The 72089-nt window shown below is 43.2% G+C and overlaps 1 protein-coding gene across 2 annotated transcripts; it reads right to left on the reverse strand.

Annotated features, from left to right (window-relative positions):
• Positions 1 to 4217: 4217 nt before the first annotated feature.
• On the reverse strand, positions 4218 to 60330 carry LONRF2 (LON peptidase N-terminal domain and ring finger 2). 2 transcript variants are annotated; one of them, XM_067563559.1, is made up of 12 exons: positions 59551 to 60330; positions 28437 to 28555; positions 27243 to 27365; positions 22994 to 23146; positions 21941 to 22166; positions 19939 to 20038; positions 19490 to 19604; positions 17733 to 17854; positions 16582 to 16740; positions 14178 to 14340; positions 12720 to 12869; positions 4218 to 11598 (listed from the first exon to the last, which is right to left on the reverse strand). In XM_067563559.1, the coding sequence occupies exons 1-12, from the start codon at positions 60224 to 60226 to the stop codon at positions 11440 to 11442; spliced, it is 2265 nt and encodes a 754-aa protein (XP_067419660.1). In that variant the 5' UTR covers positions 60227 to 60330; the 3' UTR covers positions 4218 to 11439. The 2 variants fall into 2 exon arrangements, with proteins under 2 accessions (XP_067419660.1, XP_067419659.1); XM_067563558.1 differs by having other exon boundaries at positions 11479 to 11993.
• Between the last annotated feature and the right edge of the window lie 11759 nt (positions 60331 to 72089).

Here is a 72089-nt window from a genome sequence, read left to right on the forward strand (position 1 = left end):
TCTATTTATCCTCTCCTAAAAAGGAGATTCCAAGAAACCGAAAGGCAGCAGGTCTAATGCTCACTGTTTTATACAGAACCCATCGCCACGTGGTGTCATTGAGGCCACAAGCCTTGCAGGCTTCAGGATTGGATATTTTTATGATTGACAGGAATATCCCAAGTTTTGACAGTCAGGGTTTAAAAACAAAAAACATGCTGAAGTTTGCAAGGGCAAGAAACGCTTGTTTTCCTGGGCACAAGCCAGCTGCTAATTGAGGTGTTCGAAAGATGCTGCTCTGCAGATAATTCCTTATTGCCCACTTGAGGCGTTTCTTCAATCTGCTTCTAAAGCAGCCGTTAGAGGTCACCGTCAGAGACAGGCTACTGGACTAGATAGAGCACGATGGCAATTTCTCTGGATGTTGTATAGAATCACACCTCAGTGTCTGGTCTGGTCTATGCTGAAATGTGAGCTTTTAAAAATGGTTTATTTGTCCTTAATTGTCATGTAACAAACAAACACTATGGCATCCAGCCTGCAGTATTTTCTATCCCCCTCTCCCCCCTCCCCTTTTTTTTAAAAAAATTGCATTCCCCTAAATCATGTCTGTTCCTTTAACTATCCTGCCCCAGTTAAGATTGTATGGAGGGGGAGACTCCCGCAGTTTACAGGCGTGGTATAACGCAATGGCTTGCCTACTTGAGGCCGTGCTTAAAAAGAGACATTAATCTGCATTTGCAGATTAACGCTAAATACCGATAAACCTGAGGAGAATTTAGATGAAAGACTGGGTACTTTGTAAGCATGTTGCCACTTTAGCTAATTTAGACCTTCCAGAAACCTCAGATGCATCAAGTAAATAGTAAACAGCACTCCTTCCCCTGGGAATAGGCTGGGTAGGTTCCATGGAAAACTGGAGAGAAAAATGCCTGAAGTTCCCTGGCTTTTATTGGTTTTCCTCCAACTCATTCTATGGTGGTGATGCATTGCTCCTCTCTGGAATGAATACAGGGTTTACTTTCAAAACCCAAAGCTCTCCCAGGACATATACAACTATCTCCATTGCATTGGCTCTTGGGCCGCTGGACTCTCATTGGGGGCTCAGACAACGTAGCTTCATGCGGGAGATGTTGCAATGCATTAGAACAAATGAAGAACGAGTCACGTTGAAATGTGAAGTTATTTCCTCTATAATGTATTCAAGTTCAGTTAATCAAGCTCAATCAGAAAACAAAATGCCAGAACATCCTTTCAATGAGTGAATTTTGATTTAGAGATAACAGTCCACAATATACAGAATAGGTTCAATAAAAATGCCTCACCCCAGCTGTTAGTACTGGATCAAGAAATTTTCCATGAATATAAAGCACTGCCCTTGCGAGCAGTTATTCTCAACAAACCTACTCAAATTGCCTTTCAGACTGTAATCTTCTCAAATTTGTTATTCTAGTTTACTCACTTGTGTTTTACTCTATGGATTCACGAGCAGCACTGAGTATTCAGCACTTTTGGTAAAAAATGTAAGCTCTGCTGGACACTAGGAATTGCCAACTGTTAAAATGGTATCGTTTCTCTTCCTGAGTGAAGGTAACTCAGATACAGTAATTTTGAGCCACCCTTGAGTTTTTCAGTGTGAGGGAAGGAGGTATGATGGAAGATTGAGAAAACAATTAGCTTTTCCTTTCTGGGCCACACAAAAGCCTTAGAGAAAACACTGCAAGAAAAGCCTCTTGCTACTGTGAGATTTATTGGTTGTGTGCAATTTCCCCCCTCCTCCCATTATACTCACACCATGTAAGTGTGTAAGGTCTTAGCTGTAGGAGGGGCAGTCACAGATCCTGGTCTGGTTCATTTAATTGTCTCTGTGCCAGGACTTTAGAGAGATTTTTGGAAATCTTTAGGGTGTTCTAGCAGCATTATACACTTAGATGCAGATTGATTATGTGATCTTCACTTTCACTCTGGAGGAGCACAACACCTGCAGCTCAATTATTCTCAGAAAATGGAAAAGAGGAGCATGACTGAAGTCCGCACAAAATTGAGCTACTATTTTCAGAATACATGGTTCCAGTATTTGACCAGCAATCATTGCAGACATTCCCCTCTGTGGCAAGAAGCTACTGAGATATTGTACAATTTCAGTATTTTCCTCTAACCCTCAAAAGAGCATTTATATATTTTAACACAGCTCCTAGGCTGAAGAATGAAAGCCGGTCTGAGCAGAGACTTCATCCGGACCTTTTTGTGAGGTACATCTGACTCTTTCAAACCAGTCATTAGAATAGGTGTGGGTAATGGCCGTGTCAACTATGAATGTTAAAAGAATGTTTTCCTTAACTCTGGAAAGTCAATAGATCAGTTCAACGTTTGAGGGGGTACTAATTCAGAAATGGATTTAATTATAAACCAGTCAGGTTAGGTTTAAAAATGAGTAAGTGCCCTATGCTGGAACTTCTGAAACAGAAAAAGGTAACTCTCTATCCTCCATCCTTATCCCTGCTCCATCACCCTCCCCCCCCCCTTTTTATTTTGTCTATTCATCTCTATCGCCCCCTTCTCTCGTGGTCTCATGTTCTTTACTATCCTCCTACCCCAACAGCTCTGCCTCGTCTCATTCACAAATCTCTCGCTGTTAATTGCTTCTCTGTAAGATGGCTACATGCCTTAACCTGGTCTTCCTACATGCTACAACTCTTGTCCTCTCCCATAGGATCCCTATCTGCTATGTTTTGGCTCAATCCTATTGAAATAAAACAGCAAACCCCATTGAATTCATTGCACAGGATCTTGCCCTTCGTTTTCATTTACTGGCTGCTGTCCCTTTGCTCTCTGCAGCGAGGTCCCTACACACTGGCTACTCAAGGCTGACGGAAAAGGAGCAGAAGGCCTGAGTTTTATTCTCAGCTCTGCCACTAACCTGAGACACCTTGGGCACGTTAGGGCCTCCATTTCCACACCCATCCTTTGTCAGTCTTGTTTATTTAGACTGTGCCTAGTGCCTTGCACAATGGGACCCGCCCACTAACCTCGAGACACTTATTAGATTATAACTTTTTCCTCTTGCTCACCACACCTTCTTAACTTCACTGAAGTGGATGGTTTCTGTAGTCTCACACTTCTCCAGATTCCTTTACAGTCTCTGCAGTGATGGGCTCCTTTTACTTGCATCTCATTTCCAGCTGCTCCATCCCACCATTCAAAATCGCCTTTTCTCTTGCTCTCAGCAGCTATTATTTCTGCAGGCACATGCTGTACTGACCCCCATATGCTATCAGATACCACAGTGAAAGTATCAGATTCTCAGAGTTCCCTCCACTTTCCTTTTATAGGTCCAATCTCTCTGTACTTAACCAGCGCTTGGGGGATTCTAACCTGGGTCTGCTATCTGATGCCTTTCACTCCTTAACCACTTTGCCTGGCTTCCAACTCTAGATTATCTCCTAGGCTGCTAGCAGGTGTGGGGGAAAATGACAATTCAGCTGCCCACTTCTCCTCTGATAAACCCAGCCAAAACAGAAGTAAGTTTCTTTTAGGCCCAGATATTTCAGTGAATAGCCTTCCATTTTTCTTAGTAGCATAGTGCAACAATATTTAGCAAGAGCATAGCACACTACCTGCCAAGAATGGTAGAGGTGTAAAAAACCCTACAGCTTTACTGTACACTAAATAATGCTTCTAAACAAAGCCAACAAAACTCTCCAATTGACTGTAATTCGCTATTAGACAGGAGTTTGACCTATTTTAAAAATGGTCATTGGGCCTTGTTTTAATTTTCTTAATAATCCCAGATCACTGGCCTCTGACCTATTACTCACTGTGGGACAAGATCCTGAAGTACTACAAAAGTGCCATGGTGTGGAATTGGGAAGTGCCTCATGTTCAATAGTTTTCAGCATCTCATCCAGATGCCTCAGCAATGGCACTGACTGGCCAAGGAATGAGCAAAAATACACTTGGGTGCTGGCAAGATGGAGTTTGTTTTTGGTGGTTGTTTTGTTGTTTTTTTTGGGGGGGGGGGAGGGAAGGGGGAGAGAGGAAAGGAAAATAAAAGAATGCTCAAGATGCTAGGAAGAGAACCTGGGATGGAAAGAGAGGAATAGCAGATAGTCTTCCATCTTAGAAGACTTCCGGTTTAGTCTTTAGAAACAAGACAGCTTCACAGTGGCCACAGCAACTGAAGAGCGTGACAGACACCAACAGTTGTAAAGCAGATCTCATGGAGGGATCAACTGGGAAAAGAGGTGTTAAAAAGTGCCAGAAAAGACTGCAAAGAGTGAGAGAAAAAGGAAACATGAGAATACCTTCTGATATAGGAAGTGTAATACAATTCCCCCACCATCCTCTCACTTGTGATCTGTAATCATTAAGACCCCTTACAAAGAGCTTCAGCCTTAACAGTACAATTTGTTGAACCCAACGAAATAAAAATCCCAACCCCTATGCCACATCATGTTAAAGCAGCATTCTTGGAGAAAAAACACACGAGTTGTTTGAGTGGTCTGTCCCAAGACAGATTTATAGACTATTCAGGCTATTAAAAATACACAAAATACTAATTGAAACTGATTACAAATGCCTAGAGCCCTAAATCCAAAACAGCACCAATAGATACACCCTTGACATTTCACATAGGATGGGTTTTTGTTAAAAGACACACTTCTAAATGTGATCAGTTTATTCAAAATGTCAAATTAAATACATTTCCCATGAATATGGCAAATATACATGAAATGAACATTGCAGTTTTTTAAAAAGTTTGGCTTTGTTTATGCAACAAGAAATGTCAAATGCTGTTAGAACATGGACTTGTCCTGTACTTACTAAATACAAAATGGTGCAGTTTAATTTATATTTATACATATGTACATACAGTTTCATAACTAGCTTTAAAACAGTAAAAAAATTGTTTCAAGTTTATCTACATTAAACATATTATACTTGTTTTAATCTGGTCATAAGCCCCAGTTGAGATTTTGTTATTGATACAATCATTTCACAACAAATGCAAGTTTAAGGCGCTACAAATACCAGTTCCACCAGTGTTAAAGGTAATATGAACAGAATGGACAGCTTTTTTAACAATAGCTTTATATTTCAGTTTCAAAATGGACTGGAGTATGAGAAAGCAGAGCAGTAAGAAATTGAACTGATCATCAGCATGTTAGCAGTCCAAAGCAATAGATTAAATAAAATACAGACTGGACACATTAAAAAAACAGTGGGATAAAGGCCTTGATGGCAAACAATTTACATGCTTCTTGAAACATGAAGTTACAAAATGTTTGTTGAAGTCTTACAGGTGACCCACAAGGGAAAAAATTGGGGTTTGCACAATTTTGCTTCATTATGATGTTTAAAGGAGGTTTCCAAAGTGGAGACTTTCCTATCACACTACCCAGGCAAGGAAATGAGCAAGAAAAACAGTGTATTACAGGGCAGAGAAACACCTGTTTTTTCCAGCTGCTTAGCTCACAGCTTCAATACTGTACCATGGGGACAAGAAAAAATGGTTAACATTCGTAATGGTTCAAAATGTGTTGCTCATGCCATTCCATGCTAGGTGTGTACACACAACATGTGCACAGTTGCCAGAGATTTTTCCCTTAGAGGTATCCATAAGACCAGCTCTAGCACCTTCTGGAGTTGCACATGCGTGCACTGGTATAAGGGATGCCATCAGCTCGGTACCCTCTCAATTTCTTCTTGCCGATAACTCCAACAAAGGGGTAGGAGGGTGGGTCACAGAATGGACATGAGCAATATATCTCAAACAACAACACAGTCACAAAAGGTTAGTAACAGTTGTTTCTTCGAATGCTTGCTCATGTCCATTCCATGCTTGCTGACTTACAAGCAGTAACCTTAGAGGTGGGCCCAGTTTATGGATGTGCTGACAGCAACACTGCTCTTCTGAAACTGGCATTGTCAAAGGTCTGCTCGGTGATGGCACAGTGGGATGTGAAGGTATAAACCGATGACTATGTTGCGCCTTTGCAGATGTCCTGGACTGGTACCTGTGTGAGGAACGCTGCTGACGAAGCCTGAGCTCTTATGGAGTGAGTGGTCATGATGCTGCAGACAGAACTTTCGCCAGCTCGTGGCAAGCCCAGATACAGGCAGTTATCCAGGATGAGATTCTTTGGGATTACACCAGCAGCCCTCTCATCCTTTCCATTACTGCTACAAAGTGTTGCGTAGGACTTAAGGAAGGGCTTAATCCTCTCAATATAGAAAGCCAGGGCCCACCTAACATCTAATGTGTGGAGCAGACGCTCCTCGACAGTCTTGTGAGGTTTCAGAAAGAAGAACCGAAGAAAAATGTCCTAGCCATTGTGGAATTGTGACACCACCTTTGGAAGGAAGGTCGGATGGGGGCACAGCTGGACCTTGTCCTTGAAAAACACTGTACAAGGGGATTCTGACGTCAGGGCTTTGATTTCAGAAACCCTTCTGACTGAGGTGATTGTCACCAAGGTGACCTTCCAAGAGAGCAGCAGTATGGAACAAGATGCTAACTGCTTGAAGGGAGACCCCGGGAGCATCGACAGGACCAAGTTTAAGTCCCATGGGTGAAATCTGGTTGTGAACCTGAAGGTAGTTTTTTCAGGCCCCTGAGAAACTGGACTATCATCTCATAGGAGAAAACTGATCTGCCCTGCAACGGAGGGTGGAAGGCCGAGATGGCTGTCAAATTAATGTTAATAGATGAGAGAGCCAGACCTTGATGCTTCAGGTGGAACAGGTAGTCCAAGACAGACTACTGGATAGACTGGGATAGAGAAAGATTCCATATGGAAGCCCAATAAGTGAAACCTTTCCACTTAGCCAAGTAGGTAGTTCTAGTGGAAGGCTTTCACGCAGAAGTCCCACAGCCAGCAGGCCTCTTGGCACAGGGCTGAAGATGGAGCTCCTCCCTGCTTGTTGATGCAAAACATTGAGGCTGTGTTGTCAGTCAAGACCTGTAGCACTTTGCCTGAGATCTGGGGGAAGAACACCAAGCAAGCCAAGAATACTGCCCTCAGTTCCCTGACATTTATATGCAGGGAAAGCAATTCCTAGAACCAGAGATCCTGAGACCTGAGCCTGTTGAGATGGGCTCTCCACCCAGCTCTGACATGTCTGAAACCAAGGTTACCAGCGGACCATGGAGTGGCAAAGGGTACCTCTGCCATTACAGAACCCAGGTTTTTTCCACCAACTCAGCGAAGCTAAGACAGGCAGCAAAATAATGAGTACCGAGTTCAAGTGGTGTTTGGCCCAGGAGTAGACTGACGCCAGTCACATCCATAGGGATCCGAGGCGTAGCCACATGAACTGCACCACATAGGTACATGCCGCCATATGACCCAGCAGCTTAAGGTAAATCTGGGTGGTTGTAAGAGGATGGGTTGCGACCTGAGCGATCAGGTCTGACATAATTCAGAATCTGGCCTCCGGTAAATAGGCCTTGGCCTGGATGGAGTTGAGCACCACCCTGATTAACTCTATTTTCTGAATGTGAACCAAAGTTGACCTTTGCTTGTTTATTAACAGACCCAGTGCCTTAAAGGTGGCCCATACTATGCAAATACTCTACTGGACTTGAGCCTGTGAGAGGCCTTTCATCAAGGTATGGGTAGACCTGTATGCCTTGATGTCTGAAGAAGGCTTTTGTGACCACCATACACTTTGTGAAAACCTGTGGGGCTGCTGACAGGCCAAAGGGAAGCGTGATGATTTGGTAGGGGCGTTTACCCACCACAAATCTGAGGAATCTCCTATGTCCACAGAAGATGGAGATGTGGAAAATAAGCATTCTTCAAAATGAGGGCAGTGTACCAGTCTCCTGCATCCAGGGAGGGAATAATGGAGGCCAGGGAGACCATGTGGAACTTCAGTTTCTTGAGGTATTTGTTGAGGCCCATCTCAAGGCTGTCTCCATTAGTAAGGCCTTCAGACCAGTGTCTCTATCTTTTTGAGCGTGTGGTCTGAAGCCCCTGCAGACCTGACACTTCTCTGTAACCTGGGTTTCCTTGAGGCACTTTAGACAGCTAGAGTGCAGGGCACTTACTGGCATGGGCTTATTTTGTTGCAGGAGGCATACAGCTTGAAGGCTCGGCGTGCCCAACCCTTGGGGCAAAAGTCCCTCGATGACAGGGACAACTATTCACACTATATACACTAACACTAATTAAGAACTACAATAACTATACAATATACTACAAAGTCCAAAACTCTGGGAAAGAAACCTTGCTACAGCAAGAGGGATTGTTCCATGCATCCATCATAGGTGGTAAGAAGGCACTGAAATGGTCAGGCGCTTGTGGCACCCCTTATACTGGCACATATACTTGCTACTCTAAGAGGCACTAAAGCCAGCCCTATGGATACCACTAAGGGAATAATCTCCAGCAACTGTGCACACAGCACGCACACAACTAGCATGGGCCAGACATGAGCAAGCACTCAAAAGAAGCAAAGACATAAGATAGCTGCAAAATGGACATTTGCCTCTAATTCAACTAGCAACTGGTTCCTCCATCTATTTACTATTCGCTGCTGCACAAACCATATGACAGGAGAGCTTGGTGGGAATAAAGCATGCACTCTAGCCCTAGAGACTCTGTGCATACCCAAGAATAGGGTCTCTTTAGCTTTGCTATATGATCCAGTATTTGAGGTTTTGGAAGAAACGCTGCATTTGAGTGGTTAGTCAGTATGCGTATGCAAATACTAAACTATTTCATATTATTTATCCAAAATGTCACTCAAGTGTTTAAAAAAAATTGTATTAGCGTAGCACCGTTGAGCCTCAGTCCTCGGCCAGCACCTCCCTATGCTACAAATAGTTTAAAATGGATCAAAAATTCTTGTTGCTCGGCTTTCCACTCAATGATGACATTTCACTAGTTATTCAGGCATCCTTAGACTAAGGTAACTAATTCAAAAAAAAAATCTAATTAAAAAACCCAAAGACAATCTTATATGTCTTCTTTATTGCTGTTCTATGATGTATAAAGGGTAACACTTTGTTTTGTACCGTCATTTTTAATAAACTTCTTAAATCATTGGCTTTTGCACAGAGGAAAAATTCACACTGCCCTCAGTAATTAAGGAAAGTCAAGGAAACAGCAACTAGGATTTCAATTCTAAAAGGATGTATATATCTGTGTAAACTTAAACATATATGTAACTCTGCAGGATCAGGGCACAGGATTGTATGATACTCAGTGTCCCTTTGCAGCCAAAACATTGAAACTCAATACATAAACAGATAAGGAAAGAGATATGAAAGCGGGGAAGAGTGAGGCAAAGGCAGAGCAACAACAAACAGAAAGTGGTGTGAAAGCTCACAGAGGGTTCATTTTCCCCAACTAAAAATTAGTTGGTTGCCAAACTCTGACGGTTAACTTCCTAAAGTAGCTGGTAGTCTAAACCGGGTTAACTGGAAAACACTGGGATAAAGTATGAGAGTTACTAATGCATGGATAGAGGGGGAAGTGCCCCAGAAGACTTCAAGCTGTTTCTTTTGCTGTTTTGGAGCTCTGATGCCTTCTCCACCCTCTCCGAATCTCAGACAGTTTTTACTTTTAGTACTCTTCTGATGGCAGCAGAACGTGCAGCAAGGCTACTGTGGAGATTACGACATCATTGGTTGCAAGTTATGCACTTCACATTTCAAAGGATAATTACAAACCATTATTTAACTAGAAAAGGCGCGTTCAAGCTAGAGGCAATTACAGTACATTCAGAGCAGGTTATAGAAACCACTTCTGGTAATGGTTTACTGAAAGAAAAAAACATCAGTGGTTTTCAACCTGTAATCTGCAGCAGACTCCACTATTCCTAATATTTCCAAAGGTGTCCACACCTCCATTTGAAATTTTTTAGGGGTCCGCAAATGAAAAAAGGTTGAAAACCACTGAATTAGATACTTTAGTTTCCCATACCATGAGAGTTGTAATTACAGTACCAAGAAACATGTCTTAATGCATTTGTTTATGCAGTTTTCTTCCAGAACTCCTGTGCAAATTTTTAGTACATCTTCATTGACAAAAAGATTCAAAGCAAACTGAAAACTAGGCACTTTAAACATTTAGATAAGACACCATTTGCATCATGCCAGAGTGTTGCACATGAACAAGTGTCTCTAAAAGCATCGCACTATACTTCAAGCACATTGAGATTTGGGCCAACTTTTTCACGTTGGTAAAATTATTTCTATTTAAAGGAAACTACACCATTGAATTGGTAACACTGTTGGTTATTTCAGTGGCTATTTAGAAAATTAAGCAGTTTGACTAGCCAGTAACATATTAAATAGCTATCAAAGTAAGATATTAACAAAACCAATGTATTAAAAACCAAGACACACAAATGAAGATGACACCTGATTTAAGCTTGCATTGAGACTTGCCTTTTGTTAGTGTTCAGTTTGCACCTCCTTTCATCAGGTCATCACGGACCAGGGTTCTAACCATGTGTAGCACTTGTGATATAAATCATTATACTAACTTTTAAACCTGAAGTTCTAACAAATATTGTTCCAATGTAACATTAGCTTGGGCACATCATTTGCCAGTGGGAAGGGAAATGGAATCTTCCCCAATGCTTGCCAAGTTTATCTGAACCCCCCGCCCCCTCCCGAATACTACACCGCATGCTTTCCCGGAATTTGGAGTGAAATTGCTATTTCACAAGAGTCTTTTTGACGAGTTTCATGTTTTAGGGAATTGGTTGTTTTTGTATTTAGTGATACGAGACCAGCAGATTACTTTGATTTTCTAAAAATAAATGCACACCTTTGACATTTGATGTACATTCCACTACAACATGCAAATCACAACACAAGAGAACACTTAAGGCTACCAAATTGCTGTTCAATAGCTACTACCCTTTCAGACAAACACCCTCTATCACAGCCTTGACATGTAAATATTTTTTGGACAACCCTCAGAACTTTAATCTTTAAAATTGTTTTATAAACCAATATTTCTTGAACCATCCACTCAGATATGCACTTTATGCATTCTCTTTACACAAGAAAGTTCAGCTTCATTTATGCTGATCACCTCAGGAAAATTCTAGTAAATCCACCTTCAGTCTGCGATCCATTGTAGAGAATTCTTTTCCCTGCTAAGTGTAAATCCAAACCGCACTTTTGTGGTGTTATAGTACTTCAAACTCAGTCTCTCACAGGCTATAAACATCAACTCTTGATTATGAATAATACTTTAAAAGTAGTTATCCACAACTACCAACTACATTGTAATTGTAGCATAACTTCATAGAGGCTCAGATTTCACCAGGACGACAGGCACAGAGTGCTTATTAACTACAGAGTAGAGTGCAAAGTTTGGTGCACATGCAGAATAGTGAATGTCAGACAACCAGAAAGGATTGTTCATCTCTGCATGATGCTTTTTAAAAATGTGTCTACCAACATATTGTCAGTGCCTGTTCACAAGTAAGTCCTTGTCATCTGGGTCTCTTGCGTGTTACAAATATTAATACACGTCTGATGGCAATAAGGCGATCTTTAAGGGAAGTCATAGCAAGTATAGCCAACTGAGCCCTGTTTTCTAATGGCAACACTGCCAACAGCCACCAGTACCAGGCTGGGCCACTGGGATTACTCTGCAAGAGAAAAAAAGATATATGTTTACTGATTACTGGTTGGTGCCCACATATAGCAATCTTCCCTCCCCACTTTCCCTCTATTTTAGTAGTAGATACAACTAATGTCCATCTATTTTTGGGGGGTTTCTTGATCTCTACACCAACTTCAATGTTTTCCTCTTTGTGCAATTAAGTAGTGGTGATATCTTCAGAAGTCAAAATTACATGGAGTAGGTGGCAATGTTTTTCCAACGCTGATGCCAGTGAAACAGAACAGGGTAATCAGAAATTAGCTTAACGTACATGAGAGAACAGAACCGATTGCAGAGTCCTGCACTTAGGATGGAAGAATCCCATGCACACCTACAGACTGGGGACCGACGAGCTAGGTAGCAGTTCTGCAGAAAAGGATCCTGGGGATTACAGTGGATAAGAAGTTGGATATGAGTCAGCAGTGTGCCCTGGTTGCCAAGAAGGCTAATAGCATATTGGGCTGCATTAGTAGGAGCATTGCCAGCAGATAGAGGGAAGTGATTATTCCCCTCTATTCAGCATTGGTGAGGCCGCATTTGGAGTATTGTGTCCAGTTTTGGGCCCCCACTACAAAAAGGATGTGGACACGTTTGAGAGAGTCCAGCAGAGAGCAACAAAAATAATAGGGGGCTAGAGCACAAGACTTATGAGGAGAGGAACTAGGCTTGTTTAGTCTGCAAAAGAAGAATGAGGGGGGATTTGATAGCAGCCTTTAACTACCTGAAAGGGGGTTCCAGGGAGGATGGAGCTAGGCTGTTCTCAACGGTAGTAGATGACAAAACAAGGAGCAATGGTCTCAAGTTGCAGTGGGAGAGGCCTAGGTTGGATATTAGGAAAAACTTTTTCACTAGGAGGGTGGTGAAGCACTGGAATGGGTTACCAAGGGAGGTGGTGGAATCTCCATCTTTAGAGGTTTTTAAGATACGGCTTGACAAAGCCCTGGCTGGGATGATTTAGCTGAGGTTAGTCCTACTTTGAGCAGTGGGTTGGACTAGATGACCTCCTGAGGTCCCTTCCAACTGTAATCTTCTATGATTCTACCACCAGAGGTTTGTCTAGGAGTTCCATAGATCTAGGGTGGTAGTGCATGTTTAGAAAATATTTACCTGTGGCTCTGACTCTTTTCCTGGCATTGGTCCAAAATGATTGAGAATTTGCGCTTTCATGTTGTCTTTAAGAGAAGTAAACCAGGCAACAGCTTGATCATAAACAGAATCATGAAGACTGACAAGTTCTTCATACTCTGCTCCCTCCACCTTGCCAGAACAGAAGGATGCAAAAAAATAAATTTATTCCATATTCTGTATAATTAAATGCCTCACAGGGAGCAAGTTTAAACCCAATTACACTTAACAGCAACAACTCCTCCTTACTAAGGGACGGTTATGCCACTTAACATAATCACTCCACATTAAGGAGATTCCACTGTATTTAAAAAACAACACTACTTTGTAGAAGGGGCACTCCAAGATAATAGGGGGAAAATGGCAGAGAGAAACAAAAACAAAAATAAGACTGGCTTCCCAGTACCAGGGATGGTATAACAAGGTTTCTGCCAACGTATACAGAACTTTTGGGTCTGACAATATACTTCACCTTCACTCAGTGGGAACCCTGAGCAGTAACTCGGGGTATTAGACCACTTGAACCTTGAAAAAACATTTTATCCCCACTCCCTCTTTTTTTAATGCATTTGTTGGCAACAGCATCGCACAGCACAAATTGGGAGAAATCCTCTTAGAAATTAATAGGCTTGCAGTTAACTGTGAAAGTGTGCTTGAGAATCATGTGATCTGAATGGACTTTTCCAATGTCATCATCCGAGTGCTCTCCAATGAACACACTATGAAGCGGTATCAAAGTTTTACTGGCACTCAGAGATGACCTGCATAACACTAGTTCATTATGAAGGCCATTTTTGTTTTGGCCATACATTGCATTTAGTGAATTTATGTGGTGATACACTACCAGATTTTAGAAAAGAAAGTTATTTTTAATGGGTATTTTTCAATTCACTGCACTTAATAAAGCCAGATTTCCTTAGATACCATTCCTACACAAGCACTTGAGTGACAAAATGTATTAGTACCAAGTTCTCTCGAGTTCTACTTTTTAAAGAAAAACAAAAACAGCTCTTCTATTCAGTGTGGTGAGGTCAGACATCATCTGTGGGAACTAGAAAAGGATACTGTATATCAGTGCAAAGTATGGAAGCCTAAGCTCTCTGTGCATCTTTAAAAGGGTCTTGAACCACTGTCATTTTTAACTTGTAATTTGACCTGTTCTAAACTCTCACATGGTAAGTTATATCTTTTCAAGTATCAAAGGTTTGATATCTGCCTTGAGACTTATGATGACAGAAGTAACATTGGTAGACAGGATTAAATTGCAGAGTGCTAGTGAGATAGTCAAAAAGGGCCACATTTATTCATTCCATGGTTTCAGAAATAAAATAAAATTTATATTTATGACTACATGAATAGAAGTAACTTCTAAGTGAGATATGTATGACAAGGACAGAACATTTAAGTGAACCCAAAAAAACATGAATGCACAACAGATACCCTTTTATCTTCAAGATATTCAATGTTTGCGGTGTTGTACCCATCTCGCTGACCGTGGTTCAAGACCCTAAACCGACGAACACCAACTGTATCAACAACTGAACGCCCATCAGGAAAAAATTTCACATCCCTGATCTCTAGCATGCAGCCATAATCGGCAAACCTGAAATGATAAAAGGGCACAGAAAATGTTAGGAAGTTGCACTAAGAGGTGTTTATATAAGTTCAGACATTTATAAACATACTGGGCTTAATTCACTGTGTTATTTTCATTTTTGGCAAGTTATGCAGGGTTTTTACAGCTTTTTTATAAAAAGAGAACTCTATTAAACTGCTGAGGAGAGCAGAGAAGTACAGAGAGAAGATGCTGAAGCTGTATAAGTGAAGTGCATTTCTTATATTAATTAAAGTGGACTTTTACTCCACTTGGGCCTCTGTTAAATTTTCCCACTGTTGATACCACCAGTTCAGCTCTAATAGTAAAGACAATGGTGGGGACTTTTTAGCAAAAAACAATCTTGGCACAAGACATGATTAACTAACTTTCACTCCACTTTAAGCAAGTTCTGATAAACTAACCCTCTTAGAATGCAAGTTATCAGCTACCAGGTAGAGCGTGAGTGATGCACTCCAAAGGGATTACTATTCCTCTCTCATTTCTGGTTGGGTGTGGAGGAGAGGGAGAAGAAAGAGAGAAGTTGCCACTCAGTACTTGGGGGGAGAGAGGGCAGCAGGGAAAGAGAAGAGAGGAGAGGAATCTTCTGCTTCTGGTCTTACTATAGCTGATCTCTGCTGGAAGGGATGCCAAAGACTCCCCACCCATCAACTGCCAGTGCCACCTGCAACTGGAAGAGCAAACAGGAAGGGGTATTTTGTCAGGTAGGTCCTCTCCTGTTGTAGAGTAACTCCACACAACAGGGCAACACACTAAACCCTTTTAGAAAAAAGGCAACTGGAGCTAAAACTCTGGATTAAAATTCAGGGTAATTAGTGCTTAGTCATGATGGTGGGTGGGTCCAGTAGCGCCAAAGTTAATGTTATTTATAGTACCTAGGGACACTGACTAAGATCAGGACCCTGTTGTGCCAGGCACTATACAAGTCAAACTGTAAGCTCTTCAGGGCAGGGACTGTCTCTTATTCTAATAGCAAGGTGATGAGAGTGTCTGTGCCAGAAAGAACTAGGACAGAGGTGGTCCCACAGAGAAACCCTAAGAACAGCCAAACTTAAGGAAGCAGCTTAAATTGAGGTTTACACAGTGTTATTTCTGAGTTACCAATAAGGCCAAGGCTCCAAAAGGGTGAGCGCTCTGGAAACTAACTCTGCTCTGCATGCTCAGAGCACAGGACCCTGTTATTCTCCACTTCCTCCCTCTCCCCCCAAAGGAATGAGCACTTCACTGTAAGATTCCACTGTACATACTCACAGCTACACTAGGCAATCAAAGGAAAAAATGGAACTTCCATGATTTCTTTAGGATTCTTCAATTCCTAGAAATGCGAAGCTTATATCCAGTATCCTCATCCACCAAACACACAGTTCTCTATCTAAGAGTCTAATTTTCACTTCAAATACCTACTCTATTGTCCACCTTTATTAATGCAGTGTAGTCATAAGAGTCTGATCTGACCCCAAGGCTTAGGATACAGGAAGATGTGTTTGGGTATGTCTACACAGGGATTAAAGACCCATGGCTGTGGCTGGCCCAGGTCAGCTGACTCTGGCTCATGGGCTAAAGATTGCTGTGTAGACATTCGGGCTGGGGCTGGAGCCTGAGCTCCAGGATGCCACCCTCAGAGAACCCCACCCCAGTCCCAAACATCACAGTAATTTTTCAGTACTGTAGCCCATGCCCCACAAGCCCTGAGTCAGCTGACCCAGGCCAGCCAGGGGTTTTTAATCTGTGGGTAGATGTACCCTTACGGATCAGAGACGAAAGAGCAACTCTCACCCTGATTTAGTCAACAACCATTACTGGGAACAAAACTGTGGATCAGAAATTGTCATAATGAGATCTCTGTGGTACTATTCGTTCCAGACCTGTCATACAAAATATAATAGGAAATAGATGCCGTGCACACGCCAGCCTTCTAGGAGGTTAGTTTTTGTATTTAACTAGAAAAAGTATCTCAAAGCATATCCACAATGAAACTTTCCAGGAATATGTAAAGGAGATTGGATGGATAGCTAGAGCATAGCTTAAGTCAGTTTTTGAACTAACACTGAGATATGAGAAACTTCAGTAGAAAGGGGATGTTTAGAGATTATATAAAAACCCGGCTAGCGTATCTGCTAGCGTGGGATCTAAAAGGGTCCAATTGGCTGTGGAAGATCAACAGTACTATGGTTCTCTATTAGCTTTCAAAAGTCTTACAATACAGATGTTCTCAGCAAGATTCCTTACCCTTTTAGTTCATCAGCTAAGCACATGCCAAATTGTTTGGTACCGGTTTCCATGCATCTTCTTATCATTAGCCGATACCGAGGTTCAAACACATGAAGTGGGCAAGGGATGGTAGGGAAGGCCATGGTACACACAAAGATGGGAACATCTTTATTCAAACTGCAGAAATATAATACAAGATCAGTCAGTCTCTTCCTGCATGCTGTATTTACTGTGTTTATTCAGCACGAAACCTCATTAGTTGAGGTTTGACTAAAATGGTTTCTCAGACTCGTTTCTTGTAAAATAAGCTCTCTGCCAGCAAAAACTTGCTGCTGTCACAGGCATTAGAGCACCATGGGCTCTCCCTGCTATTAATGTACTCTAGGCACCAATACCCCCTCTCTTTGTTTTAACAGAGGAAGATTTTGGAAAAGGCAATCACCTTCTCAAGCATGTGTATACAAAAGAGCATCTAATTTGCATCAGACAGTCTTTTACAGCTTTTATCTGTAATTTTCAAAAGGACACATATTATTATATACTATGTATACTTTGAAATAAGATTGCTTTTACAGCCATGTTTAAAGCAAGGTGGAGTGTTTGTAGGAATTCAATGGAAATGGGGACTAAATGACAAAGTTAGCTTTCAGCTTCTCTAGTTTTGTAACATACATTCCCCTATTACTTCCATTTTTTGTTTGTGATTTTTTTTTTTTTTAAATTCAGCTATATGGCAAGTATAGGTAATCATGGGTAAAGCAGTTGACATATCTACTTATATAAAGGACATGCTGAAGTATACTTGCTTAAATTTTATGTTTCTCCTACTTCCAGTCCCCCACTTCCTAGTTTTGGGGAAGATATTTTAATTAGTTTTAAATGATGGGGTTTTTAGTCATAGAAATAAATACGCTATATTTATTGCCAAATCTTGTCCAAAATTAATAGTTTCCATTGATGTTGAGCAATTCTTGCATCCAAGTCTAGTTTTTCTTGATTATCATCTACAATAAACACGTCAGGACTGGAACAGATTAAGTGAGCCCTTGAAACCTACTTTCATAAATAAAAGGTTTCATCTGTAATCTGGATCAAAATAAAATTTTACAAACAACATTTAGAGACAACAGGGGGAGGGAAACAAAACAAAAACAAAACAAAAAACTTACTTTGATAATTCCTTCATTTCTTCTTCATAAACTTTCTTTCTTTCTGACAATTCTTCTGGCAAGTAACGAACTATTAGTTCCTCTGTAAGGACAGTCTTTTTATAAGTTCTGCTTGCCAAAAACTACAGAGGAGAGAGTTCAAGTTTAAGTACAACATTTAATCATCAGTTGTGTCTATCCCCCATTCCAAAGGCAAGATAACTCAAGATGGTTGCAAACACTGACAAAACAATTAATGCAGCAGCTTCCTGGTGTAAAATTGTTCTAATCCCCCTTCCTTTTCCAGCCCTTCAAACATTTGAAGTTAGCTCTGGGATACAAGAGTGGAACATGCTCCATTTCACTGCCTGTAAGTTTACAGAAAGGCACATTTATCATAGGCTGTACAAATATATAATAAAATATAGGTACTTTACAGAGCTGTGAGAATCATTGACTTTCAATTCGCTGGCGGTTCCAAAAAGTTGAAAACAATTCAGTTTGACTCAAACCGAATCTGAAATATTTTGGCGTTTTCAGCATATCAAAAGAGTTGGGAAAATTTTGTATCAGGCCATCTAAAGAGCACATTCTGGATAGTGATGGCCCCTTATTACCTAGCTGTTAAAGCACTGACCCAGGATGTGGAAAACCTAGCTTCAAATCCCCAGTCTAGAGCAGGGACTTGAACCCAGATCTCCTCATGGCCAGGTGAGTGCCCTAATCACCAGGTTTAGAGAGTATTCTCAGTCTCTTATGTTGAAGCTATTCCACTTTATACAAAGTGTTTAAATATTCACTGGACCAGAGAGAGAGCGATTGAGAATGATTATAGCTCGGTGGTTAAGGCACTCACCTGGGAGGGCAGGCAACACTCAGGTTCCAGTCACTACTCCAATGAATACTTAATCACTTATGCAAAAGGATAACAGCTTCAGCAGAAGAGAAGGGGGAATGCTTTAACCAGGCTAAATGTTATAAGTGGTTCACCACCACCTCTAGTTTTGTGAATCTAAAGCAAAAATAAAATGTTTAGGTTTCAGAAGTGTTGAAACAAAGCTAGTTTGACATTTCAGTCAGAATGGGAGCCTGGGGGATTACGGTTCAGAAGAAATTTCAGAAACAATTACCTGAAGCAGACATGAGTTTGTAAAATGTTTTGGTCTACACAAATTGGCATTTTTCAGCAAAATAGTTTCCGTTTCCACCCCGTCCCCCAAAATAAAACAAACACACTTTTGTCCACCTTGAGTCTTCTGTACTTCGTGTAAAGGACTATCCTTTTGACTCTAAAGCTGCCAAGTTATTGCCACATGAGGAGTCAAAATATTTGGGCATCAGATTTCTCCCAGCTGAGCATACATTCTCTATAACAGAATGGCCAGAAGCATACTTTGTTCACCAACTCGGTATCAGTAGAGATACTGCAATGATAGTATGTATGGCCTCTTCAGCATTTTCACAGTCTTTGTTCGAGACTCCTCAGGCAAAAACAAACACCTCATTTCACTGTGAGAAAGTAATATACACAATTCTGGTCAGTTCTACTTCCCTTCCTCTGGCCTGCCTCAGGTTATTAATACATCTTAATAAATACTACTTAGTATTCAAACTATGTCTGTGCACAGCACAACAAAACTACTGTGTTGACCCTATATTGTTCTGCTCTGTGTAAGTGTGTAAGTGTAAAGAAGTTTTGTACAATATGCCAAGATCTTAAGAGTTTCTAAACAAACCATTCCTTTGTATTTAAAAAAACTTCACAAAGACAAACTTACTTCGGAGAGCTTTTCTTTGCAGAGTGGACAATATGGGTTATGGTCAAGGCAACGCTCGAGGCATTTGAGACAAAACGTATGTCCACAAGGAGTGGAAACTGGCTCATAGAATAACCTGAACAAGACAGTTGGGACAAAATAAAATTGTTTTTTTTATAATTTCCATCCAACACACAAGCAATAAAGTAATAAGTCACTAAGCCTATTTACAATTTTAAAAGCTATTTCCCCGTGTCAATCTTGTGTGACATTTTTATTATCTAGTTTGAGCCTATGACAAAAAAGGGATTTCATTTTTAAAAAATTCATTATGTTAACATGTTACAAAAAGAATTTCAGCCTCTCTACTGAAGTTCATGCTGGAATAGCTTCCAGTATAGCCCCCCTCCCCCAAACCAAGTAAAATTAGTTTAAATCTTAGGAAGTCTCTCAGATCTATGCAGTCATACCTCATGCAGAGGGAGCACTCAAAGTCAGATGCATCCACAAGGATTGCTGGTATCTCACGAAATGCAAGGGTGGCAGAGTTTTCAAGTACAGTATCTCCATCTAAAATTAGAAAGATGGCTATAAGTAAAACATTCAGATAAAACATGCACTATGTACATATACATATTATGGAATCAGAGTAGTGACACCCTGGCTAGTTTTCTATTATAACCCAATTTTTGTATCTATTTCCTATCAACTCATACTTCCTCCCCCTCCCCCTCCCCCCACAAAAAAAACAAAAAAAAGCAAAAACAACTCCTCTTCATCTGAAATATTACATGACTTCCTGCCAGAGGGTAACTTTTTTGAGAGGGTACTGTTGGAGAGTCAAAAGTTTGAGACAAGACAAAATACTTTAAGAGTTGCAAATAGGTTTTAATTTTTCAAGAGTTTTCCATGTTTCAAACAACCACAAAAACAAAAAAAAGCATCATTTAAAAACTCCGAATTTGTTTTTAAAAACACTCCCCTCCCTAAGTCAGGATTACTGCATTTAAGTATTTTTTGAGAAGGCCAGAGGAGGTTAATTTGTTAATGCATTTGAGCCTCTGATGTTGTAGCAATGTTTAGAGTTCTCAAGGACAGGCACAGTTTAGAAGAGGGAAAAGAGCTAATGGACTTCTAGCACAGCCTGCTGTGTTGGCAAGTTCTGTCTAGTGAAATCCTTATTTTCAAGAATTTTTAAACTTAAAGCACTGCCCATGGAACTAAATTCTAACTAAACCAATCAGACTGAGCGTTCAAGAAGCACTGGAGCCAGAACTGCTGGACTAAGATTTTACTAAATTCACAGGCTCAGCTCAAGGCCCCCCTCGCCAAATCTGCAGGCTCCTAAATTCTTGGTCTTTTTGAGAAACTTTCAAATGCCTCAAAAATGTGTGAACCAGTCTCGTCTCCCTGTACACAACATTTCTACCAGTTTGGACCCAGCAGCTCTGTAGCAGTATAAACTCTAATGGTTACTCTGGTGCTTACAAGGTCTGATTCTGCTATAAAAATCTATGCAGACAGATTCCTTTATCTGTGCACAACTCACTGCAGGATCAGCATCTTTGTCAGATAATTTTAACACTGTAGTTCAAAAAGCCAAAACAGCAGAAAATCTAGAAATACTGAGCAAAAGTTCCCATCCCATCAATCACTCTGCCTGGTGGAAGAGTCCAACTAGATGCCACATGAAAAATTAAGTTTTCCCTCTTACTTGTAAGTTAAAAACACTATGATTTGTTATAGGATAACTTTTGTATGCAGCCTTCCACCCTGTATCAAGTGGTTTTCACGGAAAATGTTTATTTTTAATCTGTATCTTGAATATGGGATCCCTGACCAATTGCAGGAGCATAAACGGGCTATTCAGCCTCACAAAGTATGAAATGGCTCTAAATCCCTTAGTGTAAAGGCAGGGGATGGTCAGATTTCCCAACGCAGTTACTGGGTGGGACTGCAGTTCACAGACCACTGTGTAGTCGTTTTCCTATCACAGCAGGGTAGGGAACCATTTCTATTACCTGGAAGAAATGTATTTTGGGAGGAAAGGAGGAAAACAGATAGTAGTACTTTGTGTGTAACTGTCAAGGCAGAAGTCAGATTCACCACATTTTGAAGGTTAGAAAACAATGAATGGTAATACAATCTTGCATCCAATGAACTGGGTTTCTGCCCACGAAAGCTTATGCCCAAATAACATTTGTTAGTCTTTAAGGTGCCACAGAACTCTCGCTGTTTTGGTAATACAACAGAGATTTCTTTAAAAATCCATTATCTCACCCATATTGTCTGAAGCTCCTGTTTAGTAAGGAAGACTACAACAGACTCAGGAGCGGTAGTACTCATTGTATTACCACATATACACAATTTTACCTACGAACAGTGACAAAGCAGGGTGATTTTCTTATCTATGTTAAAGTACAGTACCATAAACCCCCTCTCCCCCCCCTCCACCTTCCCAACAGGACAGACCTTTTTTAGGAATCTTATTAGGAACATCCAAGCTCTGTAAATCCCTCAAGTCATTGGATAGCTTTCTTTTTAAACGTGCACCAGGTAATCTGGAGAGGATTGTTCCCAATGACTTTTTATTGTCTTCAAAATGCAGATCCAGTACATTGCAAGATAGAGAAGAATCAGTGCTTCGAAGTACATCAGACTCTTGGGACAGAGCTTTTGTTAATCTGAATACAGTATCCTGAAAAGAGAGAGACTGTATGAAAGTCAGACAGATTTTGTTTCCCCCTTTTTTGCACTAGTTCTATCGTCCATACTCATGACTCCATAGAAGTGGAAAGACAGTAATGTCCTGGCAGCAACTTTGTAACTGATCTAAGCCAATCCTAATTAGAGATACTTGCTCTAATTACCTCAGAAACATGGGGCTATTTCATTACAATTCTCATTCTTTTCTAATCACCCCTCCTGACATATTGTAATTGTGCATTTTCAAAGTGCACAGAGACTAACAAAAATAAAATGTTATTTAAAACATGATGGAACACCCTATGAAAACACCAATCTAGTTTTCTTAAAAAGTGGTATCCCAATCTAATTATATTAGGTTGCCACAGGGTATGTCTACATAGCAGAGAAAAAACCTATGGCTTGCCCATGCCAGCCAACTTGGGCTTGTGTGGCGTGGGCTGCAGAACAATTTCCAGGCTCGGGCTTAGTCTACAAAAAAAATAAATAAAAATGAAACAGCGCCACACAGGCCAAGCCTCACACGCCTGAGTTGGCTGGCCTGTGCCAGCCAGGGGTTTTTCTTTGCTGTATAGAGATACCCTCAGCGAAATAAGAGCGAAATAAGAGATCTAAATGCAATTCATACTTCCTTCTATCTTTTTATCATATTGCGCTAAAGCAAGATTCCCTCTCTAAAATCTGAGAGATAAAGATGCATTAATAACTAAGCTTGTATTTAAATATGTGCAGCAATTCAAGTGTGGTTGATCAGATATTATTACAGGATGCCTGAAGTTACTTTTGATGTTAATATATTTTGAGTATTTTATTCTTTACCTTGGAGCACCCAGCAGTAGAACCATCTTCGACAGTATTTAAGCTGCTTAAAAACGCAGGTTTCAACCTTGTGTAAGAAATCCGACTACAGAAAGGTGCAGTTAGGCTGTCATGCACATTTTCAAAGGCTGGGAAAAACATCTCACACATTATCTAGTAAATGAGAAAAAATAATTTAGAGATGGAGATACAGAAACAAACATGTATAGTCTAAAAAAGTTACTTACATGTAACCAGGGTTCTTTAAGATGTACTCTGCACATTCACAGGTGTAGCTTGCAGAGTTAGAACTCTAGCTAGCAATAGCTCTTGGAGCGCTCACATGCTTTCCTCAACCCTCTCCTCAGTGAACAATGAATGTTCCAGGGAGAGGGTATCAAAAGGGGCATGGCACTCCCGCTGCTTCAGCTCCTTCCCCATGCTCCAAGACCACTGTAAGTAGGACTCCAAGGCAGTGGGGAAAAGCAGGCAGGGAGTGTGAATATACAGAGACCATCTTAAAGAACACCAGTTACAACTAAGCAACCTTCATTTCTTCAAGTGTCCTCAGCATATTCTCACACGAGACAGTAGTGCTCGGATGAAGGATGGTGGGACCATGGAATCCTAACTGAATAAGGATCGCAGAACTGTCGTGCCAAATTTTGCATCAGATCTAGATTCTACTTGTGCATTTGAGAGGTCGACCTGCTCAGGTGATCCACAAGGGACTTTTGTTCCTCCCGATACATGAATTATTGGGTGAACACCTTGTTCTATACATCAATCCCAAAGACACCTTGCCTCTAATGCATAATTGTAGGGAATAAGCCTCACCTTATTTCTTCAGATAATAGAATACTGTCCTATTGTAGGTCATGATCTGACCTACCCTGCGTTTGACCTGAGGAAGAAATGACTTAAGAGCCAGCCTGACCACTCTCCGTTCAAAGATATTGATATGTGGATTCCTTTCCTTTGGGGACCAGTGAGATCTGACCACTAGATTTTTTGTTTAAATGAACACCCGCCACCCCCAAACCCAGCACAGATGCATCAGAGGTAGGTATTACTGATGGCATGGCAGATTGAAAGGTATACCCTTCATGACATTTAGAACACATCCACTACATTGGTGTTGTTAACTCTTGCTGTGGAATTACCAATTTGCAACACACACTGTGTAAACCAAGTCTCTAACTTCTCCTAGCCAGCACTGCAGGTCTCTCATCTGAAGACGAGTGTGGGGGTCACTGACATGGTTGATGCTAAGAGACCCAGTAACTTGGAGGGGGGGAGGGGGGGGGGGCGGAAGAGATGAAGGACCATTGTTGGGACTGTAGAAGATTATATACACAACTTTATTTTAATAAGCTTTTCTTCTGGAAAAAAGACTAACAGTAGAGTCTACCATGGTCCCTAAGAAAGGGCTTCTTTGAGTTATTGGATTTAGGAATGATTTACCCCAAATGTATGCCTAAACCTAGATTGGCAAAAAGTAAACATACTTGATCCACCTGTAACAGGATTTCTTCCTTCAAGGATGCTTATTAGCCAGCTATCTAGGTAAGGATATACATTCATCTCATTTTCTCAGATATTCTGTCATTATACATGGGCATTTCATAAACAGCCTCAGCGCTCTAGATGTGCCAAAGAAGACTGTGTACTGAAAATGGTCCTCTCCTACCATGAAATGCAGATATTTCTAATGATTTGGCCTTATTGAAACGAGTCTTTTAAATACAGAGCTGCAAGCTGATCCTCAAGGGAAAGAGGAGGGATTACAGAAGTTAGAGATAATAAACTAAACTTTTCTGATATCTTTGTCATGCAATCCACCAACTCATGGAACACCATCGCATCCTCTGATGGTGGTGATGCTGAGGTGTTTGATGTTCTCCCCTGGAGAAGGTATCCTTCCAGAATTTGTATCTTATTCTCGTATCTCCACTAATTCTTCCTCTTCTAGTAAGAAGTCTCTTACTACTGTAGGAGACCTATCAGGACTTAGATGCACTATGGTATCTGTACCCTTTGGACTTTATAACTAAATGTCCTCTTGATACCAAACTGGAGAAGGTCTATTTTTATAGACAGAAACATCTTGATAAAGGTGCAGAAGATGGCCAGTAAGACCACAGAACCAAAGGGGAAACTTGCCAACCAGGCCAAAAGCCCATACTCAGATCTGGTGGGAAATTGCGGTCTTTAAATATGACCTCCAATCCGTATCTTCTCTGAGCCAAGACCTTGCTCATTTCAGATGGAACTGGAGACAGCAATCTCCTTGGCTAAATAAAGGAGGTGTGTGTGTGTGTGTGGGGGGGGCCCCCCCCCCACATAAGAGACCCAAAAAGAGGTCTTAAACAGCAGGAACAGAGGCGAGATCCTGACTTCAACTCTTCCCTGGGAAAATATCTAACTGAATCTGTTACAACAAAGTGTCTGATACCTGCTCAATTGCAATACATGGTTAAATCACCAATACAGCCAGAGCAGGATCTCTTCGATAAATCTGTGCCATAACTACTATTTGCTGTGGTGCCATGTTGGGACTGGTTATCACATCATGTTCTCCCCCTCCCCCATCATTGATTCCTTAGCTTTTGTACCCAGGATAGATTCCTGGAAGACCCTCTGGCCAAAGAGTCTCCCAAGGACTGGCTCTTTGCAAAGAGGCTGACGCTAATGAGAACCCAGAGCTCATGCTCACCATAACAGCTGTATCTTTTTGTCGTGGATTGGCTCTGGAAACAGAGGCCAACACCACAGTAGTTTTACTCTTTGGATCCTTCCCACTTTGGATCCTTTAGTACTGGGTACCAAGGTGGAGGTTTTGTCTTTTCCCCCAGATTCACTCAGAGCAGACACTGGTCTATGAAACTTGCTCAAATCTTGTTCTCGCTTGGCTCTGGATGGTTTTGCTTCCTGTAATAAAAAAATCACCTTAAGTCTGTTCTCTCTCTCCTTTTTGGCTCATTTTGCAAAAATTGAGCATTCTGAAGTTGAGCATCCCTCACCCAAGCATGCCAGGCAATAGGTATATGTGTTGAATGCTGGAAACACTGCCAGACAGGACGCGTTTTAAAACTGGGCTTTTTATTTTTCAGTTTGGCACTCAAAGAATCTTGAAACCAAAAAACTGACAACAAACTAACTCTAAAACTAACTAATTCTATCCCTAAAATTGTTCGCTAACTAACAAGGTACAAATCCAGGAGTACTTCCTGATCCATTCAGTGGGTCACGGTTGGAAGGAATAGAGGTAGCTGGAATGCCATGCCCCTTTTATATCTCCACCCAGAAACGTTCAATGTTCACTGAGGTCTGAGGGGATGGCAGACAAGATGAGTGAGTGCTCCAATGGCTACTACTAGCTAGAGTTCAGTCAGTCATTCAGGGAACACCAGTCGGGGCATTCCCATGAGTGAGAATATGCAGAGGACACTTGAAGAGCAGGGCTGGGGGTCACACACTTTGCAGCTTCTATAAGATGAACTCACTGAACACACCAGGGCTGTTTGCATCCCTTCATTCCCCGCCCACAAATTCCCTGTTTCCCACCCACTATGAGGCTCCCTGAAGCCCCCGCCACCTCTCCTTCATGGGAGGGGCTCTGCCCCCATATTACTGTCCTTATTCCCCCATGCCAGGGTCTGTGCCACCCCATTCCCACTCAACTCCCATCCCCTGGGTCCCTGTTACCCCCTACAAAATTCTGTATAAGACACTTTTATAAGATCCAGGCTACAGATTAGCTACCCACTCAGCAAGTTAAGCTGCAGCTTCTGATTTCTCTGCTGCAGCATGGGTCAGCCTGGGGGCCCTGATTTTCCTGTGAATCATGCTTTTCTGGAGTTCTGATGTGCACCAATAATAAATAGGCCCGTGCCCACCAATATCTAGACTATTTCCTGAGATTCTGGAAGTAATTATTGCATTAGACAGACACCAATGAGTTGAGGTTAGACCTCACTTCACTCAGCCAATCAGTGTCTGCAACTTGCGTCCACAGGACACTACTAAGGCACACAGGTTAGTAAAAATTCATCTATAAAAGCAAGACAATGAGTGATCAAGCAGAGGTAGAAGTCTCTCCATTGGCACAGGACTGGGCAATTAGGTGCACTAAGGTTTTATCTGATGTTTTGCCTAAACGTTTTTTTGATTAACATGGAAAGTATCGGAATCCAAAGATTTTCCTTAGCAGTAGGGCACAACTGACCCAGAGTACGTACAAAAAAATGGCATGATGTAGTTACTGTACCTTTTGGGCTTCTTTCTTCATTAAGCTCCATTCAGGATTTAAGGCAACACAATAAAGAAACTCCTTCAGTGCTTCCTCAGTCCTTCCCAATCCAGAAAGAGCTTGTGCTTTCACATAATGACCCTGCATGCAAATAAAAGGTGTGTGAAACTGACATTTCCAAACTGGCACATTGTAATAGGAGACCAAGGAACACTGCTATTATTTTCTCAAGTCACACTGCTTTCTTTCAAATGGAGCAGAGATTAGAAATAGAATGGGAAGTAGGATGCACTGCTCTGATCTAAAAAGTACAAGATGGATGCTTCCATTTCTTTTGGGGCCTTTCTATGGATTGCTGAGAACAGTAACGGGACACAGCTGTTCCTGGAATTCTGGCACAGCTCCATAGACCTCCTGGACAATGTCAAGTGATCTCATTTGAGCAAACCTATAAGTAACCCTTTCACTCCCAAATGGAGAGGGTCTGGCACCAGTCAGGGGATTCAACTCTGGAGTTGAACTCTGGGAGACCTGCATATAGCTCTGAGGCAATACTGGATGGCTTCTGACACTGCACGTATTCTACCTATCACTTGCAAAGTGGTATTTGTTTTCCCCCTTTGTACTTCATGGATTGCCTCAAATTTATGATATAAAGTGTGTTTTTTCCCCACAGTGTCTAACCTCCTCTCCTCCCCTCCGCTCCCTGCCCCCCAAAAAATGCAGCCATGGGTCATGTCTGAGAATTAGATAAACACATTGTTGAACCACGTTTTAGTTTAAAAGATTTGAAATAAACTTGGCATTTTCCTCAGAAAAGCGCTGCAGCATGGAGGGCTGGCTGAGCTGCTGGGGAAAAAACAAAACGAAGGAATTTCAGGACGTGGGGCATTGCCCTCCTGCCAGTGACCAACAGGTCCCATTCTGTCCCCAGGCATGACAACGTATCCATTTTAACAGATCAATGGACCTTAGCATGAAGGGCCAATAGACATACATGCCACAGAAATTCCATGCATTAGCAAAGATTTAGAGTTCCATTCCGCCCCCCTGCCAATCGCATTGTTTTACATAGAGTTTAAGTTTTCATTAAAGTTTCTAGCCTTGTTGGGTTGCCAAAATATCCTTCCAAAAGCAACTTGGAAAAGTTCTTTCCTCACCATAAAAAATACACCCTGATGCACCTGTCCTTGAAGCATGAGAGTACTGTACCTTGGGCCAGAGGGGTTTGTTTTGGCAGAGTGCATCTGCATCATGGAGAGCTTGCTGGTAATTTTTCACCGTTATATACAGTTCTGCTCGTTGTGCTATCAATGAACATTTACAGGGAGCTGGAAAATGTAAAGAAAAAAAGGTTAAGAACTCCACAAAGTGAAAAATCATCATGTGTAAAACATAATATCCTAGTCTGAAACTGAGTTATCAAAAAAATGCTATTGCAACCAAGTATTTATTTGTATGCTTATCTACTAGAAACAAAGAATTCCTTCTCTTCTTTCTGTCGACTATGTCTATTCCTTTCTTGGCATGGCAATAATCAATTATTCTCACATATATGAAGTTTAGGAACAGACTTGAGAGTTTATGAATAGGGCTGGCAGAATTGGATTGCTTTTTTTTCAAATGTTGACAATTAATATTGATTAAGTTTTTAATTTCACCTATTTCACAGTTGCTGGAGCTGTGTGTATCAGGTTGGGCTTCATCAGGGGGATCCCAGAACTGACAGTGGGGCCCATGACTTCAGGGAGGCTGGGATCTCGGTCCCGTAGAACAGGAGGAGTGAGGAGGAGCCCTGGCGGAGGCCACCCTGCTGTTGAGTGATTCTATTCCACATCAACAGCCACTCTGTCTCCTCCAGGGACAGGAACGATGACTCCTCCTCCTGGCAGTCCTGGCTGGGTGGTGCTAGGTAAGGTCTCTGCTCCGCTAAGCCAGGACCGCAAGCCCTCCTTGCACCTTGTGCCTACAGGGATCTGGTGTTACCAACCCTGAACAGCAGAGGGAGCTCTCTGCAACCCTGCTCTCAGGAACCAGCTCACTCGCTCACATGGCAGCAGGACTGAAGAGAGTTCCCTGCACTGCCACAGGGCCGGTGACACTTCAACCCTGCAGGTGTGCTGTTACCCATTGATTCCCCCTCGTCCATATTTGTGTCTCCACTGAAATCCACTTTTACCAACATTTATCAATTTAAATTGAATCCTGCTACACCTAATTATGAATATGTAGCAAAAAACATGCTCTCACTTTTTACAACTGTTGTGTACTTTGATTACACATTCCTCGTGGAAAGAGACCTTAATCAGTAGCACCTAACATACTTCAGGGGCATTATGTGGAAAAACCTCATAACCACACTGATTTTTAAAAAAATCCCCATCAAATGGGATCAGGCACTACTAAAGTAGAACTTAAATTTAAATGAACACTACACATATTCACTGAGAAGTATAAAATGCACAGCTAAGGCATCCCAAGCCACATGCTCCTGGGTCATCACCATATTATGTCCCTGACATTCATTGCATCTTCCACATAAAGTAGATATGCGTCTAGGTCAGGGGTTCTCAACCGGTGGTACGCGTACCACCAGTGGTACGTGGAAGACAGCTCATTGGTACGCGAGGGAAAATTTGCCGCCGATTTCGCCGCCGAATCCCCCTCTGACCACCGCCTATAAACCCTGCTGCCGCCGAATCCCTCCCCCTTGCTGCCGCCGAAAAACCCCGCCGCCGCCGTTTCCTCCTCCCCTCCCCCCACCGCCGCTGATAAACCCCTCCGCCGCCGTTTCTTCCCCCTGCCGCCCCCTGCCTCCGCCGATGAGAAACCTTGCCGCCGCTGAATCTTTTCCCCCAGCCGCCGCTCAAAAAGCTCTCTGCCGCTGAATTAACCCCCCCCCGCCACGAAACCCATTTGCCGCCGCAGAGAAACCACGCTGCCGCCGAAAGTCCCATCCTCTCTGCCGCCGAAAACTGGGAAACGGCGGCAGGGTTTCAGCGGAGGGCATCGATCCCTCAACACGACCCCGCCATTTTACCGAGTCTTACTCGGGTCAGGTACAGTCAGGTGAAGCAGTACTTGACCCAACTGTACCTGACCCGAGTGGTACTCTGTAAAAAAAGGTTGAGAACTGCTGGTCTAGGTTAAAAGTCTTTTAGCTAGCGGACATCTTAAGCCTTGTATACTTTGGTGGTAATTCATCCACGAACCTTTCTGATGCACTATAGATTGTAAGCAATTTAAATATCCTGGAAAATCCCCCTTCAATTCCCTACGGGCTTTAAATAATCTGTCCTATTAGATGTGAATTATAAGCAGCAGGTTACATAGTCATACATGAAATCATTGGGTTATGGAGTTCAAGATGTTTAGTCCTACATCTCTGAACTAGCACATACCTGTCTCTCCCCACATAATGTTTGAATTCTTTACCCTCACACTAAGCCTCTGCACAGTGCTTTCCTTACTCCATTTTGTGCTGTGGGCTCTCTCTCTCTCCATTACTTTTTCTTGGATGCCTTTTCATCACCTTCCCACTATGCCTAAAATGATCTCAATTGTCTCCTCAATATGCACTTCTTTTCCGCTTGGATTTTCACTGCAGAGTGCTCTTCTTGTGTTCTACCCAGGTAACCTGACCTCAAATTTTAAAATACTCCATTTCATATCTGTTCACAATATAACTTCCTGTATTTGTTTTAGCCCTTATCCCACTTCCTTACTCATTTTGTAGCTCATCTTTATTTTATGCATGTTTCCTGGCTCCCCACTTTAAGTTCTATCAGCATTTAAAACTAATTAACTAGCCAAGCACACTTCAATTTCTGTGATCATTTAATCACACAGGTTTTAATTTTCTAGTATCCATGGTTATCCAGCTTCACCTGTAGATAGGTGGGGTGTAAGGAAACAGGGAAGACAACTTATGTAGCTCCTATATTCTACAGAGCACTTGAACTCAAGCATGGAGATAGAGACCGTTCAGTGCTCATGTTTCATTTCTTTGCATTAAAGATGCTCTCAGTCAGATAGAACTTATCCAAGTTTAGCAGAAACAAAGGGCATGTTCTTGGTAGAGATATTGCCCAGTACAAAAAATTAGCATATAGGTGTGTAGTTGTATATTATGGGAGTTGTAAAAGTTTATCAAGACATGAACTTTCAAAATGCCTATATTCCTCCTTCCATGACCAACCTGACTTAAATTCTGCAGCAAATTTCTACAATTCTGTTGCACTCTAGACCAGTACGCTAGTATTTTTTATACTTAATCCTCGGTTTCTATTAGAACAGCTGCCTCTTATTTTAATATTAAATCAGTGTTCAATAGGAAAGATTTTTGTATTGGCTGTGTAAACAAGTGGCAGAAGCTGTCAGTGGTGAAGTTAGAAGTTCTGGTGACAAGACAGGCGATTGGGGTTTGGGAGTGTGTGTGGAAAGCAGTTTGTGGGTTAGATGTTTCTGATCACGTCATTTAAATTACCTCTAAGTTTCCGTATGAGTCAATAATTCAGAGCTATTTTTTCAAACCCTCTATAAGCTCAGGAAGACTACACTGCCATCAGTTCAGTTATAAGCCTGTCTTCAGAATCACAAGAGCTTTTTTGCCTTTTAAAGGAAAAGTAGTAATTCTTAAACACAGCTGTGCAGGGAAGGTTAAATTCAGCAGCAAATTCCCAAATAGCCAAGTATATGAGGATCTGAAAATATACGAAAGGAAAAGAGAGCTGCTCTTTTTCCTCGACAAGTAATACAAAAGTCAAGTATTAGATCAAGGAAGACCATGACAAACTCATTCAGGGATTCCTATCTACATTTACTCTGAAATTTATGGTGTGGCCACTCTTCTGAATAATGGTCTATAAACGTTATGTCGGCCAGAAATCAGCCTTTCCAGAACTGCTAAAGCCAAGTTTACCAAGCATATAGACTGAAGAAAAACGATTTTATACAGAAAAATTAGTTAAGTGGCAAGACCCAAGCAGTTGGAGTTGTCTATGAACAACTACAAATGAGTTCACCTGTGCACAAATCTTGGACTGAATTTATTAAATTTGTAATCCACTATCACAGTTGCACTGCAGAGCTCACTGAGTTTAAATTTACATAGTGGATCATATCCAGATCAGTCACCAGGCAAATCTAGATGATGGTATAAACTATCAGTGAACTCATTATATGAGACAACATTGAAGCGGATACAGTGTAACAGTTTTGGGTAGTGGAGGAAGGAGAAAAAAGTGCAACTCCCCAGAGTTAGAGTTTAAAGCTCAAATTTTGAGAATCCAGGTTGATGATTACATAACTAACTATAGAGTACCTTAACTTCAAGTGATTGCAGCCTCCTCATATACTCACAGCATACAGAATTCCTCAGAGTGGCACACAGACAATTTAATAAGCCAGACAAAGAACTGACTGCAAATTTTAAAGATCAGATCCTGTCCACACATTGTGTACATTCAGTGTGATTAAAGTTATGCTGCCAATAATTCTTGTAGTAAATAGTTTTTCTAGGAATTAGGCATCAGCCTAGCCATGGGTTGCTTGGAAAGAAGATAGGTTTAAAGTTTCTAAAATTCCCTTCATCCTGGTTTAGCTACCATTTCCTTCCTGAAATATTAAGAGCAGTTTCTTCAAAGCCCTCCTCCCATTCCTAAATGAATTACACATCCAATCAAACAAGTATCACTAACTCACATGTTCAAATTTCAGCTACCAAGGGACTAAATATTGATAAACTGTTCATGATCAATCACTAAGCTTAACTCACCAAAGACAGTAAATTCAAGGAAAATGCTGTTAGTGACCCGAGAAAGGAAGCTGAATTCATTCACATTATCCATGCAGTTCTGAACAAAGCCCAGTATCGATTCAAACCTCTTCATGATTTTAACAAGATATACCAGAGAATATTTTAGTTCTGTGACAGTGCTACTAAAGGTTGTGTCACAACTTTTGTTTAAAAGGTTGACCTTCCTAAGTCCTCTAAAATGGACATACTTAGTTCGATTCCTTTGAAATTAGGTGCACTTCATGAGGGTGAAGGGTAGGATTAGTGATCCAAATCTGGAATAATTTGAGCCAGGTAGATAAGTGGCTACTTCCTGATCACAGGGCAGATTAATATGGATTTTCCAGAGACCTCTCACATGGAGATTCTTCACAGGACAGGCATAGTGGAGTCTGCCATGGGCCGTTTATGACAAATGTGGAATCAACATCTCAGCACGACAACCAAGTTCAGGATCATAGAATCATAGAATATTAGAGTTGGAAGGGACCTCAGGAAGTCATCTAGTCCAACCCCCTGCTCAAAGCAGGACTAACCTCAGCTATATCATCCCAACCAGGGCTTTGTCAAGCCTCAGCTTAAAAACCTCTAAGGATGGAGATTCCACCACCTCCCTAGGTAACCCATTCCAGTGCTTCACCACCCTCCTAGTAAAAAACTTTTTCCTAATGTCCAACCTAGACCTCCTGCCCTGCCAACTTGAGACCGTTGCTCCTTGTTCTGTCATCTGCCACCTGCCACCACCGAGAACAGCCTAGCTCCATCCTCCCTGGAACCCCCTTTCAGGTAGTTAAAGGCCGCTATCAAATCCCCCCTCACTCTTCTCTTTTGCAGACTAAACAAGCCTAGTTCCCTCCCTCCCCAGCCTCTCCTCATAAGTCCTGTGCTCCAGCCCCCTAATCATTTTGGTTGCCCTCCGCTGCACTCTCTCCAACTTGTCCACATCCTTCTTGTAGTGGGGGGCCCAAAACTGGACACTATTCTAAATGCGGCCTCACCAATGCCGAATAGAGGGGAATAATCACTTCCCGTGACCTGCTGGCAATGCCCCTCCTAATGCAGCCCAATATGCCATTAGCCTTCTTGACAACCAGGGCACACTGCTGACTCATATCCAGCTTCTTATCCACTGTTACCCCCAGGTCCTTTTCTGCAGAGCTGCTGCCCAGCTCGTCAGTCCCCAGTCTATAGCTGTGCATGGGATTCTTCCTTCCTAAGTAGAGGACTCGGCACTTGTCCTTGTTGAACCTCATTAGATTTCTTTTGGCCCAATCCTCCAGTTTGTTTAGGTCACTCTGTATCCTATCCCTACCTTCCAGGGTATCTACCACTCCCCCCAGCTTAGTGTCGTCCGCAAACTTGCTGAGGGTACAATCTACCCCATCCTCCAGATCATTAATAAAGATGTTGAACAAAACCGGCCCCAGGACCGACCCCTGGGGAACTCCGCTTGTGACCGGTTGCCAGCTAGACATGGAGCCATTGATCACTACTCGTTGAGCCCTATGCTCTAGCCAGTTCTCTATCCATTTTATAGTCCATTCATCCAACCCATACTTCTTTAACTTGCTGATAAGAATACTGTGAGAGACAGTATCAAAAGCTTTGCTAAAGTCAAGGTATATCACATCCACCGCCTTCCCCACATCCACAGAGCCAGTCACCTCATCATAGAAAGCAATCAGGTTGGTCAGGCATGACTTTCCCTTGGTGAATCCGTGTTGACTGTTCCTGATCACCTTCCTCTCCTCCAAGTGCCTTAAAATGGATTCCTTAAGGACCTGCTCCATGATTTTTCCAGGGATTGAAGTGAGGCTGACCGGTCTGTAGTTCCCTGGATCCTCTTTCCTCCTTTTTTTGAAGATGGGCACTATATTTGCTTTTTCCAGTCCTCAGGGACCTCCCCCTGTTGCCACGAGCTTTCAAAGATAATAGCCAATGGCTCTGAAATCACCTCAGCCAACTCCCTCAGCACCCTCGGGTGCATTGCATCCGGCCCCATGGACTTGTGAATGTCCAATCCTTCTAAATAGTCTTGGACCTGCTCCTTCAGCACTGCGGGATGTTCGCTTCCTTCTCATTCTGTGCCACCCAGCGAAGCAGTCTGAGAGCTGATCTTGTCTGTGAAGACAGAGGCAAAAAAGGCACTGAGTACCTCAGCTTTCTCCACATCCTCCGTCACTAGGTCGCCTCCCTCATTCTCTAAGGGGCCCACATTTTCTCTAATCTTCCTCTTGTTGGCAACATACCTGTAGAAACCCTTCTTGTTCCTCTTCACGTCCCTTGCTAGCTGCAACTCCAAATGTGCTTTGGCCTTCCTGATTTCATTCCTGCACGTTCGAGCAGTGTTTATATAATCCTCCCTAGTCATCTGACCAAGCTTCCACTTCTTGTAAGCTTCTTTTTTGTGTTTAAGTTCGCCAAGGACATCTTTGTTAAGCCAAGCTGGACGCCTACCATATTTGCTATTCTTTCTGCACATCGGGATGGTTTGCTCTTGTGCCCTCAATAAGGTCTCTTTAAAATACAGCCAGCTCTCTTGGGTTCCTTTCCCCCTCATATTAGCCTCCCAGGGAATCCTGCCCATCAGTTCCCTGAGGGAGTCAAAGTCCGCTTTTCTGAAGTCCATGGTCCGTATCCTGCTGCTCTCCTTTCTTCCTTTCGTCAGGATCCTGAACTCGACCATCTCATGGTCACTGCTGCCTAGGTTGCCACCCACTTGTACTTCCCCTACCAAATCTTCCCTGTTTGTGAGCAGCAGGTCAAGAAAAGCACGGCCCCTGGTTGGTTGCTCCAGCACTTGCACCAGGAAATTGTCTGCAACACTCTCCAAAAACTTCCTGGATTGTTTGTGCTCTGCTGTATTGCTCTTCCAGCAGATGTCAGGGTGATTGAAGTCTCCCATGAGAATCAGGCCCTGTGAATTGGAAACTTTCCCTAGTTGAGTAAAGAAAGCCTCATCTACCTCATCCTCTTGGTCTGGTGGTCTGTAACAGACACCCACCAGGACATCACTCTTATTGTTCTTGGTTCTAAGCTTAACCCAGAGACACTCAACTGACTTATCTCCAGTTTCATACTGGAGCTCAGAGCAGTCATAGTGCTCTCTTACATACAGTGCAACTCCTCCCCCTTTCGCCCCTGCCTGTCCTTCCTGAACAGTTTATACCCATCCATGACAGCACTCCAATCATGAGAGTTATTCCACCAAGTCTCAGTTATTCCAATCATGTCGTAGTTTCTTGACTGTGCCAGGACTTCCAGTTCTTCCTGCTTGTTTCCCAGGCTTCTTGCATTTGTGTACAGGCACTTGAGATAAGTAGCCGAGTGGCCTACTTTCACAGTATGAATCGGGAGGCCTCCCCTGCTACACCCTCCTACTTCTGCTTCCTTGTGGTGTCCCTCTTCCCCACTAACCTTCGAGCTTAGGTCCCCGTCCCCCGTCGAAACTAGTTTAAAGCCCTCCTCACTAGGTTAGCCAGCCTGTCTGCGAAGATACTCTTCCCTGTCTTCGTTAGATGAATCCCGTCCCTTCCTAGTAATCCTTCTTCCTGGAACAGCATTCCATGATCGAAGAATCCAAAGCCCTCCCTTCGACACCACCTGCGTAACCACGCATTCACTTCCCCAATGCGACTGTCCCTACCTGGGCCTTTTCCCTCAACAGGGAGGATGGACGAGAACACCACTTGCGCTTCAAACTCCTTAATCTCTTTTCCCAGAGCCACATAGTCCGCAGTGATCCGCTCAAGATCATTCTTGGCAGTGTCATTGGTGCCCACATGGAGGAGCAGGAAGGGGTAGCGGTCTGAGGACTTGATAAGTTTTGGCAGTCTCTCCATCACATCCCTAATCCTAGCTCCAGGCAAGCAGCACACTTCTCTAGTTTCCCGGTCCGGACGGCAGATGGATGACTCCGTCCCCCTTAGGAGGGAGTCCCCGACCACCATCACCCTTCTCTTCCTCTTTGGAATGGTGGTTGTGGATCCCCCATCCCTAGGAGAATGCATCTCTTGCCTTCTGATCAAATGGGTCTCCTGATGATCCATTCCCTCTGAAGGGTCCTCCAAATCATACTCCACCGTAGTACTTGTGCAGAGAGGATGAAAACGATTCCTTACTTCTATCTGCATGGTGGGCACATGGGTTCTCTTTCTTCGGGAGGTCACATGCTGCCAATTTTCTTCCCTGTTCTTCATTTTCGCCTGCCCGGCCTTCTCTGAATCTTCCTTACGCTCTGCCTGTGCCTGATGGAGAAAGACATTGTTTTCTGTAATGCACCGCAGGGTTGACATTTGGGTCTCTAGTCCTTTAACCTTCTCTTCCAATAAGGAAACCAGCCTGCACTTGGTACAGATGAAGTCATCTCTATCCTGTGGGAGGAAGACAAACATAGCACACCCAGTGCAGGTGACAACAACGGATCGCTCCATCTCCATATCTCTGCTCTGAGAGCCTCCTCAGATGCTCAATTTCCTGCTCAGCAACGTCTGTAAGGCAAAAACCTGCAGTGGGCTCTCTCCACAGGCGAACTCCCTCCTTCTCCTTCTGTTAACCGCCCCTCTGTTTGCCGCTCAGCTGGCTGCCTTTTATAAGGCTGGGGCAGTTGCCCCGCCCCTGCACTTACCCCTCAAAGCCCCGCCCCCGCAATTAACCCCACCTGGATCCAATCAATCACTCAAACAGACAAACCCCCAACTGCCAAAATGGTGCCTGTAACTGCACCAGTCACAAGCACCCACCCACAGTTAGCTGTACTTGCACCAGTCACACACCTGGTCTCTCAGGTACTCCCCCCTCTAGCACAGCACACCCCACACAGCTGCACTCACTTAGCACACACCTGGGACAGCTCCCAGGCAAACTCCTATTTGATCTATTTGAGCTGTATCCTCTCCATACTGCAGTATGAATTGTGAAACATGGACACCACGCCACTCAAACTGGGCAAAATTGGAGGCTCTCCATACAACATGCCAACCTTGTATTTTGGGCATAAAGTGGAATGACTTCATTTGTAACTCAGACATTTATGGCCACTCTGGACTACAGACTACTGTAGTCACTGTCCACAGACAGCATCTTATGATTTTCTGACATGTTGCCAAAATGTTGCAAGATGTTCTGGTGAACGCCATTCTCCCGGTGGTTTGTAACAGCAGAGATAAAATTCCACCAACTGAGAGGTGGAGGCAGCCTACAGGCAGATCCCCTATTACATGGGTGCATCGAGTCTGTTTTGATGCTGGACTCTTGGCCCATCAAGCCCTCGTGGACGCACAGGAACAGACCAAACAGCGAACCATCACTACAGCTGACCATTCAGCTAAGCATTGAAGGAGGAGGCTTGGAACTGAGAGCAGATATCTTGACCACCGAGGGAAAATAAATGTGCACTGGGCAGGGTTGCTGGTGTGGATTCTAGACAATTTCTCGATCACAAAGTTGTAGAAGTCTGAAGGAGAGCAAGGAGCTCTCCTTGGCATGGGGATTGTTGACTACAGACTGATTTGGCTTAGAATGCAAATGTGGGACACGATAAGTCATGATAAGCCTAAATAATTAAGTCCTACCAACAACGTATTTCCATGTACAAAAAACTAGGAAATTCAATGGCAAAAAACTACTTTAATGCAGAACTGAGGTTATAGAGGCCACTCTGACATTTTTTAACTGGACAGTCCTCTTTCTGGGTGGTTTGTCTGTCTCCTCAACCCCACCCTCAGACCAAAAACAAAAATCAGATGTGGTTTAGTCCAGTATTGGATGGGGACACCATTTTGAAGAGTGCACTGCTCTGCTCCCACTGGCGTGACCCTGAACACACAAACATGGGGGCAGGGTGGCACGCTTCTCAAAATGGTGTCCCCCATGTGGCATGACATTGCATGCACTGTGCATGAGGTCACGTCAGTGGAGGTGGGCCCACACTGTTCCCAGAAATACTGGTATCTTGGGAATATATGAGTGGCGACCCTAGTTAAGGTTGCATAGTGTTATGTTATGTCATCCCCTTGCAGAATGTTGAGTTGATCAAAACCTCAAAACTTTTGAAAATCTGGAACTGAACAGTTAGGGATAACTCTGCCCTCTTTCAGCAATGCTCCAATATGCCTCTTTAACATACATACCTTTACTCTGCCAACCCCACAGTTGCTGTAATGTACAAGCTCTCCACTTCCTCTTACAACACATTCACTCATCACAGGATTCCAGCCAACACTATTAAAAGATAAAAAGTGTTGGGGGAAAAGGAGTGGGGGTAAGGGGCAAAGAAGAATGCACTCACCTCCTTCCCTCTGCTCTCTTCAGGCAGAGCCTCAATATGAACACAGCACATACCTGGTACTAGTACCAAGATGGAAATGCCAATAAAGGAAACCCCCGAAGCACTACTGAAATGCCAGATGCCATGACTTGTCCTTGTGCTACCTCTTCTAGCAGAAATAGGAAGAGAAGACATATCCCTCTCCTTTTAGAAGCAGCATTAGAAAGGGATCTATGTTTATGCTCCTTTCAGAAGCAGTGCAGGCATCCACCCATTCTCCGAATGAGAAAGAAGGGACCACCACAGAGGTTGCAGAGGAATCCCTCCAAGGCGCAGCAGCAGCAGCCCTGGAGGTTGAATAAATTGCTGGGGGGTTCTGGGTGAAGAGCGCTCAGGTCTAGATAGAACCTTTAACGTTCTAAAGAAGGTCTTATTGATTTATCAGACAGAACATTTTAGCATAGCAGCCCCGGATTCAGCAGTTTAATAAGCAGCTTGACAACAACTGCATTTTTCTTTAACATGGCCCCAGCTGAGGCAAAACAAATGTTTCAAATGTCTGTTGAAAGTCACAACCACTTCACATGACAAGCAATAATTAAATCCGTGAGATTTTAGGCCAGCCATACCGCTGACTTCATACCGGCTAAGAGGAAAAACATGGGAAAGGAAACAACCTAACAAAAACCTACATTGAAGTCTAACTAGTTACCTAGTCATCTGCTGTATGCTATCCTACATACAAGCTATTTACATTAAAGATATAAAGGGATCACAAGTGCAAGAGACCAGACATGGCTAACCCTGCTCCGTCTCGCAGCCACAGGCAGTGAGAAGGAACTGAGGGTCAACTGATCATTCTACCTCCTTTATGCCTGTAGGTGAGTAGGCCTAAGGGCAAAAATGAGCAGATGCAGCCCAAAGGACACTACTGATCAAAAGATTGTGATCTCTAGTGCACGGGGACATGCACACTAGAAGCGGAACACAGCCACACATGCAAATAACTGATACTACCCATACCTGGTTCGGCATACCTACTAGCTGGTTGGCAAAAGGCAACAATATACAAAAACATTTTACCAATGAGCCAGTAGAGTGGTTTTTAGGGAAGAGATTTTAAAAATAAAGATAAACCTATGTTGCATCTCTTTACAGATTAGAATTCCAACTAGTGTGATTTGAAAGCATCTACATCCTTGAGCTAATTCATAAAGGGCTAGGTAGGATGCAGCAGTTAGCTATTATGCAACTAGTGGAGAGCATTTCAAGGCAGGTTCCAAGAAAAACACCGATTCTAACCAGGGAAGTTCAGATGCAAAAGACAGCATCCTTCCTAACACACATGCAAGTGTTCATAAACTAACTCAGTGTTATGATTCTAATTTGAGTGCTTGTGCTTAATTTGGAAACAAGTGTACATAAATAGTTTAGATTACCTGTTTCAATGTGCATTTCTTTGTACATTGAATGTGTATGATCTAGGTTCCTTAGGTCCTTTTGAATTTCCTCAGGCCTGGTCTACACCAGAAAATTAGGTCAGTTTAACTGTCAGTCAGGGGTGTGAAAAATCCAAACCCCAGAGCGGTATCATTAAGCCAACTTAATTCCCCAAGTAGACAGCGCAAGGTCGACAGAAAAATTCCTCCATTGATCTAGCTACCACCTCTTGGGGAAAAAATTACCTACAGCAAACAGGAGAATCCCTCCCATTGGCAATGGTAGTGTCTACACTGAAGAGTTTCAACAGCACAGTTGTGCCACTGCAGTGGTTGAAGTGCAAAATCTAAAAATTGAGTGTTTTTCTGCAGGAGTTTGCCACATCATCATTCACTCATTTATTCAGTTCATTAATATATTTGTACACCAGATTTAGACCAGATTTTTGGAGCACCTGGTCGTCATTAGTGTCATTCCACATTGAACACTAACCAATTATTGTCACTTCATTTTCTAGCTTATACACTTTTATAAATCAGAACTTCATTCTTCTCACCGTAAGATTACTTTCTTTCACCATCTGCAAGGGATTTTATTAAATTCTTTTTGAAAAATCCAAATCAATTGTGTCTACAAGTTCTCCTTAGTTCATTAAAATGTTAGCGAATGTTAGGTTGGAGAAAATTCTCTTTAAAAAAACGTGGTTTATTTCTACCAGATCATGCTTATCTAGGTGCTTTATATCGCCATTCTCCTCCCCCTAAAACACCTCAAAGAACTCCCAGATGCTATTTCACCTGGTATGGAACAGACTCACCGGTCTCCAGTTTTCATCTCCCTCCCTCACACCCAATTTTAGAAGTTTCAGCTTTCCTCCACTCCAGATCCTATTTTAATGATAATACATGTGTATTCTGGTGCTCCACAAAAAGTAAAACAATACAAACTCAGACTCACAACCTATGCTAAAAAAAATTTTTTTTAAAGTAATTGAGACTCTCAGCCATTTTTCTGTATCAATCAACAGGTCTTCCAGATAGCAGACAATGTATATTTAAAACTGCACTAATATCACAAAATATTGCTAATCACTGAGACATAATTACCCAAGAGACAGCAGAAGAGATTTTACATTCTGCCATGAAGAAAATCTGACATATCAAGAGGGAACGAAGCTTCCTCCCCTTACCTTAAGATGTCTAAATCACTGGTTCTTTTTTTTTTTTTTTTTTTTTTTTTTTTTTTTTAAAACTGGCGACCCCTTTCACACAGCATGCCTCTGAGTGCAACCCCTTGACTCCTATGGGCTCCCCACTCCCCTTTCACCCCTAACCCATGCGCCTCACCTGGGAAAACTGACCTGCAGGCACAGTGGCTGATATTGCTGCTCGCTCCCCCTCAAATGCTGCTCCTCCATGCAACCCCTAAGGGGCTGTGAGAGGGGGAGCCAGGAGCAACATCAGGGCTCCCTGCATCCAGGTCACTTTCCCCACTTGCGTAAGGTGAGGGCAGAGAGCAGCAGCTCCTGATGCTGGCCTCACAGCACTATCCAGGTGGAGGAAGTGACCTGGATGCAGGGAGCCCTGGCATTGCTCCTCACTCCCTTCCCCCCCCTCACCATCCCCTAGGAGTGTGTGGAGGAACATTGGCCTGGGGAGGGGGAAGGGATGTGAGAGAGCAGTATCTGTGTGTCACCGCTTACCCCTCTCCTCCCATGATCATCACTGGGAGGAAGCAGGAAGGCTCACAGCCCCACGCCAGGTCGGGGAGCTCTGCTGTTGGCAGTGTGCTAAGTTCTCAGCGATGTGCCTGGCTGGGGTTAGGGCTCACAGCTCATGACCCCCACGAGACCACATCACAACCCCTGGTTTGAGAACCGATGCTCTAAATCTAATAAGGAAGGAAGGGAGTCTTACATCAGATCAACTACGTAATTTATATGTAACATCTTTGAGGGTAAGACTGAAGATGTAGAATGAACTTTCAACAGTGATTTGTTTTTTTTTTTTTTTTTTACACACAAAGGAAGCCAGCATCAGATAAAGATTTAAGAGCATTCTGGTGCAGACTTAGAGGGAGGAAAAAATTTCAGGTATAAGCAAATCTATCAAGATCCTGATCATATAGCAATTTTGTTGAAAGTATATTGCTCACTGTGGAATCCCAATTTTCCCAACGATGTTTTCAGTTCCCCATTTACACTTCTGTGCAGGGAGGATAGTTTCTTTGTACATCTGTTAAGTGCCTAGCATGATGAGACCCCGATTCCCACTGTGTGGCCTCTAGGCACTTGTATAATACTAAACACCTCTCTGTGGAGAATAGTGTTTGTACATTTGAGCGCGAAGCATGATTTTCGAAGTTCAGTGGATTTCAGTGTTACACTTTATGGAAGCTTCAGCAGTATGTGTCAATTGGAAACACTGAATGGGGAATCGGATTAGAACAACCTTGGGGGCCAAGTCAATTCAGTGAAGATTTTTTTATTGTTAAATGAACAAGCTACTGAAGAACATCTTATACTGCCAATACCTGTGTCATGCTGGGTAGATGGGGGGGAAGAGCATTTGTTATAATGTTTGACATCAATATGTCAAAATCATACTAATTCATGTGAGATATGCCATGTCAGGTACTGTTAGGAAGGTTATAATATGCTAAGTAAGATGATAATATTTATGTTCATGCATGAGGTGTGAAATGGAAGTTATAGATATATTTGATATTTCTGTATTTCAAAGTGTGCTGTCTGAGTAGCATCTCAGACAGGATGGTTGCAGAACAATAGCCTGCTTAATGGCCCATTACGACATTCCCAGGTGCAAGGGGCCCAGGTGGAGAAGCCAGCATCACCAATGAGTCACCAGAACCTGCTCATGTGACTCTGGACTCCATTTTGGTTCCTGTGAAATTCCACAGGCAGCATACCTGATGAATCACCAGGACTGTCCCATGTGACTCTGGACTACTAGCCCATGTGACTCTGGACTCTATTTTAGCTCCTGTAAGTTTTCACAGGCCGCATGGCCAAAGACAGAGGGTATATAAGCTCAAGCCAGAAGAACCATTTTGCCTTTGTTCCTGTTCAGTTACTGACACACACCTACCTCTGGATCAATTCATCTTGCAACCGAACCGAAGGACTTACACCCATCCAGGCACTGGATGTATACCAGAGGGAACTATACAAGCCTGCAACTCCACATTTCTTCTAGAAACCTGATGTATATGGACTTTCAGTCATTTGTATGTATCTGATTTGCTTTGACCCTTTAACATTTCTCTTATGATTTCTTTCTCTCTTTCTTTTTGCAATAAACCTTTAGTTTTAGTTACTAAAGGATTGGCTGTCAGCATGGTATTTTAGGTAAGATCCAAACTTATATTGAACTGGTACTGTGGCTGACCCCTTGGGGTCAGAGGGAACCTTTTTAGTAAAGAGCATAGAGTTTAAATAACTGGTCTCTTTACTGGACCTAGTGTTCTTTTGGGAGCCTGGGGCTGAAATGCAGTAAAGGGGGCTGTGTGCATCCATATACTGGCTTCTGTGGGGATTCAGAAGTGCAGTTTGTGGCTGGTTGGGAAGTCTGGCTTCAGTGCCACCCACCAGTGCTGGGAGAATCCGTTCTCCTTTTACAGCCTGCCCTGACCTTGGCATTATCAGTTGGCTACCCTGGGCTAGGACGGGTCACAACCTGATCATGCAATATTTTGGCTACATAGTCAACAGAGGGAACAAGTTAGCAAACCCGGTTTTCTAAATTCTGACATCACTGATGTTTATGAAAGCAAATGAGGCAAACAAGAAGAACCATGTTCTCCTGCTCTCATTCAACAGGCCGAGAGAATTTTAATATTGCTAAATAAAAAAAGGACAAAACATGTCACGACTGAAGAGTAGTGAAGTTTCCAGGGCCACTTTGTCTCAAAAGAGCACACAGTACAAGCAGGCTTGGTGGTCTCTTTCAAGGGAAGCTATTTCCCTTACATAAGCAGGGCATCTGACATCTCTTGCTCAAGGAAGGTGGTTGTTGACAAGACAATTGCCCAGTGGTGGAGCTGCATTCCTTAGAGAAACATAGCAGTGATGTCTCAGAAGGAAGTGGATGTTTTAATACCATTTCTGTCCCTGTCTTCTCCCATTTGAAATTTACTAACTTAAAGAATCCCTTATTTGTAACACCCTGAGGCCTTGATCAAGATTGGGGCTTCATCATGCTGAGCAATAAAGAAACAGCGGCCATCCCTGCCCCAAAAGAGCTCTTCGTTTAGTTGTAGAGACCAGACTGTAACAGGTGGTTTTAACTAATTAGACGGGGAAGGGGAAACAAAGGGAGGGGTAGGGCAAGGGCAGGGCATGCCCCACAAGGATAACAGCCGTAAAGTCAAAGTTATATTGGCTAGCTAGAACTAAACTTCATTAGTCCAAAACAATCTTATATGAATTATCTTTAAAAATGAAAGCTTTACCATTAGAAATATCCTTTACCAATCATTTCAAAGCTTTGCTTTCTTTATTCTAAGATTCACCTCTAATTTGTCCTGCTCTGAGCAGGAGGTTGGACTCGATCTCTTGAGGTCCCTTCCAACTCTAATATTCTATGATCTATTTATTCCCACTCCCACCCAAAAAAAGATACTTTTAAAAACCTCTTCCTTTCCTGCAGCTGACTGAACATGTCCTCCTGCTCTATTCTCTTTTGTGTAAGAGCTGTTTATGCATCTGTAAAAGCTATACTAATAATATATTAAGTAATGCACACCAGGGTGGAATATGCTATTAATTTTCATTTTCATAATTAGAGTATATACAGATAAATTCTATAGTCTTCTATTTTGTGAAAGCTTGTAAAACATTTGAACAAGGAAATGTAAAAAGTATGTGCCCTGAAATGAACTTAGCATTCTAGAGGAAAAAAAGCACTGTACCAAAACTTAGCAAAAAAGTTAGGATTAGTTCAAAATCTTGAATTCCCACTCTACTTCCTCTCTTTCCCCATTATAGCAAGAGAGATCACAGCTAACATACTAAAACAGAAAAAGGCCTTAGCCAATAAAGTTTGTGTATTATAAGGACATTATGCATCATTTAATTGTACATATTACTCTCACATGTGTCTGACTAATTTAAAAAGCCAAAAAGCTAACATTTTCTGTACTGCACAACCAATCTCATAACCTATTCTGTATTTATTCCTCCTCATCTTTCATCCTCCTTGGATGTTATTTGCTTCTCCATTCACTCCTGTATCTGACCATGATTCACTTAGGTCCTGAACATACAATTTAATCTGTGCAGACTCCTGCACCCAGGTGTAAACCCTATAGACTTCAGTGGTACTATGCGCAATCAGACAGATCTTATTGCAGATATCCAACCATAGGATCAGGTGCTTAAAAACTAAACATTTTAGTGGAAAAAAAATCAGATGAGAGAATATGCTCTAAAGTAATTAGTGTATTTTAGACAAACAACACCTGAAATAGTATTAATGGCATTCTGCAATCAAACAGATTCAATTGTTAAAATGGGAACAGAAATCTGCAATAGAAAAAAATAATCCAGATGTAAAGAATCCCTTCCTCATAAGGATGAGTGGATGAGACAGTCTCTAGGTAACCGTGACTCCCACTTTCATTCTTCTTTTCTGTGCACGTGCAACAGCTAAAAGAGAAGGTTTCTGAGCCACGTTTTAAGCAAATATGATATCTAGGGCACTTAAGGAGGGGCATGAATTTCCTTTTTAGCTCAAACCCTTTCCAAAAAGGGTATAATTCATTTGCAACACATGCTAGACACACACACACACACACACACACACACACACACACTTCATTTGGTTAAAAATAATCCCACATCACTTACAGTCATATGAGTGTTTTGTTTGTGAGAAATCTCACAGAAGGATTAAAAATAGGTTATCTGATAAAGATTATATTCTATTCTTGGTTTAGAACTAAATTGGGCTTTTTAGTAGCTGCAAAATAAAACATTACCTTGACAAATTCTTTAAATGGCTGTAAAACATCCTCCACACCAGCAATCAACTATGTCCCTAGCAGAAAATAAAATTATTCTTTTCATAAGTATTTTCTGGCTGGAGAAAAGCCAAATCTGGCATTTTCTGCACAGAAGCCAGAAAGTGAGTGTTTCAGAGCTATTCTAACAAATGATAGGCAAATCGTCTTCTTCTCTATCACATAGGGGAGCTAGGCCAACCTGCCCCTACTACCTCCAAAAGAGAGAAAGACCATAACCCTTGTGAACAGTTAAGGAAGTCATACTGAAGAGTCCCTCCTAGCTCTTCTGGGCCAGAGGGGAGAGCCATTAGTATTTGCTTTTATATAATTTGTGGCAGGAATCATCTTTTCTGCCTTTGTACAGCAGCTAGCTCAAAGAGGTCCTGGTCTATGTGTGACACTGCAAAAAACACTTATTTTATCAGATCTAGCTCAGCTATTATTAGTAGAGGAAGACTATTAAATATGTAGAAGCCCCCACTTCTGAACAGGAATTCAGTGGTTTCTTCACTTTTTAGGATCTGTTTTCTGGCTTTAGCAAACAAATAGATCCGCTCTCTAATCCAGCAGGCCTCTACTGTAGGGTGGTATGTGGCCTGCTTCAAAATAGATAACCGTAGTGCCTCATGTGCACAGAGGTTACATACACTGTTAATATGGGCAAAGACAACAGACAAGTCTTGTATCAAACTAAAAATTAAATGTTTTGAACCAAATGGGAACGTGGGAAAAGAGGACACCAAGCAGGTGAACACACACAGCACTAGATATCAGAGCATGGATATGCAGTGCTTCAAAAATTTACTAACACTTTCTAGCCTAAGCTTATTTGTCAGATGAAACTATATCAGTGACCCCCAAGTTACTCCACTCTTCTCCTGGGTTTCTTGGTGATTAATAATGTCTAGTGCATGGGTGCCCAAGACCCTGATATCTGATTGGTAGTATTAATTGGGAATTCAGCTGAACAGTGGCTAAGCCAGTTCATGCCAATTAACTAAGTTAGTACTGAGCAGCCAACTTTGCAGAAATAAATCAGATTATGTTGGCCTCCCATTCAGATTCCTCTGCTGGAGTGGCCTGGGGCTGAGACTTCCCTCCTCCCGAAATAACCCCAGCCCATCTAAAAAGCAGAGAAGCAAGCTGAGGAGCCAGCCTAGAAACCACTAATTATTACAGCACATAGAAGCCCTCATCATAACCCAGGACCCCATTATGCTAGGCACTGTATGAACACAGAACAAAGAGACAGTCCCAGCCCCAAAGAGCTTACAATCTACCTAAACAGGGGACCTGCCACTTTCCACATTAGTTGAGAGAATTCTTATGCAGGGCTCCTAGCAATACTGTTCCACCAAACACATGGCTCTTGAGTGACCACCACTCCCACGGAGAACTGGGGACTGCATCACCCTCCTGCAAATCCCACTCATGGAGTCAGAGCACAGCCCCACTGTCACCATCCTTGGAGTGTCCAGAGCAGTCTTTCACTTAACTCACCCCCACCTATGCACCCCTCCCCTCTATCGTATCAGTTCAAAGGTTTTAGGGAATATTGCAGGCATCAGTACGTACACACCTATTCATTTTGGTGCAGATTGGAATACCAGAAAATTGTGGGGGAAGGGTGGGGACGCAGCAGACTGCCCAATGCTGCATGCAGAGTAATCTCTCTGGGAGCCCAATGCTGCTGCCTACACATATCAGAAGCAGCAGTTTAATTTGCTGCATGGGGCAACTATCTGTAGCCTGGACTCTTACAGAAATGGGAGCCTTCCAGGAGGGTTTTGTGAGGGAAGAAGCAGGGACCCAGAGAGGACTAAGGGACAGGTGGGGTGCAGATAGGAAGAGGATGCAGGGAGCCAGAGGGCAGTGGAAGGGCAGAGCAGGAACCTACAAGGGAATGGGGATGGGACATGGTGGTGATGAGGAGAGCAAAGACTGGGGGGGTGGGAGAAGACAGAAGAGATGGGGAGGGGAAAACCAGGATCTGGGTGGGGAGAGAAGAAAGCAAGGATCCTGCAATGACGGAAGGGGGGGGGGGGGAATGGGAGCACAGAAACTCTGGCATGGGGGGCTAATAGTATAAAGGAGGGGGACAGAGACCCTAACATGAGGGAGAGGCAGGGAGTTTGCAGGAGCATCTGCAGTAGAGGGGGATAGGAAGGTGGCACACAGGAAGCTTGTGGGGGAAATGGACAAAAGCAAGGAGCCTCTGGTGCGTGCAAGGTCAGCCTACAAAAGCTACAAAGTGTGAGACCCCCCTAGTAGAAAAATCAAGAATGTGAAGCCTAACATTCACTGGGAAATCCTCTTTGGGATAGTAGGAATGGTTGCTGTGATATGCTCACCTTACCAAAAGGGCAGGGGCACTGAATCTTTTATAAATATATCCTTTATTAAAAATGTTAGCCAATTGAGTGTATTGAAAATGTGAACTGGAATACGTTTGTCCCTTTTTTTGCAAGTCTCCTTTTAAAATAGACAATTTGATGCAAAAGCTTTTGTTTACTGTTTTCTGCTTCCATAAGGTGGTGCACAATGAAGAGTCACAATGAAGAGTCAGAAGGCTGGGGAAAATGAGGATGAAAGAAATAGGACATCTAAGGGGTAACAGGTGGGAAAGCACCAGACGATCTACACACTTCTGACAAGGGGCCACTTTTGGCCACCTGTGTCACCTGCAACTGTGGAAGTGAGAGAAGTGTTGCGTGTTCAAGTGAAGTGAAGTGTTCAACCTTGTCTCAGGGCCTGCAAATAGGATTTTGAAATTTGTTTTACTTTTTGGAGAAAACTGATGCTTAATTAGGTTTAAGGGTCATTTATTGTTCAAGTCCTTACAGGTAATTGTTGCTAGTTACATCCTCAAGTCAATGCACTTTACACACAGATAACATGAAGCCAGTAGTACGAGGTGCTAGGCAAGGTTCAGGCACGGTTCAGATATTAAGCAAATGTAGTCTGGGTTTCAGAACGTCAATTATTGAACAGAGCCTAAGGGCCACAGGCAGTCCCTGGGTAAACAAGGTTTCTAACTTCAGCAGCAGCTTTTCCACGCTTACTTGTGCTCAGAATTTTGCACAGTTATTTTACAAGATATGTAATCTGTTCAGGAGTCATATGTGCAACAGGATAAATATGCAGACAGTTCTAGTGAGAAGGTCTGAACTGCACTATTGTGCAAAAGCTCTATCTTGGGAGACCATTAAAAAACTAAAGGTATCCAGTGGAGCATGAGGAAGGAGATCATGTGGCTACTGCCACAAAAATACTGCTGTCTTGTTACCTTCGAAAAGGTATTTTTAGCCTTATTTACAAGGTGCTCAGAAGCATGAAAATTTGTTCTGCTGGCTTGATAGCTCAACATTTGCTATCAAAAGGGGTTCAGAGAAACTTCTGGTAACTGAAGTCACCAATTCCCTTTTCAGTTTCCATCCCCTACTCTCTCCCCACCCAGTGACCAGTCTGCTCTCACCCTAAAGTTGAGCATAGCCCAGATTCCATACAGCTCCAAACTAAACGTAAGCAACGTGGTGTGGAACATACAGTATGTTAACTTTCAGCCCACACAGGAATTAAACTAGACAATATTAACTCATTACGATCTCCAAGACAGAACAGTGCATATTCCAAATACATACATGCAACTCAAACATTTCTAGTTTGTTAGCTATCATATAAGGTCACAACTGGATTGTGTACCTTTGAATTGCACACCCTCACTCAGTCAACTTTCCTGCTGAGTAACAGCCAGCTACTTCATCCAGTAATTGCAAAGTTCCCTATAAACATGCAATAGCACAGCTTCAAAATATATTTTTACTATTTTGTTACAGTGGGAGAGCTTACTGTGATCAGATGTCTACTTCCAAAGCTCTGAAAGTAGTTAAGATGTATAGAAATACTGAATTATTCCTAGATCTAGTCCATCAACACACATCTCAGACTCTGGGTGCAATGAGAATGGGTGTGTGTGGGTGCCACTGCAGGGCACTTGGGCATTGGTGCACCTTGGCCCCTCTCATTCTCTGCCTGTGGCACATAGTAGTATAGTCTCCAAGCAGCTGTAATACTTTGGTCTAATTTCAGTTGTTGGGTTTAGTGTGTGGGTGGTATTGGGGAGGACTGTGATACAGGAGGTCCACTGGGATGATCTGGCAGCCCCTTCTGATCTTACAACACCATAACTCTAGTCTGCTTGTCAATTTATGACGATTGAGACATCTTGAGTACTGGAAAGAAAACAGCAAAAAAAGGTTTCTATCTAAAGCACATGATAAAACTGCTTGTTGACTGGAAAGCAAATTTACTGGCAGCAAGTAAAGTTACAAATACAACTCTGTAAAGTTCAAATGAATACAGCTTTAGCCATGCAAAGCCACTTGTATGGGATGTGTCAGGGAAATCAACAAGATGAAGAGCCAAGTACTTCCCTTCGAAAGGGATGGGGGTGAGGGAGAAATCAAATACACAACTACAAAATGGGAAATAACTAGCTAAGCAGTAACACTACTGAAGAGGATATAAGTGTTATAGTGGATCAAAAATTGAGTATCACATCAACAATGTGATGCAGTTACAGAAAAGGCTAATCTCATTCTGAGGTGTATTAACAGGAGTGTCAAATGTAAGACATGGGAGATAATTGTCCCTCTCTACTCTGCACTGGTGAGGCCTCAGCTAAAGTACTGTGTCCAGTGCTGGTCACCACATTTTAGGAAAGATGTGGACAAATTGGAGAAAGTCCAGAGGAGACTAACAAAAAATGATAAAAAGTTTTAGAAAGCCTGAAAGGTTAAAAACTGGGCATATTTAATCTTGAGAAAAGAAATGAGGGGGGACCTGATAAGTCTTTAGGTATGTTATAAAGAAGATGGTGATCAGTTAGATTTGCTGTGTCTACTGAAGATTAGCTGTTGCTGCAGACTAAGGGCAAAAAGTAAGGGAGATTTAGGTTAGCTCTTAGGAAAAACTTTCTAACTATAAGGTTAGTTAAGCTCTTGAATAGCCTTCCAAGGGAGGTTGTGGAATCCTTATCGTTGGAGGTTTTTAAACAAACAGGCTGGACAAACACCTGTCTGGGATGGTTTAGGTTTACTTGGTCCCGCCTCCACACAAGGGGGCTGGACTTGCTGACTTCTCAAGATCCTTCCAGCCCTACAATTCTGTGACAGTACCTAAAAAAGATGAACTGCACCTCCTTCGCTGACATTTCAAACTTGTTGAACTTTATACATTTCAACTCATTTATCCATGTATCTTTTTTAACATGGGAAAGGTTTTTAGAGAACTAAGTCTAACCAATAAGAATTTTGAGGGAAAAAACCCCTGAGGTCTTCTCCTACATACAGACTGAAGTTCCTGAAAAGCTGACAACAAGAGCATGTGATCAGGGGTATTTGTAGTTGTCTATGCTGACATTTGACAATTTTATGGTCAAGTCACTCGTACATCTTCCTTTCCATTCCCCATTCTTGTTTATGCTATTGTCTCACTACTGCGTCAAATGAAGCAAGTCAGAATGAAGTATCAAATCAGCATGAGACAGTTAAATTGAACATCAGCTCCACAGTCAGCTGGACTTGTGAGAAACCCAAATCAGACAAATCCTTCATCAACAGGTTATTTGCCACTTCAGCTACTCTAGTTTAGATTGGAATGTTATGTATCATCAGTGAATTTCACGGTAGCCAGCCTATGGCTTTAGGGGTTCAACAGCTAAGAACAGTTCAAGTATACATCACTTTTAAAAATAGTTAGGAAAGTCCACGATAGCGATTAAGTAATCCAGCTACAACCATGCAGTGAGGCAACTGCTTCCAAATTAGAACATAGTTACAATCCCACAATCATGAGTATTTTAAACAGGGATAGCAACCTTATTTAAGTCTCAACACATATACACTGCCTGATTTATTTATTTTGGTAGGTAACAGGTCCCAAGAGTGGACAAAGTAGTTTATTAATAATGGAATAATTAGTGGATTAAAACAAGGCTTCACAAAAGAAGATCAAAGCATTTCTACACATAAAAATTCACCTCTGATACTACCCTACATCAAGTTTGTTATTTGTCCTGCTCCACCCTCCATTCTTATCAGTCTTTTCTGCCCTACTCTACATTAGGACAGATTATTCTATTGAGCTGTATGTTTGTTTTAGGATGAGACTTTAAAAGCAGGAAGAACAGCCTGTCACTTCTCCACAGTTAAGAGAGGGAAGGAGATGAATCAACAGCTTCTCTGGCCCAATTCATATTCATTGCTAATTCTGTTAACAGGAAGAAGTTGTACCATGTGACATGAGGACAAATTTTTGTAACACTGACCCACGTTGTATGTGTGACCAAGAAAGGGATGGGAACAAATGGTGACCTCCTCTGGCTTAATGTCTTGTCCACCACTTTGAAAAGATAAGAAAGGAAAGCAATCTAACTCAAAATAGATCAGATTCTCCATTGGTGGTGAAGTATCACTGTTCTACTTTAGCCTTCATTTTTCTGTACAGTAGGAGATTCACTGACATACTTTCAGTTGGTGTATGCAGTGCAAAAGGTTTTATTAGCATTTCTTTTGCCTCCTAATCCAGATTTTGCTTGGTCCCATCCCTTCCCTTTGCCCCCTTATACCACATCTAAACGTTTTGTTTTTGCTCCCCAGCTTCACTCCCTTTGAAGTTTTGGTCCTCATTTCAGCACCTGATTTCCCCCCCAAAAAAGGGGGGGGGGATCATACTAGGCTGCTGAAACAAAGTGAGCAGAGTCCACGTACTGCCCAGTAGAGAGATTTAAACCAATTATTTTGTTCTGAGAGACTGATCAAGATTGTCCTGCAGAGTGATTTTAAAGGTAGAGCGGGGAATCCCTGTTTAAATCCCTGTGGAAGACGTTCCACAGAGAATGTCTTGCACATATACTTTTTGCCTATATAATATTATCTGCCTGTTTGGATCAAATGGTATCCAGACTCAGATAATCAAACAACATAGATTTATAGCTCCTCTCTGTGGGTCAAAACATGGTTTCCTATTTTACAGTGAAAAACAAGACATGCAGCCCTTTTACAGTTTTATTTACAGCCATGTTAACTTTTCCTAAGACAATAATGTAAAACATTAGTAAGTTATTCCTAGCAATTAATTCTTGTTGAAAGTGTAATTGTGTATGGGCAAAGGCTCACAGAGCTGATCACAAACAAGTTTCTCCCATTCACCTATAGCAGAGTGAAGCAGGAGTTCCAGTATATACTTTAAATGAAGAACCTTTTCACCATCAATACGAAAGAGGATTTTCTAGAAATGCTGCATAATGAGTCATCAACTGAAGGCAGATAAGTGTTTCATTTTAAAGTCTGATGCACGGGGAACAAAAACAACACTGGGCCTAAAAATAAGAACTCACCAGTTTTTATTGCATTTACCAGCATTCATTCTCAAGCTTTCACGCTGTGAAACATTTGTAAGTCTCTCTCAAACCACTTTTCATACCATTAGCAATCAAAGACTGACTTCTATTTGCATGAGCCATCTATAGCAACTACAGTGATTTTAATGGTCTTCGGTGCAGTAAGCTGAGTATGCAGAACTGAGCAAATACTAGGGTTTAATTCCCATGCTGGCAGCTGAATACCAAAAAAAAAAAATACCAACAAATGTTCCAAAGAGATTCTTTCGTGGAAAATACTATCACGGCATGGACAACCCTAACAAGCTTCAAGTAGAAAGGAGACAGAAATTGAAAGAATTAATTGACAGAATAGATATGACCTACACTACCAGGAAAGCATTATTGACCTTTTGCAAGGTGAATAGTGATCCCAAGAGCATAGAGCAACACCACATCACAGCCAACCAGGTGGCAGCACACCAGCTTCTGCTTAATGGGAAAGCTCCGAACAAGCAGCCTACAATACTAATTAGATGGCAAACTGATCTGGAAGAACATCATTTCAGTATGCCATACACAACAGATGAACTCCATGCAGAAATAAGTCACTTGAAGAACAGCAAAGCAGTTGGACTTCATGACATATGCATAGATTAAGCGCTTTGGTCCTGCAACCAAGTTACAGGTATTACTCCTTTTTTAAATAATTGCTCATCAACTTTTAGAATACCTAAATTATGGCGACGAGCCCCTGTAATAGCTCTATTAAAAGCCAAGGAAGAATGTGCCTGACCCAAAGAGGTTCAGGCTAATATTACTCCTATGCCACCTTTTATAAATTTTACGAACACCTTATTTCCAATTGCCTTTCACTTCGTATCAAACAGTATCTAATACCAGAACAGCCCAGATTTAGACCGGGAAATTCCTGCACTGCTCAAATACAAAATGTCACCCAGCATATAGAAGATGGATTCAAGACAGGGATGATGATAGGTCTGCAAACACAGTGCCTGTTAACAGCATATGATACAGTCAGCCACCAAAACCCGCTTGCCAGTCTACCATATGACACGTGACTATCACCTAGTGCAGCTCACCTAATCTTTTCTAGAGAAGAGATGTTTTCACATAGAACTGTTCAAGAAACAGAGCTACTGAAGACAGTGAAATGGCTTCCCACTGGGCAATTTGCTAGCACCAACCCTTCTCAACATATATACCAATGACCAATCCATACAGAGCAATATGAGAAGCTTCAGATATGCCAATGATCTATGCATCAAATCACAGGAGAAGGTCTGCTGTCGAGAATCTGGAGACTGAATTGCATAGTGGCGTCTGCAGCACCACATGCACTGCCCCCCCACGTGGATAAAGAGGCAGCCTAGGGAGGGTTGACTCAGCAGCAGGAGCCGCATGTACCTGTATCCTTATAAGGAAATGAAGTGACCCCACCTGCTGGTGCGTGGTCAGCAACTGCCCAGGATAATTGTAATCACCTGGTTGGCTGGTTCATACCTGCCCGGGAAATCAGGAGCACCTGGTTGGCTAAACTCCAAGCCATGACCTTAGAAGGTCATGCAGCAAATAGCAACCAATGGGGCTTAGCCTCTGCTGACCAGGGGAAACTATAAAAGTTCAAACCCAGGTGGCAGAAGGGAGAGAGGAATTGAATCCACCCGGCATCCTACATATCTCCTGGTGGTGTCGGCTCAGCAGGCTGATGCATCTTTCCTAGCCCGCTTCACTGTGAACTGATCACTCACAGTGGCTCTCTCCCGTCTGCAGTATCTAAAGCAAATGGCAACTGAATTTGGCCAGCATAGTATACCTGTATATAATGTTTGTGAGTATGGATTAACTGTTTTCTGTTGTTTGTCTTGTAACTTCTTTGGGGAACTCCAAAACCGGGCACCCTACTGTCACATGCTGGCAGCCATGCGTTGATCCAGGAGAGATCACAAAACACTAAAGTCTTGGGTGGCACATTTTGTCCTTTCATGCACGGAGTTCTCCTGCCCTTTGCTATCACTGTTTGCTGTGCAATTGCTTGCTGTGAAACTGTTTATTGTAGAAATAGAACTGTTTATTATAAGGATAGAATTGTTTATTATAAAATAAAGGGTTTATTGGTTAAGCAAACCCCTAGAATCATCAGTGTCTCGCTTAACCCTCCGTATCCCAAACCGAACCTATCAGTTTTTCTCTCCGTTTCCACAGAGAACAAACTGACATGTGCATTGAGCAACCTCTCAGCTTATGACAATAAGAACCAGCTTTGCTCCAACCCAACCAAGATACAGATGATGGCTTTTCACCTACACCAATTAGAAGCCAAGCAGAAACTAATCACTACCAGGGATGGAATCCCACTGGCTAATCACCCGAGCCTTGTCTACCTGGGTGTGACCTTGGACTGAATACTTTCCTTCAAAGTATATGTACAGAAGATGAAAGGGAAAGTTAGCACCCACAACAGCACGCTCCGAAAGTTGGTCACCTCAAAGCAGGGAGCTAATCCAGCTATTTAGCAAACCACTGCTACTGCCTTGTGCTGCTCTTCAGCAGAGTATGCATGTCCAGTGTGGGAACAATCGGTCCATGCTAAGAAATTAGACCCTGTTCTAAACAGCTATCATGTAATAATAGGATGTCTAAAGCCAACACCAAAGGATCGCCTGTACTTACTGGCTGGCATTGCACCACCTGATATCAAGAGAAAGGAAACATGCCAAAAGGAAATATCACAACAGAGAGAAAATCCAAGGCATCCAGTATATGGTCACACAGGAATAACCAAACACCTTAACTCACAAAAGAGTTTTATGACTATGCTGTGCCTTTGGATAGCACAGTTAGCAAGTCACAACTAAGGTTATGGATTGGAAGACTACACGCAGTTGGATGACCTGAAATAGATTAGGAACCCAGGAGGACTTTCCCCGAAGGGGTAGATCAACTGGTCAACAAGGTGATGCCTGAACCACCTGCATATGCAAACTGGTAGATCAAAGACTAACATGATCAAATGGGGCCTCTCTAATAACATGAATACATACAAATGCAGTGAAGTGCAGACCACGGAGCACCTGCTCGCTTGCTGACTCTTTGGGGAGACCTGTATGAAGGAGGCCCTTGCTGCAGTGATGGGAAAAGCCATCATTTGTGCAGCTCTGGAAAATAATCTAGTCTGTGACAAGGACACGAAAAAAAGACTAAACTATTTTTTGAAAAAAGTTATCATATTCTACTTTTGTTTTTCATTTTATCTCCACCTCCCACATGTTCTCCTCTTCTCTCCATTGCACATACTATTTTACGGCTTATCCTCCATTCCCCTTGGTCCTTATCCCCTGCTTCCACATGCTACTGTACCAACTGATTCCCTTCTCCCCTAGATATTTCTCTACCACAAGCAGTTCCTGCCACTGAAAGTGGCTTCTGTTTCCTTTCTTCCTATGAAATAGCGGCTCTGGCAAAGGCAGCTTTTAAAAACAAAAAAACAAACCACATGTTCTTATTAAAAAGGTGCTCTTTGGGGCCACGTGACCTGCCAACTCTCCACACATCATCAATCTTCAACAGACCACAGTAAAAACTGGTAATTTAAGCTATCTGCACAATTCTACAGGGCCAGAGTTAACCCTTCAGTTGAAGTTTGTCATACTAGCTACAGTGTTACTTGGCAGTGCATTTCCCAATATATTGCCATATTTAGAGTTATAAACCTGGTAAATCCCAAATACAACCGCTACCCCCACCCCACACACGCACTTTTTTTTGGAAGGGAACAAACTAAGTTATTGGGATACATTTTACTACTACTTTGAGGCATAAAGGCTCACAAACCCATTTCAGAGGGAGGACGAATACTCCAGAGGCTTGTCAACACAAAATTGCACCAAAATAATAAAACTAGTAATTCAGACCTTTTGATACTTCACTACAAGTGAGTGAACACTTATTTTAGTTGAAGAGTGTCCTGTTTTAATTTTACTTATACAGGTAAAAAACTACTAAGCTATATTAAACAGGGCACTTTTCAACACAGGTTTTCAAAACAAAGTTTTCACAGGTCATGATCAGTAGAAATGCTTCCAGGACCACTAAATTTCAATAATAGGATAGTATTGAATATATTTCAATCTCTGCTTTGCTATTCTGCTGTTAACCTCAAAGAACACACTTCTACTTTCACAGGTCAATCAACTGCAGTGTTGAGTGGACACAAACTGCAAAACTGATTAACCTGTCTATATTGTCCTAGGGGAAAAATGTAACAAATAGCACAAACACTCACTTTCAGCATTAGCTACCAGAAAGAGAGGAGAATTTCCTCCCACACTATTAAGGAACACAGTCAATTTAAGATGTCAGTGTAATTTCTGTATTAAAGTAACTACACTAGGTTGTATCTTGACTTCTAACTAAAAAGAAGTTACTCTCTTATTTCATTTCATTTGACAGCACCTCGAGTTTCCCCATATGTACTGTTTGCATGGAACACAGCAACAGGAGAATGTTTTCTTTAAAAACAAAAAACAGCAAAACCTAATGGTAAAACCATAGAAACTGGCAGGACAACTCGGGGCCAGATGTAGCACCAAAATAAACAGTGTAACTCATTTACTATAATGGACTAGGATTTCAGGTTGGTTTCCTCTATAGATTTACAATGCTGCAGAGTTTGTTAAAACAGAGAGCACCACCCTTTCTCCTCTGCTGCTGCCTGAGTGTCCTCCCAAAATATACTGTGACAACAGCAGCAAGCGCTACTGCAGCAGGATACTGGAAAGAGTGAGGGAACAGACAAAGTAAAGGGGGCGTGACAGCACCAGACCTTTGTCTGTGCTAAAGAAATTAACAGTCAGAGAACTAATCTCTCAACACATACACCTTGTGTCCCCATAAAGAGCCTGTTGCAACCGGTTTATGGGTATGTGGGTCTAAAAGGGGTTCATCCTGAACCTTTTTACTGCCCGTGGGCACCCAGATTAGCTGAAGCTGCTCAACCACTCCTCTCCCTGGAGTGCACTGATGGTCTTCATTCACTCATCTCCCAGAATCCATTGCTTTGCTTCCCTGCTTTGTGCCTCCTGGGCTCTCTGCAATCGCTACCCAGAGGGCATGACAAGGGAAACGGAGGGCTCAGGCCAGCGCTCCTATGAACTGGAAAGTGAACTTAGACCAAATCAGCACGGGGAGCTGGGACACACTTTGACCCACGTGGGCTGACTTAACACAGTGCTCCCCGGCAGCCAGCGCCTAGCCAAAGGACACCGGGGGAGGCCGGGGCCGGGAGGAATCCGTGGGCGGCGGCGGTGGACAGAAGGCAGGTGCGGTGCAGCCACGCGGGGGAGCGGCTAAGCCGGGGGCCCCGCCGCGGGGAGTCCGGGGCTAAGCGGACACTCACCGGTCTCCAGGGCCTGGTTGTATTTCTCCAGCGCCGCCGCCGGCTCTGGCCTGTCCCGCAGCTCGTCCCCCTCGGCGCGGAGCCGCCGCGCCCGGCTCTCCCCCTCCAGCCACTTCTCCAGCAGGTTGCCCAGCACCACGTTGACCCGGGGGCTGGCGGGGCCGTCGGCGGCCCGGCGGGCCGGCGGGGGGCAGCGGCCGCAGTCGCCGGGCTGGGCGCAGTGGCGGCAGCGGGTGTGGCCGCAGTGCAGGGTGACCGGCTCGCAGAGCAGCCGCCGGCAGAGCGGGCAGCCGAGCAGCTCCGGCGGGCGGCAGCAGGCGGGGTCGCCCAGCGCGTCGCCCGCCCCCTCCGAGCCGCCGCCGCCGCCGGGCCAAGGCGGCAGGCGCAGCACCTTCTCGCGGAGGCTGAGGGCCAGGCTCTCGGCCAGCTCCCGCAGCTCCTCGGGCCGCAGGCGGGCCAGCCGGGCGGCGGCGCTGTAGGCCTCCAGGGCCTCGGCCATGCGGCCGGCGCGGGCCAGCGCGTCCCCCCGCCGCAGGCACAGGCCCCGCTCGGGCTGGGGCAGCTCGGCCAGCTGCGAGCCGTAGATCTCGGCCGCCAGCTCGAAGTTGCCGCCGCGAAAGGCCTCCTCGGCCACCTGCAGCATCTCGGCGCAGGGCCCGCCGGGGCCCGGCTCCATGCCGCCCGCTGCGCAGCGCTGCGCTCGCCGGCCCCTACTGCTCCATGCCGCCCGCCCGGCCGCGCCTCCTGCCGGGACGCGCTGAGCGCTGCCTCCTTCCCTTCCTCGCTCCGCCCGCTCCAGACCCGCGCCGCCGCCGCCTCCGCCGCTTATGTAATGGGAGGCGGTTGTGTAACGCGCCCCCGCCCGGGGTGGTGCCGCCTCCTGCTGCTCGCCGCCAGGGCGGGGGACTGACTGACTGACTGACAGACAGACCGACCGACCGACCGACCGCAGCGTCTCCGCGCACACGCCCGGCCCGGCCCGGACCCTCCCTCTTCGCCGCGCATGGCCTCTTCTCTAACCTGCCTGTGGTGCAGAGCCAAGGGAGTCCCCTGTGCCTTGCTGTGTGCAAGGGGGGACCCTGCATCACCCTGGCCTGGGAGAGCCCCTTCACCCCCATCCCTCCCCACTGGACGTAGAGTGACCAGCTAGCATGTGTGAAAAATGGGGGAGGGTAATAGGCGCCCGTATAAGACAAAGCCCCAGATATCGGGACTGTCCCTATAAAATCAGGACATCTTGTTATCCTAGCTGGACGCCCCTCTGGGGGGATGGAAAGGGGTCCTGGCTGCTCTACTCTTTATTCACTGGGACTAAATCAGCCCTCTAGCTGGATCCCTTCCCCCCACTTGAGCCATTCTTAGGGAGGCTGGCTCTATCATCTGCCTAATGAAGGTACACACCCCCACAAGCATTTTGGGAAAACAGCAGCCTGAAGTTCCTGGTGTGTAGCTTCTCACTAATTCTTGGTCACAGGCACTCAGTTTAGGTGTAAAATGATGCTTTTTCTCTAACTGCCAGCCCTGCCAACTGACTTTGGGATTTGTAAGTCATGCTATGTTTTTTATGGCTGCATCCATCAGCAACAGCAAAAGGGAATGCGCCCAGTGCTTAGTTAAAAGCAGTTGATGATGCATGAGTCAGAATGGAAGCCAACTCTTTCTGCAGGGCTAACAGGAGTAAAAAGGAGACATTTATTTTAGTCCATAGTGCTTGCAGAAATTATTCCGAGGAACGGAGCCAGAAGTAAGTAAGAAAATGCCATTTTTCATAGTCAAATTTCTAAGTATAACTGCGCAATAGGTGTAGGTGTATTTGACAATCTCCCTAAAACATAAATTCCCAACCAATGGCTTTTTGCTTGTGGCCCCACCTCTTTACTGGCCACCGGTTATATTTCTGCTCTGCCTTCAGCTCTGTCAACTTCTTGCATTCGTTACTTTTGCATTATTAGCATTGTCAGCAAAGTCCTCTTGACTTAGTCTCACTGCTCAGTATTCACAACGTCACTGGCTCTAAGCTACTAGTGTCCAAAAGCTTATCTTGGTATCCTTTGAAAGTTTCATCAATGCCTTTCCTCGGATTTTTTACTTGCACTACTGCAATGGGACATTAATGTAGGACTGAATGCCATTACTCCCATTTTGTTGAAGAGAGCAGGCTGGGGACACTCTAGTAACATTCTCCTCCTCCATCTTCTAGGCAGAAGGTGATGGAGCATTTTGTTCCACTATGTTGTGGTGCACCTTGGTAAGGACCAGTCAGAAGATCTTGCGGGGTTGGTGACAATGGGATCGACCATAAGCTTCACACTTGAGCTGTTTCTCGGAGTTGTCCTCTGGCTCCTGGGATTCTGAGCTGAGTGGCAGTTGATTCTGCTTCTTGCCCCCATCCTTGGGGAACCTTTCTAACAACTGTCTTTACTATTTTGAATAGGAGGAGGCAGGCACACCCCTGATTTCTCTAAATATGCTTACTTGGTCTGGGATGGCCGTCCATCTCAGCTGCAAAGCTGTCTATCTTGATATAAAGTTTTTGCCATCAGTACTGACCCACGTGATAGTAATGAACAATACCTGTTCTGTTAATTTAGATGGAAAGGTGTTAGCATGACCCTGTCATTGTCCACTTTAAATAGTTTTAAACAAGGTTTGGTATACAAAGACCATGGCCTGCTTAGAACCAGGGCAAACACATCATTTAATATTTTTAGCCTTTTATTAAAGAAACAAAAAAGAAGGGAACCGTTAAAGTATTTGAAATGTAAATAATTTAAATAAGACTTTCATTTTAACAAAATACCTTGTTCCTGTCCCTTTACCTGGAGAGAGATTTTAGAAGACACTCCCTCCACCCCCGTTTGAAAGACTTTTAGATGGTATTAAAGATGATAATAACTGTCTTTTGGGGGGACGTCTTTTGTGGACTGGAAGCTTTTGTTGTTGAAGTTTGAGCCCCTTTCCTAAAAGACAAAAGAAGACAAACACACACAAAGGGGAGAGAGAAATGAACAGCAAAGATAGAAAATGGAGCTTCTGTGTCTGGTGTTGACTCTCATTTGCAACCTCACTGCTGGAGAAACACAGGAACCGCACATGGTCTAATCAGCTACTTTGATACCTGGCAAACTTGTACCAGTTTTAAGCTGTTAAAGGCATTGCTTTCAGCTGCCTACGTGGTCACAAGCTTACATCAGTGTTCCAAAATATACAGTCTTGGATGGTTAAGCCAGACTCTTATTAGACAGAAGGAAAAAGGAGAGGGATAGGAAAGAGAAGAAATAAGGCGGGGAAGAAAAAAGACACACGAGAGGCATGTGTATGAGAAAAAGTCTCACATCCCAAATGGTAGCTGGGATTTAGCCAAAGCGGTTGGAGGAGGCAATGTTATCATGGTCCCTCTCTCTGGTCCGGTCTAGTCAGAGTAACAGGATCTAAACAATGAAGGCCCAGTGGTGTTATGGTAGATTCCAGGTTCCCAGAAGACGGGGTGGGGGGAGGCAGCCATGATGCTAAAGCTCACTGCAGCAATTTGTGGTGGACAGCTTCTTCTGGTGGTTTTCCCCCCAAAAAAGCATTTTCTTTTTAAGAACCCGAAAAAGGAGTGATGGGTGGAATCACTTGCTTTTTTCTCTCACTTTTGGTACTTTGTTTTTCTCTCCCCCCAGTGTTTTTGCTCTTGGGAAGAAATATCTCATTCTTAAATAGCTCTTGAGGGCTAGATTCACAAAGGGGACTAATGCCAGTCGTAGGTGTCTGGCTTTCACAACCAAGAGAGTATGGGGAGAGTTAGGCACCCAAGAAAGGGATTATTAAAAGCCAGCAAACTGAGCAGAGTACCTAAGTTAGCCAGCAGTGAAATGCAGAAGAAAGGGGCAGGGCTTAGGGCCCCGATCCACAGAGGGCTTTGGACACTTAACTGACAGACTAGAACTATCTCGGATCAGGATTCACAGCTATGAACCCTCACCTGGAGATGGGTGTCTAAGCCAGGGCAGCCTTTGTGAAAAAAATGAGCGAGAGAGACCATACACACCCACTTATAGCCCAAATCCTTACTCTACCTGATTTGAAACAAGGACTTTAACTCAGGTCTCCCATTTCCCACCAAGGCGCTTTGGTGTGGGTCTTACTTTTTCCAGTTGAAATTGTTCCACTTTGTCTAAACAACTAAATTTTCATTGGAAAGGAAAAAGAAAGTAAGAGCTTGTTTCTATAGCCCAGGAGAGTCAGATTCAAGGCCCTATGTCAGCAAATATTGTATTATTTATACAAAGCAGAACAGCTTAAACAGGAGAGATTGAGAAAGCCCCCCATGCCTGAATACTCAATAGCCTGGTGGTTGCAGCACCGGGGATATGGGAAATCAGGGTTCAAGTGTCTCTGCCAAAGCAGGCAGAGTAAGGATTTGAACTTGGCTTTCTCATGTCCCAGCTGAGTGCTCTGGTCACTCTGGGTCCACTAACACACACTAGCCAGCCCCCAAATGTCTCACCCCGAGATGTGATTTGTGTGGGTTAGGCATGCTCAGAGCATGCCTACTTAATCAGGCCCTCAAGTTGAGGTAGGCAGGGAAATGCCTTGTTTGTGGATCCTGCTGCAACTTAGGCATCAGCCAGAGCACCGAGCACCTTAGCAGCATCAAGACTTAAGTGGTTTTGCTCATGTTCACCAGTAGCAACTTGGCATCTAGGGAATTTAGGCACCTTACAAGGTTAGGTGGCAGCTGAGCAGGGGAGTTGAGGATTGTTGGACTTAGGCACCTAAAGAGCCATTTAAGTGTCTAAATCCCTTTGTGAATCAAGCCCTGTGGACCTAGTAATGGCTAAACCTATTTACCTGCATCGTTTTCTACTCCCCAACTGCTGTTTCCCAAGTGCCACAGATGTCTTTAAGTTGGTTTGGGTGCTCTGCTCAGCCACCCTCTAGCTCACAAATGACTCAAAGACCCTCTGGTTTAGCAGTCGCCAGTGCAGTGTTTTTATAGTGTGTTTGTGCATCCACCACCTTCATACAGTGCTTGGCTAGGGCTAGCAGCCTCTGGGGCTTTTCTCCTCCCAGGCGGGGGGGGGGGGGGGGGCGAGAGAACACCTCTTCACTCCCCCAGGTCCCTCCCTTGCCTTCCTCTGGCCAGCATATAAACCCTACTTAGTCAGCCTGGCAGCTGTCTCCTATCCACTAATCAGATACAAGCAAAATTTTTAGCAGCGTCTCAGTCCAGTTAGGTGGACAGCTGTCTCCCATTCCCATATCAGGTACAGGTCCTCCTAACCAGCTCTAATGCCCTTAATGCTGGGGCTGGCGTGACAGAGGGCTGGCTAGGGAGTTACCTCCCAGCATTGTCACAGTGCCCCTATTCAATGCCAGTAAGAATTAGCTGAGCCCAGCATCTCAGTTTAAAGGGGCATATGTAAACCGCATATAGCGTCCGTTCTTTGAATACTTCTTGCTTCTCTTCCAGCTTTTCAGTAAAATTCTTCCCCTGAAAATCTTCTTTGAGAGCAGATTATAGCAGACAGTAGTAGTTTGAATAAAAAGTGTGTCAGAGAGGAAAGCTGACAATTTTTGCTGGGATCCCCTTTGAAAATATTTCAGGCTGTGATGACCCACCCCACTCCCCATACAACCAATAACTCCCCCAAGGATCACAAGTAGTTCATCTCATCTCCCCCCCCCCCCAAAAAAAAAAAAAACAAAAAAACAAAACACAAACAGTAAACCAAGAGTAATTTGTGGTTCAAGCCCCAGGGCATGTTTCAATAATAATCTTTATTCTTCTCTCTAAATAAAAGCTTGACCCTAACTACAACTGTGAAATTAATTTGAACTTTTACTTTTTTTTTTTTTTTAAACTGGAGCCATTCCATAGAGTTAAGATATAGCCTATATATATAGGACCAAAGGCATGAGTCCACACCCATTGAAGTCAATGCTATTGACTTCCGTGGTGCTGGTTCAAGACCTAGGACCCTTATTCTGGAAAAATTAGCCATCAAAGTGGCGGGGCCTTGGAAGCTGCTTCCTATTTCCTCTCAGTGGTTCAAGCATTAAACAACTGCACGAGTCTGCCTATGTTCCAAGAAGAGAGTCACAGAGCCCTATGCCATAGTTAAATTAGCCATTTCATATTTAATGGGAACCTAGCATCAAAATTTTGCCCCCGCCCCCCCATTTTCAAATCTCCCACACCCAAATTCCCCCAAAATAAACTAAGTCCCTGAAATTTCATATATATATATATACCTCCTATCTGTGATTTCCATTTCATGCATCTGATGAAGTGGGTTGCAGCCCACAAAAGCTTATGCCCACAGGAATTTGTTAGTCTTAAAGGTGCTACATGACTCTCGTTGTTTTTGCTGTATACAGACTAACATGGCTACCCCTCTGGAACTTTTCAACCTTAATAATGTTCTTCTAACAATCTGTGTGTGTGTGTGTGTAATTTTCTAGGTCTTTAACAGAGAAAACTGAAAAACAGAAATGTCATCATATTGACACCCACATGGGTCAGTAAGGTTGGGACCTTTGGATCCACCCACACAGACTTCGGCTGCTTCAACTAACAGACTAACTGATAGCTGTAGTAGGTTGGCATCCACTATGAGAGCCAGCACTAGAGGAGGATGACACACACTTTGCCAGTGGGTTTCATGGATATTTGCTGACAGCAGAAGAATCTTGAGTTAAATTCCAGACGCTGGAGGGGAATGTGCTCTAGGGGACACAAATTCTTCTTCCCATTTCCCCCAAGTGTTGTGTATTTTGTGTCTTGCCCAATTGCCTAGGTTGCCGTAGCAACAGAGCTTAGCTTGTTGCCATAGCAATAGAGTTAGACTATTAGGGGATAGTTCAGCCAGTCCTGGCTGGCTTTAGTGTTAGTTCAATAAAGATGCTCCCTGTGTTGCATCTCTCTGTGGTCCTGTGCTGATTTCTCTCTCTGAATACAAGCAATTAAAAGGAATTCAACATAACCCCAAGCTTGATCCCCTTCAACCTTACGCTGTACCAGTCCTGTCTCTTCAGCACTCCAGTTACCTTGTTCAGCACCATTCTCCTTGCCTATTCCGTGCCCAGGCTTCTCATCCCAGTCCCAGTCTCCTTGCCCAATCAAACCTAGTCTCCTCTGGGTTTGCTGCCTGAGTACCAGTCTCTCCCTCTTACCACACCCTGTCCAGTGTCCTTGCCCAGCTGCTCCCAGTTCCCCCCTCCCACTTCCTCATTAGTAGGTCTTTCCCTTCTCTGCACTGGCTCCCTGGACTCCTCATCCAATCTCAATCTCCCCCACACATATCTCCCAGCTCTTTGCTCCAGTCTCCCAACTTCTGGGCTCCTGACCCCCATGTCTTTGTCCAGTCAATCCCAGTTCTCTCCTCTCCCCCCCAGTTCCTCATCCAATCTCAGTGTCATCCAACCTCCCCACCCTACCCAGCCAATTGCCTCATTGTCCAACCACTTCCATAGAGTGTCCTTTTTTTTAAGGTGATGGTGGGAAGGATGTTATCTAGAATCCTTTGAAGCACACTTTTAACTTAAATTTTTTTAAAGGGGAAGGGGTGGTGAGAGGAGATGGATGTAGCAATCAGTCTTGTGGAAATGACAATTTTATTAAATTATTAAGTTTGTTCAGGGAAACTCTCCTGCCTCCCCCACAACATCCTAACATGGGATCAGATTCTTCCCAGGCTGACAACATGAGTCAAATAGAGAAGAAATGTAAAGGGGACACACCTTGAATGAGGTACTCATTGGGTTGATTTTAGGATTGGAGCTGTCAGCAAGGAAGTTGAAGAGGGCCAACATGGCCTGAAAATTATTACTAACAAGCTGTCATACAAAAGAAACAAATCAATGGGAGCACCCCACTGGGCTGACATTCAGCTGAAGCTTCCTGCCTGCTGATGGGTGGGGCAGAAGATTCACCATTCTTCCCAGGTAAACACAGGAAGTCAGACAGTTTTCCAGCAAGGAGTTACACCAAAGAGTTATGTCAGCCCCAGGGCATGCTGGGTTGGAAGACAGGCTGACACCCACCACAGGAGTTGTAGGAGGCAGGTGTAGTACATTTTAAATGAGGCCTCTTGTACCCTGAGCAGCTCCACAACTCTCTAGCATGGAGTTAGGGAGCTTTCAGCCTTCTGTGGTCACTTTCTCCTGAATAGATCAGTCTCTTGAAAAAACAGAACCTATAGCTTTCTGGGATGTTCATGGTCTGGAAGGCCATAGATATTTTCTGTTATAATGGGCCCCGGATCTATAAAAGTAAATAAATTATCACTTTTGCTAATGTGCTCTGTATTTCACTGTTGCTCGCACTTTCCAAATCTTCTGCATGCCCAGAGGCAAGGATACCCAGGTGGAGGGTTCTCTTGTTAAAGTTGTCTATCATAAGCACTAACTGGGAAAACAGGGGGGGAGGGACTGTTTAGTTAATGGTTAACTAGGCAGATTTTCCAAAGGAGTCCAAAACCACACACTTCAGTGCTTTGTTGAACAGAGAGATTTAAGCACATGCTTAAATACTTTGCTGAACTGGTGCATGAGAGATTAATTAGTTGTAGGGGATATCTAGTGATGTTCATAGTAGATGTTCATATATATGGAATATTGTATAAGAGACTCAGTAACAATGAAGGGAAGCTGACTGTTCCTGCAATACAAACCATTGGTAGGGCACACTACCAACCCATCTCAATTTAAAAATATAGCCAGCTAGAAGTCATGACTGCTCCCATACTTCTCAACCTGCCAAGACCCAAACGGGGAATGTAATCTGTGGCAAAGACTCAGAATAAAGGATACAAAATTTTTAGCTCAAGCTGTGGAATTCATTTATTCTTATAGCATACATAACTCTATAACCTTAATGTAATGATTTATTTCCAACAGAAATAATTTTCAGCAATAAAACTGAGGGGACACCAACTTTGTGTGGAACATATGGAACTCTACAAGTGAAATGAAGGACATTTGATAAGTATGGCTGTAATGTAAGGCTGTTGATTGGGGTGGGGGAAAAGGGTCTGCAATTCTGACAATGCCCCACTAACCGTTCTGGGCATACAAAGGGAATAAAAAATATTAAAACATCTCAGTATATATATTTTTTTGAGGTTTGATAGGATGACCAAATCTTCCATATCTGTTTGCCCCTCAAACCCTCCTGTCATAAGCAGCTTTCTTTGCCTTACTTCAGCTGTGGGGAAGGGGAAAGTGTCCCTAAACATAGGTAAAGGAACAAAGATATAGGGCTTCCCTAGAGTCTGGGAACAAGAGACCATCACAGATCCCATTGCACACTTACAAGTCAATGGGAAGGCTACAGGCAGTATACAGGGGCCCCCAGCACAAAAAGGCAGATGAGCTCCAGATTCCACATTAAGATAAAGAGACAGATCTTTGACAAGCATTATCAGTCCAGATTCCATCTGAGCTCTGAGGTTGATTTCCTGAGTCTCTCTTCTTCCCCCTCCACACATGGCTGCCCTCGAGGGAAAAGCTGAGCATGGCTGAATTGAACCGACAGAAAGCTCAGGCTCATATACAAATTACTGAACTGTTCTATGAGTAGGACTGTCTTTGCCCTATAGATATTACTTTATGGTCAGGTGAATATACATTGTTAATAAGACTGAATAAGTCCAGGGCTTCTCAGGGTGCTTTCTGAATGTCTCTATAAGACACAACTGTCTTCTCAAGTGCTCTGATTCTTGTATTTATATTTCCCTTCTCACTTTTATGTCCTGAGCATTGTACCTATTTATTAAGAGAGACTGGTTGGTTAAGCACACTTTGGATCAGGACCAACTGTAGAAAAGATAGAAATAATCATAACACCCCATTTTTACTTGAATCAGAAAAGCATCTGTGCCTTCCCTTTCAGTTTTTAAAATCTAGGAATTACACAGTATGCCAGCACAGTTCTGTATGTTTGACTCAGGGCCATCTGTTGTTACTTTAGAGATTATAGGAAGTATGTACTGGTTTTACCCTCTAGTAGTTAGAGGTGATCGATTTCTATCATTTACATGCAGAGGACCAAATTCTACCCACTTTTATATCTGGGCAATGCCTTTCATTTCAGCAGGAGCACATTTTGACCTAGAATCTTTACTTGGAGTTTGTTTTCCTACCTGAAAATTTTTAGCTTCCAACAAGTCATTTAGTCCAGAATAAAAAAGATGAATACTATAAATTATAGGCAGACTAACATGTAGATTGTTGTTTGCCTGTCGGAGATTTGTTTATCCCCTGAAGTTTTATGTTGCTAAGATAAGTATTCCTATAAATGTTCATCAGAAGATGGCATTGTTTCAGTGAACTCACAGATACAGCATTTACAAAAAAATCACATTGCGGGGGCAGAGGGAAATATTTTACAACACTGACAGTTAAGAAAACAGGAGTTTATATTTGAGTTGATGGAAGGGTCACACTTTTGGGGGTGCCATACAGACCAGCAAGGGGTTGTGTCACCACTTGCCATGCAACCTGGGTGCCTTACAATGCTTTGCTGCTGTCTTTCCCTGCCTGGGACGCTCAACCAGCCTACATGCATGCAAGTCACATCCTGAAGTGTTTGCATGCTAGACAGCCCTGATTCATCAGCTCTGAGCCCAGCAACCAGCCTATAGCCCCACTCTGGCTCCCAACAGCTTTGGTCCCAACCTGCAAGGTGACGCCAACACACTCCCAGTCCCAAATTTTCTCCAAACCATGTGCCCTGAAGTGTCCAGCCCTCCCCTGCACAGCTCAGAGAACTAATAAGGTCCATTGCTCCTTTCAAGAGCCAAAAACACACCCTTCCCTTCAAACACAATGCTGAGTTGGTTTAAAGTAAAACAAGACACAAGTTAGGTGGTGCCAAAAAAAAGGAATTAAGTGAACACCTTGCCTTTTGGCATTGGGATGTTCTTAGGATCACAGGAAAGAATTAGGGTTACATTTTTTTGCCCATGGCAATTACGCACTGTTTTCCTCATGCCCCACTGAAAATGTATCCACAGGAGCCAGGCTACAGCTGGACTATTTTTAGTTAGCATGCATCTCTGATGATGAGCAAAGATGGCAGACACTGCAAGAAGATGTGAGAGGATTGTGATGCACTGTGCAATACCTATAGCTACACTAAAGCTTATTTAACATTTATATTGCAGTAGAGACAAGATGCTTGCCAGATTGAGCATAAAACATAATATACCTCATACTAAATGTTGCACAAACATAGACAATCCCTGTCCCAAAGAGCTTCCATTCTAAAGGACAAGACATACAAATTAGTAAAAAAAAAAACATAACTAAATTCACTTCATACCAGGCTTGGCTACTTCTGTAGTTTCTTCCTTCAGACTACTTAGCCATAATAGATGCACTTTAGACAGCTAATTCCAATTTCCTTATATACAGGTGGCTAAAAAAACCTCAATCCCTCAGCAAGTCAGCAGAATATATTTACCATGCTCTAGCAGAATCAACACTTGCTAACAAGGTGGGGGTATTTCCAGCAAACATTACTAGCTGGTAACATTAATAAGATCAAAGAGAAAAACAATAGTACCATTAAGAAAGAGTATATGCAGCTGATTTACTGGAAGGCATTGACTGCAGTTGTATGACTGTAAAAATAAATGTCCCCCCTTGACGCTATGCAAATGATTCAGGTTTGAAAAGCCACCACAAAAGCGCATGAAACATTTCATGATACACAGTTGCTTGCATTACTTTACATCTATTTAGCATTCTGTCAGCCTCATCATGTGAACACTGATCAGTGCATAACTGAAGGAAACAAGTCAAGGCAAAAAGCCATCAGTATCTTAATAACTCAAAACACAATCTAAGCATGTACGGCAATTACCTAGACACAAACACCGATTAGCAGTTTGCTCCAGTTAGATTTTTACTTGGCTCCTGGACACGGGGATTGATCCTGAGATGAGCTAACTAGCTGCAATTCCTTTCCATTTAGGGGTATATCCTGCCCACTCCTCTGCAAATGTGGTGGGCTCCACGCACACTGAAACTGGTATGGTCCAGCAGGGTTTGGGGAAGAGCTATGCAGCCCATGCCTGGAGTAGAGTCCAGCTTCATGAAGGCTCACTGAAAGCTGTGGTGTGCGCAGGGACTGGGGGAAGGGCAGATAGTCTGCTGCTATGCTAGGGCCCTGGAACCTGCTCCGGTTTTTAGCTAGAATGGTTATCAGACAAAGACATCTTGTTATAGCAGACAAAGGTATAACAGGCTCCAGTAACCAAAAATAGCAAGGCCTACGCTGTGTCCCAGAAGGACAAATATTACACTGACCTAAAGTACTCAAACCTAAAAACCTGCTGAATCCTCAAGCCTGATAACTTTCTCGGCACAACTCCCTGCCAAGATCTTCTCTTCCTCATATAATCAGCTGAGCCACGGCCCACAAGAGCCCTCCAGTCAAGCAGGAAGTCATAAGTAAGGAACCCCATGATACCTGAGATGGGGTAACCTATGTAAAAGGGTGTATAAATGTTCCCACAGGGCCTCTGAGGACTAGAGCCCTACCAGTA

Source organism: Emydura macquarii, unplaced genomic scaffold, assembly GCF_026122565.2.
Source record: "Emydura macquarii macquarii isolate MOO-44397 ecotype Brisbane River unplaced genomic scaffold, CSIRO-AGI_Emac_v2 contig_2531, whole genome shotgun sequence".
In the NCBI taxonomy this organism is placed as follows: domain Eukaryota; kingdom Metazoa; phylum Chordata; order Testudines; family Chelidae; genus Emydura; species Emydura macquarii.

Bases quoted from the DNA above. Each gene is read 5' to 3' on its own strand.
- LONRF2 (XM_067563558.1), bottom strand. From the start codon at position 60,226: ATGGAGCCGGGCCCCGGCGGGCCCTGCGCCGAGATGCTGCAGGTGGCC. The intron at 20,039-21,940 runs GTCTGTCCTGTT...TTCTAATTTTAG, and splicing joins TAATAAGATTCCTAAAAAAG to ATGGAGATACTGTACTTGAA. The intron at 12,870-14,177 runs GTATCTGTTGTG...TGTTCTGGCAAG, and splicing joins AATATCTTGAAGATAAAAGG to GTGGAGGGAGCAGAGTATGA.